The sequence below is a fragment of the Ursus americanus genome, chromosome 4 (genome assembly GCF_024610735.1).
Source record: "Ursus americanus isolate L20-20 chromosome 4, mUrsAme1.1.p, whole genome shotgun sequence".
In the NCBI taxonomy this organism is placed as follows: domain Eukaryota; kingdom Metazoa; phylum Chordata; class Mammalia; order Carnivora; family Ursidae; genus Ursus; species Ursus americanus.
This window is the reverse complement of record NC_142130.1, coordinates 15,776,338-15,848,426: the sequence shown is the minus strand read 5'-3', so window position 1 is coordinate 15,848,426 and position 72,089 is coordinate 15,776,338. Positions and strand designations below refer to the sequence as shown.

Below are 72,089 nucleotides of genomic sequence, written 5' to 3'. Positions count from 1 at the left end.
CATGGGGTCAGGGAAGAGATAGTCACGCCTACCTAGATATCCATTTTTACCTCCTTCCTGGTAGGGATGTCAAAGGCTTTATCACCCAGTTAGAGAGATCAGTAAATAATTTTGGAAAACAGAAGTTCAACAGCTGGTAAAATAATTTTTAAAGCCCAGTCCCAGATTTAAAGGTTTTTTTGTTTTGTTTTGTTTTTTAATAAAAACTTGCCCTCTCAAAAGTATCTCTGCCCTCAACCTATTGGTGGTCAGTGGAAGTTTGGCTCCTTTCCAGTTGAAGATACCAAGCCTCCCATAAAGGAGCAGATCATGCCACCATCACTCAGCCTCACCCTAGCATGAAGTATTCTATCACCGCTGAGTAGACTTGTAGCCAGTGGAGGGAGTTGTGCCACAAAAGGATAGAAAGAGAGGTCCAGGACCTTTTTTTTTACTATGGCTGTATATCAAAATTACCTGGGGAAGAGTGAAAAAATATATAGTTTCCTGACTCTACTTCAGACCTACTAAATCACAATCTTTTATGGTTGGTCCTTAGCACCTTCATTTGTAAAAAGATCCCTGGATAATTTAATGCACATTTCAGTTTTGAAAACTCAATATGGTGCAAAAGACCTTGAGGAGACCTTGTAGCAACTAGAAAATCACAAGCTTATAGGTCTCTAATTCAACCTAAGCCATGCTATCTTCAGAGTTTGAGAGATGTGGCAAGGCCGCCTGATGGGTGATGCCAATTCAAAGGGGTGTTGAGTGTCCTAGCATGTCTTATCTGGATGCCCCACTCCTTCTTCCATGGGCACCAAGAAAAGAGGAAAATCACAGATACTGAATTTTATATTTGATTCCAAATCTTTAAAGTGCTTGAATAAAAAGAACACTGTTAGAAATAGAAAAAAAAAAATCAAACAAAACAGAATCACCCAAATATCCTTTAGTGGGGAGGGGTTGATTAAGTTGTGGTTTTTCCACACAATCAAAAGAATTTTGAGTGATCCTGAATAAATACATTTATAAACCTAAGAAGATGACATAATATACTGGAGATGGAAAAATAAACATTACATATAGCATGACCAGTATCTGCTCAAAATTACACATCCATGCATAAATGCAGATACCAATTACAACCTTAACAAAATTACAAATCTTAACAAAATTACAAATCTTAACAAAATACTACAAAATGTTTATTATGGTCATTTTTGAATAAGGACACTCTGGGGGATTTTTGTTCCTTCCTTTCCACTATTGTAAGGAACTTACAGTGACTCTTGTAAGGAACTTACGTTATTTGCTGACTTTAAAACAATGAGAGAAAGTACCACAATGACACGATGAGCTCGTGCTCTCCAAGTCTCTCACCTCAACTACCACAGCAGCTTCTCAAATCTCTCCTTTGATCGCGTAACTTGTCAGCCTAACATTGTCACCATCTTAACATGAAGATCAAGTGGTACCCACCCTCTACCACTTCAGCGACTTCTCCTTAGCTACCAAACAAGGTCCGGCTCATGTCATTTGAGTTTGCTCCTGATCTTTCTTCAAGGCTGTTTCTCACTTTAACTGCTGGATCCCTCCTGCCATGCGCCTCGAGCTCCAATCCCTTCAGAGCACCCCTGGTACTCCTAGCACACACATATTTTCAATGCTGGGTGCCTTTCCTACTTTTTTTTTTTTTTTTACTTTTTCAATTATAGTCACACTTCAATAGCTGCTCAGAAATCGCCACCTACACCAGGCCTCCCACTGACACCCTCAGAATTAATGGCCTCTTCCTCCACACCTGCACTGCACATTGGTTGAACCTCCATATGCCACCTATATTTATTCTTTCTTCTTCACAGATTTACTTCCACTGGGAGGGGGAGGGGCGAGGGGACAGAGGGGAGGGAGGGGAGTGGGTATAAAGGCTCCTGGAGCAAAGTTATCTTCCTGTTCACCTTTGCATCTTTCATCATTTGCAGCTCAGTGTATTACAGATTACATTCACTCAATAAAAAACATTAAATAGAAGCCTGAAATGTCAATAACCCAAATAACAATTTCCTTCTTAAAAATTTACAGGTACAGAGAAATTGAATCACCCTAACATTTCAGGTAGTAATGTAAAATTGTTCACCCTCTCTGGAAAATAGTTGGGCAGTTTCTTATAAACCTAAACATGCAACCACCATATGATCCAGCACTTGCAGTCCCGGCCACTTAATCCCAAGAAATGAAAAGTTAAGTTCACACAAAACCTTCTATAGTAGCTCCCCCTTCATCTGCAAGGGTTATGTTCTAGGACCCCCAGTGGATGCCTGAAGCCAAGGATACTGTCAAAACCTATATAATACGATGCGTTTCCTATGCATACCTATCTGTGATAAAGTTTAATCTATAAATGTGGTACAAGTTAGATTAACAACAATAACTAATAATAAAACAGAATAATTATAAATATCATGCAGTAACAAAAGTCACATGAGTGTGGTTTCTCAAAATATTGTATTGCCCTGTGCTCACCCTTCTTCTTAGGGTGATGTGAGATGATTAAGCGCCTACATGACGAGATGAGATGAGGCGAATGGCGCAGGCACTATGGACTTTATGACTGTTAGAAGGAGGATCATCTGCTTCCAGACTCTGCTTGACCTTGGGCAACAGAAACCAGGGAAAGCAAAACCATGCATTAGGGGAGACTGCTGTGTTAACCACATTTTCCAGTTTCAGTATCTTATGTTTTTGACATCTGGAGCCTTGCTGCCTGGGGAACGACTGTCCCTTCCGTGGTTGGTTAGGTTTGTAGATTTCTGGAGGTAGCAAAGCTGTCTCCCAGAAGCCTGCTTTTCATATACAAACAAACCAATCGAAAGCCCAAATCCCCTACTGTCCATAAATGCTGCTCTTAACACTTTCTAACACTTTCAGACACTATTCTCCTGTGGGGCCAGGCATCAAGTGACCTCTGCACTCGGAAGCCCACTGAAATTATTCAAATGAGCCACAACTATCCTGGTTCAGTGCTTAAATACCTTGCCCATTCCTTCCGGTGAAAACTACAATAAAGGCCATTCTGTGGTTTCCCAGCTCTTTCTCTCCCTCTGCAGCTGACCTTAGGGTTCTCTTGTGTGACCCTGAGGGCATGGTATGCTTCTCTCCTCTCCGGACCTATGAGTAACAAGGAGTCTTTTCAATGGCACTGTCTCCTGATCTGTGGGCCTCATCATACCTGCACAAAACAAAACCCCAGGTATGTTTTAATGCAAATCTGTATGTGACTGTTCATATCAGCTTTATTCATAATAACCCTAAACTGGAAATAACCCAGATATCCTTCGAGGAGCAAATGGCTAAACAAACTGTATGACATCCATGCCATGAAATATTTCTCAGCACTAAAAAGGAATAAACTGTCAATACATACAAAAACTTGGATGGATGTCCAGAGAATTTATGCTGAGTGAAAAAAGGCCAATCGCAAAAGTTATATACTTTATAATTCCGTGTATATAACATTCTTGAAAGGACAAAATTATAAAAAGGGACAGATTAGGGGATGCCAGGGATCAGGGCATGGAAGGGGGGGCAAGAAAGAGGTGGGTGCAGACAGAAAAGGCAACATGAGAGATCCTTGTGGTGAAGAGACTGTTCTGTATCTTGACTGTTTCAGTGTCAAGATCTTAGCTGTGATATTGTACTATATCTTTGAGAAATGTTATCACCAGGGGAAACTGGGCAAAGGCTACACAATTATATGTGAATCTATAATTATGTCAAAATTAAAATGTTAGTTAGGATAAAATTACAGTATTGCACTTAGAAGCTAAGAGATGTACTCAAAGCTATCAATAAACAGCCCATAGAGTCTTTTAGTAAACTTGATCATCTCTCCAGAGTCACTCACTGACAAAGAAATTCCACTCCTTGCTATAACACACATTTCTAGACCAAGTGATAACTATGCAATTAAAACACACACACACACACACACACACACACACACACACACACACACACACCCTTACAAAATACTGCTTGTAGTTATAGTTCTCCATAGGGCAGGGAAAAGAAATATGGAAATTATCTGCAAATCAGGTCATAGGTCAACATCTGATGTTGAGGAAAACTTAAGAAGAACAATAATATATAGAAGTGACTAATAGCATCAAAGTGATTATTTGTTATACATTTACTTTAGAGGGAATCATTGATGATGAGATTAATGTATCCAACAAAAGATTTTAATTACAAAGAAATATCATCATCGTAACTGTATAATCAAGAGACCAAGTAGGGCCATGATTTATAGGGAGTTACAAATAATGATCAAGAGCAAAATTATTTACATGGAGATGGTGCTTATACATCCAACACTCAGTCGAAGTAATGTTCAAGGTGAAATGTATGCTTGTGGATATCAATCAAAACAAATTTAAATGAATACCAGAGGATCAAAATATGGAAGAGCAACAAGGAGGGAGCTGCAAGAAGTGGAGCTAAGGCCACCAAATCCTGAAAAACAGGAGCCTGAAGTAGGTAGAGGGCAACAAGATGGGATGTTGACAAAGACTTGGCTTTCTGCAACAGGAGGGATGAAGGCTTGTGGGTCTATTAATGGGTATAAGGCAAGTCCATGGAAATCAGTAAGAGACATTAAACAAAATGTACACTCTGGTGGGTAATAAATGGCCTCCACTTTATTGCTTGTTAATGACACAGAAGTGGGGAAGCGAGTACAGAAGGAGTTCCCGGAGGTAAGTTCAGTGACAGCTACCCCAGTTGTTGTTACCCCTCCTCTGGGAGGTGCACTTCTCTAGTCATCTGGTACTGAAGTCTCTGACACACACCACTGTAAGAAGATTCTACCCTTTCCAGTAACAGCTAGAGATGTATGCTTCCCCGGAGCACGGAAGGAGGGGAATTTTTGACCGTTTGAGGCAGAAAACAGCTGACTTGTAAAAAATTTCAGCTAGTTCACTTGGGTGACAAGAGGGCTGGGGTATGTAATGCTGATTAAGGGAGATTATCTCTTAAGGCTCAGTTCCTTCCTATAGTCCGTGATGCCAACCTTAGATTCATTTGGAGATAAGAGTGAAAGGTCTCAAGAATTATTTTGCAATGGGTATCAGCTACGATATGGGAGGTTTGGCCCTCTTGGAGAGATTTTCTGAAGAAAGTCAAATTTCCAGGGTCTATTAGTCTGTGAGAGCTGTTGTAACAAAGTACTACAAACTGGGTGGCTTAAACAACAGAGATTTATTGTCTCATGGTTGTGGAGGCTGGAAGAGGTCTAAAATCAAGGTATTGGCAGGACTGTGTTTTCCAGGGGACTATGGGGAAGATCTCTTCCAGGTCTTTCTCTTTGGCTTTTAGATGGCCATCTTCTCCCCATGTCTCATCATATCATTTTCCCTCTCTGTGTATCTCTGTGTCCAAATTTCCCCCTTTTTAAAGGACACCAGTCATACTGGATTAAAACCGATCCAAATAACCTCACTTTAACTTGATTATCCCTGGAAAGTCACTATCTACACATAAGGGCAAATTCTGAACTATTAGGGGTTAGGACTTCAACATAGAATTTGAGGGGGCATAACACATGAGAAAGCATACATGAAGCCCTGACAATTACTTAGGCATTTCCTGTCCTACACTGGATTTACAATGTTGATGAAGGTGGCCTACTAGATAATAAGAGAATGAGCCAACGATTGGGGAGGGGAGAGACTCAACCTATTCTAACTCTGTTGCAGACAGGCAACCAAGTTATGGTCCTACTAGACCTTTGGAAGTAAAAGACACCCAGATTCAGGAATGGGGTTTGGGCAGGATTCACAGTGGGGAAAGGAAGCTACAGTGGCCTTGTGAGTGGGCTTTTTAAACATTTTAATAATGTTTTTGCTTCTACATCTGAATGTAGAGGAATTAGGGTGCTATGTGCTTTACTATCCCGTAAGTGCCGGAGGGGACCCTCCATTTCAGAAAGAGCAGTATGTAGAGAAGTAGTGAGATGGTATATACAGGTTCCCAACTCACCTTCTCCAGAAATACCTACTCCCTTATCTTTTGACACCAGTGGGTGGGCCAGGATTTAGCACAAGTGACCCAAAGCTTTTACCCAGATAATGCCGTATTGATCAGAGAATCAGAAGCCTCAGTCTCAACAGCCCTGACTTCCAGCAGTTGGAGAGGGGAGCAGGTCTGATATTAACAACACAATATTCGGGGACATGCTTGCCAAATAAAGTTTCTTGAGACTGCATGGGTAGATTTATGATGCTCAAGCTCTCTGGAAGTCCAGGAAAAATTCTTGCTTCAAACCTCCATCAGTCAAAAAGAAGCATAACCCTTATTGTACTCTTTGGGTATTAGACATAACATATGCCTCATCTGGACATCCTATGTGGTTTTTTTTTTTTAATATTTTATTTATCTGACAGTGAGAGACAGCCAGCAAGAGAGGGAACACAAGCAGGGGGAATGGGAGAGGAAGAAGCAGGCTCCCAGTGGAGCAGGGAGCCCAATGCGGGGCTCGATCCCAGGACCCTGGGATCATGACCTGAGCCGAAGGCAGACACTCAACAGCTGAGCCACCCAGGCGCCCCTCTATGTGGTATTTTATATCAGCTAACCTGCAAGTCTACATTTCTTAAAAAGGACCCAGTGCAAGAGGGTATGTGGGAAGCTGTTCAGGAAGATGTAGCTCTCTTTCCACCTTGAGGCCACACAGTCCTCATGACTCCTTTGAGCAAAAAGTCCTTATGACTGATGATTTAACCCATTGGATTCACAGGCAAAAGGAGACAGAATGTATCTGGAGGTTCCCCTGGGGCTATCTCCCTGACATGGCCTCCAGATACTTGTTTTGAAAAGCAGCTATTAGGTTGCTTCTGGGTTTTTCTGGACAGCTGACATGTGAACATCAGACAAATGAAGCCCTTAGGACTCCCACCTGAAATTCACATTCTGGAGTGCTTGAACTCAGACCCAGTAACAAAGTGGGAAGGGCTCAAAAAGCTTCTGAGCCAAATGGAATGGTATCCGTGATATCTTGTCTTTACAGGGAAAAGTGGCAGCTATCTCTGCGGGAAGAAATTTTCTTTCTAAAAACATGGGTCTAGTTCACTATAGTTTAGCTAAGCTAAAATGTAATGGTACCCACTGGCCCCCCTCTCTGACTATTCAACCTCAGCATCGGCTATGCAGAACTGAAAATGGAAGGGGTCCCGTCGCTCCGTGGGCAGAACTCAAGGCCATTCTCAGAACTCTAGACACTCTTCTCCTGGATGAGCCTTGTTATATTTTTACTGACTTTTATTTTTATTGCCCATGAACCTAACCATTTCATCTACCAACTTGGACAACTAAGGCTGGTAGGTTAAATATACTCCTCTTTAGGACTTTGAACTAGGGAGACAAATCACAGTTGCTGGTCAAATGTGCAGGTCCTTCAGGTAGATGACCCCAGTAAAAGCCTGCTCTCTGATGAGATTATCTAGGTTCAAGCTGCTGGCCAAGCCTGCACAACCCTGGTTGCTACTACCTAACCGTCAACACACCAGGTATGGAAAGAGAGATAGTGCAAACTAAAGGACTCCATGTTTCTTTTTTAAAAGATTTTATTTATTTATTTGTCAGAGAAAGAGAGAGAGAGAGCGTAAGAGGTGGAATGGCAGCCAGAGGGAGAGGGAGAAGCAGGCTCCCCATTGAGAAAGGAGCCCAATGCGCGGCTCCATCCCAGGACCCTGTGATCATGACCTGAGCCAAAGGCAGACACTTAACCCTGACTGAGCCACCCAGGCATCCCAAGGACTGCACATTTCTAATGCAGAAGCTGTCACTGTGATCCTGACTTTGGGACTCTTTCCAAAACTGATCTGTTTGCCTTGGGTTGAAGGAGGTGACATTACATGGGACAATACCTCTGCCTGCCTTTGGTAGATGAATCACATGAAACTTTTGGATCTCTTTCAAGGCCATCAGTGGTGCCTCACCACTGTTGACATTGTTTCTCAGTCTGTGGCTTGCCTTTCACACTCAGAATGGCGTATTTTGATCAGTCGAAATGTTTACATTTGATGACATTCAATTTGTTAATGCTTCATGGTCAGTTGTTTATTCAACAATATTTGACCACAAAAATGGAAATTTTGTATGGTTCAACCTAATTAATATGGTTCAACCATATAAATATGCTCCACATATTAATTCATGTAATTTTCACAGTAAACCATTGGGGGAGACATTGCCATTTTACAGATGATGACACTGAGGAAAGAGATTACATAACTTCCCTAAGGTCATACAGTTAAATAATGACAGAGTGGGATTCAAACACTGGTGATGTGGCTCTGAAGTCTGTGCTCAATCACGATGCTGTATCATATGTCCCACCTGGTGCTCAAGTGTCAATTTGTATGTCTCTCCCTCTAGTCTATGGGCTTCTTGAAGGGAAAACTGCTTACTTGTCTTTGCAACCCTTGCAGTCAGCACAGTACCTCGTATGTTGTAGACGTCAATAAATACTTGAGGAATGAAGAGATAAATAAATGGGGAGGTCTCCACTAATGCCACCATCAGGGACTGCTGATTTGACATTACATGGGCAATGGCCATGTTCTTTCAGACTTGATTCATTTTCATTTGCATAGTGTACCTGCTGGCCTTTGAACATACATCAGTTTTTCTGGAACTCTCCCTTTTCAGCCGCCCCTTTAATTAAAGCATTGAATATCATAATATAGATACTCATGAGTAATATGGTCATTTCAAGTAGGGGTCTCTGACTTATATGGCTGAAGAAAATCCTATTGTAAAAGATCCTAGGTGTTAAAAAACATTATCTCAAGCACAGAAAAATGGTGCTTATCAAAGATTACAAAAATTATATGTGATTCTACCAATTCTCCTGGAAAACCATTTCTACTCTATCAAAAAAAAAAATCTGCCTTTTTACTCTTATTTCTAGTCATATGTATTATATCTATATAATATGTAGATATGATGCAACCCAGCCACAAAGAGGTTATTTTGTGGCATACTTGAAATATTATTATTATTAACAAATTTATCAAATAGATTTGGAAGAATCTCACCATCTTTCTTTATAATTCAATACCATTATTTGAAAAAATTAGCCTTATTCACTCCTGGTATTGTTGCATGCTACACTAACACACTCATTTAAGGGAGAAAATTTATGTGAGTTTCTCTGTGCAGTTCAGTGACAATGCAGATGAGTTATGTTATAATTTTTGGTAATTAGCATTCATAAAAACAGGAACATCCTTTACATAGAGTCAAGTTTAAAACTCCTTCTCAGATTTAAAACCTCTAGATAAATCACTTTTAATTTGTGCCTTATAGTTGAATGCCTATTGTGATTTACCAATTCTAACTCATGTCAGCCTTGGTGCAAAGAATATTTTGCAGAAATGTTAGCTTTGCTGTGTAAGTTAAATATTGCTGCAAGTGGGGTTTGCTGAAGTCAGATCTGATTGTTTTGCAATAACATAATTTCATTTGTTCTTACTAGTGCTTGTCAAGGTATTTTACAACTATTTGATCTAATATAAAATAAAGCTCTTATCCTAACTTTCTAATCTATATTCAGCTTTGACAGAACAATTCCTTTACCACATAGGTAGCATGTAGGTGAATATATATTTCTTATAAATGAGTAACTAGAAGAACGCCTAGGAAATGTCTTATAAAACCTAACTCATTATTTTTCATACTATTTGGAACTTTTAAAGAACAGGTGCCTTGGAAACTCCAGATGTTGCTATTATTATTATAGTCATTTAAATTAGTATTTGTAATATATATTAATTGCTCTTAATGAGGATAATAAATAATTATGATAATAATAAAAATTAATTGCCCTTCATTGAATGAGTTGCATTTTGTAATGTTTCTGGATAGGTATAGTTGGAAACACAATTACTTTTTCCCAAAATACAGTACAAAACATTTTTTTTTAGAGAGAGAAAGAGAAAGGGAGAATGGCAGGGGGGCAGGGCAGAGAAAGAGGGAGAGAGAGAGAGAATCTTAAATAGACTTCACGCCTGACACAGGGCTTGATCTCACGACCCTGAGATCATGACCTGAGCCCAAATCAAGAGTCAGATGCTTAACCGACTAAGCCACCCAGGCGCCCCAAACATCATTTTGATTAGCAAACTGAAATGTACTGCAACCGAATATTGTATATGCACAATGTACCCCCAACCAGATTTAGGGGTGATATCTTACGGAAGTCTCTGCCAAAAGAGAAATGGACAAATACCGTGCTATACTACACTTTCACCCAAAAGTCAGAGGATAATGAAAATGACCAGAAATATAAGCTGCAGAGACATGTATAGAATTCCAGGATTTCTATATTAAAGAATCTGAGAGACCCTCAAGATAAAGTCTTGACTGTCCACTTATTTTTAAATGCACTTATTGGACTCCAATCCTAGAAATTCCGACCCAATGGACCTGGATGCAGGCTCCTAGCCTGTATTTTTGTTTGTTTCAAGTTTTTATTTAAATTCTAGTTAACAGGGGCGCCTGGGTGGCACAGCGGTTAAGCGTCTGCCTTCGGCTCAGGGCGTGATCCCGGCATTGTGGGATCGAGCCCCACATCAGGCTCCTCCGCTATGAGCCTGCTTCTTCCTCTCCCACTCCCCCTGCTTGTGTTCCCTCTCTCACTGGCTGTCTCTATCTCTGTCGAATAAATAAATAAAATCTTAAAAAAAAAATTCTAGTTAACAGAGAGTATAATATTAGTTTCAGGAGAATTTAGTGGTTCATCACTTCCATAAAAAACACTCATTGCTCATCACAACAAGTGCCCTCCCTAATCCCCATCACCCATTTAGCCCATCCCCCTATATTTTTGATAGGTACCTCACAAGATCCAAGTGAAGGATTTTCCATACCACTCTTTGAAAAATGTGACCTGGAAAGACTGAAGTATTGGGCAGGTTGCCAAGATAGAGACTCTGATGTGCAGAGGGAGGCTGAAACTTGGTTATCAGAGTCAGATCACACCATCAATGCTCGGCTGGAAGTGATGTCCTAGAGTCTGGGTTAAAGCTCCTTTTTTATTCATGTCCAAGATCAGATTGGTCTTAAGGAGTAGGGCGGGGCTGAAGCTACACAGAGGAATGCAAGTGGTCAGACTGAAGACAATGAAAAGCCCAAGAGTCTAGAAGACCGGCAGTTCCTACCACTTGGTGCTTCTCTCACTTCTGTCTCCTGGAGACTCTGCAGCCAAGTGGAGTATGGCTCTCCCCTCTCAAACCAGCCCGGATTTAGGTGTGGAGAAGAGCCATTGTCTCTCTTCTTAAACTTGCCTGCATAGGTACCTGATACAGGAAGATTTTCTGAAAAGATGCCAAGTGGAAACCAAGAGGAATGTGGAGGGTAAAACTACCTCGGGTTGGGATTATGGGGACACACCAGATAACTCTCCAGATTTACAAGTGAAATTGACTTCTGCTCTGCCAATGTCAAACATCTGTGAGTAAAATGACTTCCTGGAATTCACTTAAAGGAAAGAGTACAGCTGCAATAGAAATCAGTGATTTCCAGTTTAACTGACCATCAAGATCTGAGAAGCATTAAGATCCCTCCCCAAAAGACTCCCATTTCAGTAAGTCTCAGGTGAAGGTTTAGAATCTGTGTTTTCTTACACACACCCAAGTTGGGAGCCACTGTACCAAAACACATCAGAAAATTGACACATGCCTGAATTCATCTTTGTTTTATCAAGAGTTTAGAACCTGAAGATTCTAATAATTAATTCTATGCTTATTATCTACTAGAGCCAACTGCACACTTTTCCAGAAGTGTTAGGAATGTTAGTGTTTTCATGACTTCAGTCATAATACAAGTTGAACTATTTTCACTAGAGTCCATCAACAATCATTAAATTAGTATTTTGTGAGTTTGTTGCTGCTTTTGTCTCACCCAATGATCTGTAGAAGACAACTATAGCATGACTAAAATTTTTGCATCAGACAATAGTTTCCAGAAAGGGAATGGACAAGGTCTACTGAAGAATACAAGATCAAAGGAAAGAACCCCTGGCAGCCCCAGGGCCTCATGAAAGTCTAATCTTTAGTAAGAGGCCAAACTGCAAAGTGTAGACTTCATATAACATATTCCTTTTGGGATAATGAAGCCTTCATTAGAAGGGGGGAAACGAGCATAGAGTGACATGGTGTAATTATAATAGGCTGTAACCCTTAAGTGAGGAGATAGTGGCAAGGCTGACACCAGTAATGACCACCAGCTTTCTTTAGAACTTTCCCTCAATTAAGAGGAGATGGTAAAGCAGAGGGAGAGAGGGACAGCCAGGAAGCAAACTTTTGTTTTTCTGTCTAAAAGAAAGAAATGCTAGCTGAGGAAGCTATGTTCTTGAGCTAAATATAAGAGCTGAGAACACAAGAAATAATATTTCATTTTCAGAAAGCTAGATAGATGTTAAAAGTTCACCTAGCAGAGATTTTAAGCAAAGTAGCATCAAACCACTTCATTTTTGGTTACTTTTAACACAGACTGGAAAGCCCTGTGATTCTTGGAAGAATTATGTAGCAGTTGAGAGAATAGTGTTATAGAAGACTGTCTTGTTTTTTTTGTTTTTTGTTTTTGTGGGGGTTTTTTTGGAAACTACTAGTTACCCCCTTTCCCCTTCAACCTGCCAAACCCATCTATATCCATATGGTTACTGCAGGTTTTCCCTGATAGTATAATATTACCTTGTCCCCTGGTTACATTTGATCAGCCCTGGGGTGGGCATCTGACCCAAGCTGAATAACCCCTTCTTCTCTGAGAATTTGGAATATGTCTAGGAGATTCCTGCTTGTTTTAGTTGCTTGCTTGAAAAGAAGTGATGAATTCCTGAGAAATGAACACAGAAACTACCTGATGTCACAACTAGAAAACGAAATCAAGTCTTCAATATGAAAGAAAAAAGAAACAGATGTAAAAAAGAGAAGCAGAGACAAGCAAAAAAAAATATCAGGGGCAATATACATCCCTGTGCTAATTATTCCTCAGGTGGGGACATGCTGTTCTACTTCATGCTAGTCTGGATTAGGCTTTCATTATTGCCATCAAGAGATCTCTAAATAATGTTGAGGAAGAATGCTGTCGGAGGATTGGACAAAGGGATCAATGTCAAATGCCTAGGAAAGAGAAAGGACTCTAAAACTACCAGAGAATTGCACTCCAAAATGAAATCAGTTGAGTAGGGCTGACATCAAAAGGCAAATAAAGTTGTTGGTAGAAAGCAAAAAGGAACCATCAGGCACAAGCCACTTATGGGGAAGCGACACTTAAGAAGTTGTGTTACCAGTGGGTTGGCCAGATTGGAAAGGCTTAAAATAGATATGCTTGATTGAGGTAGGTAAAGTTCAGCATCCACATCTGAAAATCAATCTCCAGCTTCTGACTGGAGCAGAGGAAGAAGTGCTACACTCAGCGTTTAGAAGCTCTCGATGCCAGTAAAATAGAAAGAAGACGGTCCCAGATGGGGTTTAGGTGCTATCTTTGCTGTGGTTGATATCTTTTGGTTCATCTGTCTCTTTTAGATATTAGGAGGTTTTTCTATATACATGAGAAGGATATTTGGTGGTACATATGTATTAATCTCTTAATGATCTCCATTTGCTGAGATTGAGTTGAGTCTACCTTTGAACATGGTGATACTTACTTAATCAGAAGGATAATGAAAGCACAGGAGTTATTAACAGCCTTCTAGGGATGGACCTTGAAAATTCAAGGCAGTTATTTATAACATATGTCTCCGAAGGCATATGTCACAGATGGTCCAATTTAACTCTTGTCATATAAATTTATCTGGTACTAAGCATACCAAAATGGTTCTGTGGATTATGGCAAAGTTAAACGTGAACATATATTTAATCTTCACTCCTACAGATTATCGTTATTTTAACCACTATGTTAATGTGTTAAGAATACCTAAGGTGATCAGTTGTATTGACAAATCAATGAAGTTAATACAATATTTAAACTTAAATAAATGGAATTTTTCTGTTGATGGACATGAACATCTCTTAGATTTTAAGTACAGAAGGATGAGTGTGTAAAGTGTTAATGAACCAGAGCATCCCATATTGCTAATATTTTGTGCTTGACCTCTAAGTTTACTGAGAAAATATCCTAAGATGAGGATATTCTGTGTAAGGTTATTTTAGGATGAAAGAGAACTGAATTTGGGTAATGAAGAGTAAGGATAAAAATTCTGGGTTTTCAGTCTTAATGAATTCAAGCAGTCAGACTCTCTGAACTTCAATTTTTTAAAAATGAGATCAGATTATCTTTCCAACCACCTTAGCAGGGTGGCAGTGAGGAAGCCAAACAGCACTGGAGAAAGATTTTGCAAAAAAGAGAAGCAAATACAAATAAAAAGGGCGGAAAAAAGAGAAGACCCACCCCTAATCTCAAAAGGTCTCTACATTTCCAGCTAACTACCAGGTTTAAAACTACTAGAAAGCAAGAGCAGAAATAAACAAAAAAAATTGGAAATCCACAAATGGCTTTAGAGGTAGACAGAATAGGAAGAGCTTTTGTGATATTACTTTGGATGTGCCAAGATGGCTCCTCTGATTAAAACCAAAATAAGACGATCTTGTGTTTTTACTTAATAATTCCCCAAGTCTCCAATTTTTTTAGATTGTTAAAATGTAATGCCAATGTAAAAAATAACCTTTATTAATCATTTACACTTTAGTTTAAATAAGTTAGCATGTGCTGAGTACCTACTGTGTTCATGAATGTAATTAAGCTACAAAGAGCTATAAAGAAGACCACGATACAGTCTTTGCTTTCAAGGAGCTCACAAGTCTAATGGGAGAATCAAACTCATATGTAAAGCTTTGCAATATGTAATGTGATTAACTTTATAGAAGAGCAACCTGCAGTGAAAGCAAGCGGAAGGGAGGCAGAGCTAGGAAAAGCTCTTCTTAGAACAGGCTTTCTAGTTGAAGGTAAGAGATAAGAATTGCCATGAGGAAGGTAGATATCCCAGAAAAAAAAAATTCCATAAAATGTAGGACAGTCACAGAAAGGGAAACAAAGCATTTGGGAAAAATGCATTGTTTTGTCAGTAGTAATATCAGTGGTAACTTGAGGACAAATTCTGGAATATTTGGGTCATAAGCTATTCACGAGTTATCATTTCTAGGTTCCATTACTGCCTGCTCGGTCACAAAAGAAAATAATGTCAAGAGAAGTTTTCAAAAGGAGAACGGGGAAATTGTGGGTGACTATTTCTGAAAGCTGAAAATTTCAGTTGTAATGAAGAAAGCCAACAGGAAGTGAGCACCTAGCTAGCAAGGAAGGGAGAGAAGCCCACTTTCCATAACATGAAGGGGCTGTATGTTCTTTGAGGGATTTCAAATGCCCAGATCTCTTTTTACCTGAATTTCTCCCAGGTACATGTTGTCCGAGCAGGAAAATAATCTTGAAAAATCGAAAACTTATATGCTAATTTCAACGCCATTGTTTTATTTTCAGGTGACTATCTTAAAAGAATAACTCTCATTTTTCCCAGATTACTTGCCATTAATTTTCACATTAGGTAAAAGCCACTGACATCTCTATTTCACAGTTTGTCATATGGAATCCTGTTGCTACCGCGAACCAGCTAAGAACTCATGAAACTTCTCTTTAGTGGCCCAAATGCAAGTGTCCCAATTTCTAGTATTTTATAATAATTTCTTTGCTGAGTTGCCAGATTTTTATACCTCCTTGCTTTTCAATTTCACATATAATTTTTCTTGGATAAAAGAGGAAAGCCCTAGAGAATTTTCCTTGTTCTCTACTGCTTGAAGAAAATAGAATTTTAAAATAGCTATAGGTTGCCCAATGGAGAGAGAGCGAGATGAGTAACTTACAAACAGTTACAGCTCTTCTAAAGATCCTAGCAGTGTACTCATTATTTGCATTCAAGTTTTTTAAAAAATTGCAGAGCAAATAGAACTTACATCCATCTGAGGTAAAACATTTCATTATATTTTATTATCCCCAAATCAATTCCTAAAGCAATGTGTGAATTAAAATGTTTTATCCGGCGTTTTCAAGAAACCAATTTAAAATTACACAGCTTATAACAAATTGCCAGAAATATTGCAAGCAGCCATTAATTTACTCCAAACCAATTAAACTCTACATTAATACATGCAGTAATATACATGCACTTGTTCCTAATTTCCTTTTGTAATTAAGCAGTGGTACAAGGAATAGCTTCACTTGACAAAGAATTTTAATCTTCTCGTTTGATCTTCCCTTGTCCTCTCTGGCCCCTAAGTGGCAAAGGTCACTTTTTGCAGCATCCCCCTCTTCTTTCATTTTTAAGAGCAATTTCTTTTAAACACTCAAATATACTACATAGTGAGTTTCTAGCTATCCTGAAATTGCCTTGTATTTGGGGGACATTCCTTCCTTGCATCCAGAGAAAGGAACTCCCAGAGGTTATGGAAAGTATATATACATGTTCCAGAATTTGACGTCAACAGTATGGGGAAAACAAACATAAAGGGCACTAGTTTATAGTCAAGATCAGTATGGATTAGTCAGGGTCCTTCAGTGAAACAGAAGTGAAAGACTGGATGATGCCCACCCACACTGGGAGGGCATTCTACTTTACTGAGTCGGCCAGTTCAAATGCTAACCTCACCTGAAAGACTCCTACAGACACGCCCAGAAGTAATGTTTAATCTGTGCACCTCATGGCCAAATTGACACACAAAATTAACAATCAGTAAGTCCACGCCTTGCCAACTTCACACCCATATGCATCTTCTTAAACCATATTTAATCTTTGAATAAAGATAATAACAAGGTCATAATTCCACCTAACATGATACAACTACCCTGTGTACAACCAAAAATTCACTAACCCCTTTCCCAGAAGAGAAAGTCCTTGATTAATGTTTACTATTCTCCTCAACATCCTACCACTTAAATACTATGAGTTAAAATTAGCAATAGTTATTAAAATTAAAAAATTAGTAGTACTTAAATGCTATGATATAAAATTAACACATCTTATGTTACATTATAAGGAAATAAGAGAGGAAAGAAAACAAATATACACAAATAGATACAAAAAACATACACACACAAATATATGTATACACACATCACATAAATGTATTCATAGCAAAATAAGGAGGAAATATTCATGAAAATTATATTCTTCATTTCTGTAACTGGTCATATGGTCATAGCTGGTATTTATAACTATTTTCTTCCACTACTCATTCTGTATTTCCTTTGCCTTCACCAAGCACCTCGACTGGTCATTGTTCTTTACCTGGTAGGGTGACCCTAATCCTTATTCCTGGAGTCCTGCCTGGCTTGGGTTGTTGTAATCTTCCATTGATCTTAATCACGGGATTGGCAATGCTAAGAGACACCTTAAGGGATATTGTATATCCCAGACATACTCTTCCTTACCTCCACTGTGGGGTGGCAGTCCAATCTCCTTTTGGGAGTCAGAATCACTCTCCTGAGCCAACATGTTAACATGGTAGGCTCTGTGCCTGTTTTGGGGTGGTAAAAAGGTCTGATACCACGACTTACCTTTCATCTTGGAAGGGATATCTCTACATGCCCCACACCACTGGACCCCTAGAAATCTCACTGAGATAAAAGGCCCATGACTTTTAGTTAGATTTCACACCCTCTGACATAAAAATATCTTACGATAAGTCTAGAGTAGTTGCTACTTCTTGCTCACTCAGCCCAATTAGCATGCTATCATCCATGTAGTGAACCAGTGTGATATCTTTTGGAAGGGAAAGGAGATCCAGATCCTGCAACCTAAATTACGACACAAGGCTGAAGAGTTGATGTACTTCTGAGGTAGGACAGTGAAGGTGTATCGCTGGCTTTACCAGGTCAGCTCTTGGCCGACCTTATGGACAGAGATGGAGAAAAAGGCATTTGCCAGATCAATTGCTGTATTCCAGGTATCAGGGTACATGTTAATCTGCTCAAGCAATAAAACCACTTCTGGTTAAAGCAGCTGCAACTGGAGTCATCACCTGGTTAATTTTCAATAACCCACTGGTCATTCTCCATCCCTGAACCTCCAAAAATAGGTTCAGGGATCCACCGGACCTACTACAAGGTGGACCTGAGCTTAAACTCCAGTGATACCTGATCTCCAAAAGCTTCTACTCTGACTGGCAGGCCACAGTGATGTTTTGAGTCTCCTGGAATTATTGCCAGTTCAGAGCCTGTGTCCAATAATCCCCCAAAGGTCTGATTAGTTCCTTTTCCCCAATATAAGATTACCCTGGTAAAAGGCCATAGGCCCCTTTGATGGCTCGGAGAAAGATTAGTAGTATACATTTTCAGCAGTATACCAGGCTCCTACATCAAGGGGACCCAGCCTCCCCTTCATTCAAGTTCTTCTGGATATGTAAACTGGCTCAAGCCTGAAACTGATTGAAGGGACATGGATTTCTGTTCTTATGATTCAGGTTAGATTTGTGTACTTGACCTAGAACTTTTCTGCCTGTAAAGACCAAGTAAGAGTTTAGAAAGCTTTCTATCTATTTCATTTCTAGAGACACCGTGATCAATTAACCAGTGCCATAGATTTGCATGAGTCAGAGTATTCTGATTGTGGCTTTGACTTTCATGTCCATTATAGTAACCACACCTATCTTGCCTTTGGTGGTTGAGTGCTAGCACTAGGCCCCTTCCATCCTGAGATCCAATTACTGCCATTGCATTTAAGTTTCCCAATTCAGTGATAGCAGTTCCCACTGTGAGTCTGGTGTACAGAGAAGAGTAATCACAGAGTTTTCAAGGATGCCAGGGCTCCCCTTACAAATTTATTCCTCACAGAACTGGGGAAAGGTATGTCTTTTGGACCCTCCTAGTTTGGCTAAGTAGGTTTTAAATGATAAATCTACTCTAACATTCTAATCTCCTTAAGCCTTTGGATCCCTTCCTCTACAAATCACGTCTGGCATTTCCAACTCACTCATAGTAGGTCATCTTTTGATCCATGTTTCAGCCAACCAACCAAAGAAGCTATCAGAGTCCTTTCTAACTCCCTGAATTACAACATTAAATGCAGAACCTGTGTCAATAAGTGCAGCCGAGGGGTGCCTGGGTGGCTTTAGTCGTTAAGCGTCTGCCTTCGGCTCAGGGCGTGATCCCAGAGTCCTGGGATCGAGCCCCGCATCGGGCTCCCTGCTCCACTGGGAGCCTGCTTCTTCCCCTCCCACTCCCTGTGCTTGTGTTTCCTCTCTCACTGGCTGTCTCTCTCTCTGTCAAATAAATAAATAAAATCCTTAAAAAAAAAAAATAAGTGCAGCCCGATCCCACTTCATGTTCTTTCCACCATTATCCTACATCTTTACTATCTACTTCCACACACATTCCTGAGATTTCTGTCTGTATAAATTGGAAAACTCAGGTAGTTTTTTGGAGTGCAATACACCTTCTCACTGGTTACACAGTTTAAATTTGGGGGACCTGCTGGGACTCAAATCTAGTTACAGGTCTAGAAGCAAAGTGGGGTGGTGGGAGGGTCCTGAGGAGAATCGGCATTGTCATGCATAGCAACTACCCCAGGGGAGCCTATTAAATCAGTTTTCTTAGGCAATGTAGGGTTAATCCGGTCAGGTGGAGGCAGAAAGACCGGTAGGACTGTGGATGGCCAAGCCAGTACCTCTGGAGGTGGGAATGCCACTGTGAGGAGCGAGGGGGTGAGGAGGCCAATTCTGCTGGAGGTAGGGAGACTTCTTCCACAGGTAACGAAGACTCGCCAGAATTTAGGGACTCAATGTTCTCAGATTCAGTAGTCTTCACTCATGACCTCATCCCAGCTTATGATCCCATTCTTGTCCATTAAACGTCCTCACTTTAGCGGCTGACACCCTATGAGGCTGAGAGTTCAAGTTGCATTATAATTTAGCAGATTGTAGGAGGAGGTTCTACATTTTATCTTCAGCAAGTTCAGCCTTGTAGCTACAGGGGCTAAGGGTCTTTCCAGACATACATAGTAGTTCTTAGGTCATCTGTGCAGTGCTCGAGCTGGGAATTTAAATCCCTGAGCTCATCCTTCTCTGTTGCTACTTTGTCAACAATATTAGAAACAGTTATTCAATGTCATTATATTCATTAATTTCCTAAAAATGTTCAAATGTACCATATACTATGTCACCTTGCCCCTTGCTTCTTATAAATAAATGATTTATGCAGATATTTTGCATATCTATAAACAGTTTATGCTATGGTCTATCAGTGCTCTCTCCACTCCTGGAAAGAGAGTCATTAGCATCTTTAAACCCAATTAGATTAGAGAAACAATTCCATACACTTGGTATCAAAATTTGTATTAGTCAACGTTCTTCAGAGAACCAGAAGTCATCAGAGATATCTATCCATCTACCTATCTATTAAATACATACATCTATTAGGTAATATCTATCTAATTATCTAATATCTATCTAATATCCCTGTCATCTATCTATACAATTTTATCTATCTATCATCTATCTATCTATCAAAAGAGAAAGAGAGATTTATTATAAGGAGTTGGCTCATGCAATTATGGAGGCTGAAAAGTCCTATGATCTACCATCAGCAAGCTGGAAACCCAAGAAATCTGATGGTGTAATTCAGTCTGAGTCCAAACACCCGTGAACCAGGAGAGCCTATGCTGTAAATCTCAGTCCAAGGACCAGATGAGATGAGATGAGATGAGATGAGATGAGATATCCCAGATCAAACATTGAGGCAGGAAAAAGGGATGAAAGGGGATGAGTTCCTTCTTCCTCCAGTGTTTGCTCTATTCAAGTCCTCAAGGGATTAGACAATGCTCACCTACATTGAGAAGGGCAATTCAATTCTGAGTCCATTGACTCAAATACTAATCTCATCTGGATATGATCTTACAAACACAGCCAGAAATTATGTTTAATCTGGGCACCCTGTGGCCAATTAGGTTGATGCATAAAACTAACTATCACAAATTAATATACCATTCTGAGTTTTATACTTCAATTGTATATAGAAATTGACCTCCAATCCTGGATATTTAATATTCTTCTGAAATCCATTGAAATATAAAGATTACAGAAGAGCTATCACATGAATCCTTAATTTCAGTTTTTAAAAGATTTTATTTATTTATTATATATATAGAGAGAGAACATGAGCATGGGTAAAGGCAGAGGGAGAAGCAGACTCCCCGCTGACCAGGTAGCCTGATTCAGGGCTTGATCCCAGGACCGTAGAATCATGACCTGAGCTGGAGGCAGAAACTTAACCAACTGAGCCACCCAGGAATCCTTGAATACTTAATTTCTAATTGCCTTCTAAAAATTCTTACTTGGGTCAAAAACAAGGATACTGAAATTCCTATCAGAATCAATCAATTTGAGTAAATTTTCTCACCCTAGGGAAGTCCCAGGTAGTTAGTAAGGAAAAGGGAAATAATGGTATGCCCTGGGCACTTTAAGTGGATTTGCTTGTTTAATTTTCACACAAAAAAATTAACTAATAAGGACAAAAATTTAACTAATATTTAGAGAGGTTCATAATTTGCCAGTGTCAGTTTGGGGCAGAGTTGGAATTCAAACCTAGCTCTAATCCCAAGGCTGTGTTCTTTACATATTATAAACCTTCTGTCCAATGAAACAAGTCTATTTGGGGAATGTTCGTGCCCATATATAAACATCTCATGTACTTAAGTACAAATATTCATTCTGCTGTTTTTCCACTTGACATTATGGCATAAACATTGATGCATATAGGCTCTAAAATGCTAAAAATTAACATCTTTCTAACATGTTTTCTGGCTAGCACACTTTAATTTCTTTAAGCATTCCCTAGTAATGGGTATCTAATTGTTTCCAACTTCTTTTTATCATTGATAAGGCATAAGTAAGATATTCATTCCCTTAGATTTTTATTTCTATTGAGCTATTTCTTTAAGATACAGTTTCAGTTGTGAATTCATGGTAGTAAAGGATATGAACATCTATCTAACTCTTACTACACACTGACCCTTTTTCTTCTCAACCAGATTCACTAATTTCAAATGAGATATTGCTACTTTTAAAAGGAGTCATTGTCAACACTCAGATTCTGCAATGGGGAGAAGAACATCAAGCTTCAGGGATTTATCACTCAAATTGTTGTTGTGAATTGCCCTTGAAAAGGATAGTGACAGACCTCCTCCCCTCCCCTGAATTATATTACATCCCGGAGGACTGAAATGGTCATTAATTTTTAATATTATCTCTTCTCAGGGAAGAGTATAATGAATTTTCCTTAGACATTTTTGTAGGATTGAAATTCTAGAAATTCTGGGAAGATCTACATAGTGAACTCAGAAAAATGTTAACCAGCTGCTAAGTTCCTGGAGGAGAGTATGTAACAGAAATAAGAGTAATTATTAAATTACCTACAACATCAATCCCTACTGTAATAACAACCAGCAATGTCTGTACAATATTTTCCTGTTTAGACAGTTTCCCCCCTATGCTTGATCTTGGGTGGGGAAGAATAGATTACACTGGGCTGGAGTTTGTGAGATACAAAGAACTGTGTGCCAGAAATAAGATTTGTGCCTTTGTCCTTATGAATTTAACAGTTTCACTGGATTAAAAATGCATCATCACATTAAAAACTAACTATATCCCAAAGAAGGTAATATTAAATATCTAGCAAGCAAAATATATAATGTTTCAAAACATAAAAGAAGGAAAGTTTAATTATTCTGGACTTGAGTGATAAAAGTAGGCAATATTGCTGAGGTATAGAAACTCCTTTTCAGAAAAGTCATATATGATAGGTATCAGCAAGTTAAGTCTTAGTTATATTCTGGCCTCTCTCCTGCCTTCCCATTATCACCTCAGTGCACTTTATCCAGGCCTTTAGGTGCATCCTGAGGAGTTCCCTTCAGGAAGGTCAGCTGAGTTCTGGAATCGCACATTTCCGTGGCCATCTCTGGAAGTAGACCCTTTTAGCAACTCAAGAGCAGAGGGCTATGCCAATGACCCTCTACTTCCCTGTAGCAAAAGATGTCTCCTACATCAAAACCATCTGTGTTTAAAAACCTTGCCCAAGTCTGAGTGTGGAAAATAGCAAGCTACAAGAATGGATGGTGAAAGCAACTATTGATTCAAGTAGACAACTGAGCAAAGCCATTCACTCAACAAATACTTAGCTAGCACTAACAAGCCTCTGGCACTGAGTGCTTACACACATTACTGACGTATGAAGGAAAATGTAATATTTGATTCTAAATATAAAACAGAAGAGGTTCATACAATTTATCCACCGTGAGAACAAAGAAAATTATTTATTCCAACCTCCTTATCATGCATATCAAGTAACTAAGACCACCGAAAGTGACTTACCCAACAGGTTAGTTGTTGCAAAGCCAGATTTTAAAACCCAGATCACCTTATTCTTTGCCAATCCATCTTACCCAAGGGTTCCATGAAGACACTATCATCACCTTTCCTTATGGACATTTTCAATCCTCTTCTCTGAAAGAAAACATAAAAAATGACTCTCAGTGCATGAGTAGTTTTTATCTTTCTTCTTCTTCTATTCCAAAATTATAAGTTCCTCACCAACTAATATTTATTCTTCAATGAAATGAACTTGAATAACTGGGTAAATATCTATAATGTTTAATCAACTATTACAATAGCTCAAATAATGGTAAAACCACTAAAGCTGTCTTGTGCAATAAGAGAGCCACTGGCCACAATTTAGATTACATAAAATTATCCAGTTCCTCAGTTCAGTAACCATTTCACATGTTCAGTAGCCACATGTAGTCAGTGGCCATCATATTGAATAGTGCGAATATAGAACATTTCCATCACTGCAGAAAGTTCTATTGCAAGGTACTACATGAAAACAATGAACCCACTTCCCACTCAGCACTGTAAAGAATGAATTAACTTGCAAAATGCATGCTTTAACACATTCTGCCTTGAGTAATAGGGTATTTACATAAGGATACAGGAAGAGAGATTGTACGGAGAAGCAGTACAAGAGAGAGAGTCAAACTGTGTTCTTCTGCTTCCCTGCTTGCAAAACTAAATGCTTAAATGGCATTCTTTGAATGCCTCAGATGTGCAAAAGCTTTTCCTCCATATAACCAGAGTTTCAAATCTTTTCCATAAGCCCTACGAAATGGTTTATGTGGAAATAACACTAATATCCATGATAGTACTCATTCTCTTGCTTATGTATTAAATATAAAACAAATAAATAATATGTACTAAAGAAAACACATATGATTGTTTAAGAAGGAAAGTTATTTCTAAGTAGGTATTCAAATGAAGAACCATAAAAGAAAAGATAATACTTTTGACTGCAAATATTAAATTGGGCACATCCTAATTCCAAATTAGAGAATTCTGGAGAAAATAATGGAAGCATAAAAATATTTTTATATAATAATATTTATAATGGTGAAAAATGCAAAAAACCTAAATGGCCTTACATAAAATATTAACAAAATAAAATAATCACTTCCATGCAAAATATTATATATAAATTTATATAGACATATATCTATATATAGACATAAAATTGGGGGTGACCAAAACAACTGAAATGTAGTCTTCTCCCAAGCAGAAGCAATGTGATTCCACAAAAGAAAAGAAAATAAAAAGTGTTCGTAAACTGTCTGTTTGTTTCTGTCTCATTCTCTCTCCTCTCCTGTCTTTGTTGACTATTTACTGATAGTGGATAGTACTACAAACTGGAAATGTGTAATATACTTAATAAATAAAATTAAAAAGCACTTTCCCTACCTGGATATAGTTATCGTACAAAGTTCAAATAACAGATGCATGAATGTATGAGCAAATGAATGCATGCAGAAATAAATATAGCTCCCTGTCCAAACACACTTAGAATATAATTATTCTATTCTCATAATTTTGGGACACCTCTAGTAAAGGAAATAGAGTTTGCTTTTGAGTTATTATAACAAACAAATCTATAAGAAATCAAGCTTTCACTAGTTACTAGCCCTGCTTAACAGTATAGAAGGGCCAATAAAAAGAGCAGAGGGAGTTGAGAAAGAAAAAATGGAACCAGGAATATATAGATTTATACCACAGCAATATGCCTGGACAGTTACAGGACTATTCCCAAAGTTGGAGTTTTAGATGATTAAAAAAACAAACAAACAAACAAACAAAAACCTTGAAAGGTGAAGCTTAAATGAATCAATAGTGCTAAACATAGCAGTATACCTTTCTATTAGTCTGGTTATCAGCTCTTTGGATCTCTATTTTTTCCCCAAATATTTATTGTGCAAATTGCAGGCAATAAGTTAATTTTCTAAAGGACACCTTTTAAAACAAACTGAAAAATTGTAAAATTTTCTCTCCTTTACTTCAAACCTTAATGAGATCAGGTTCATAGGATTACTACAAGAAAGAATAAACGAAGGGGGTGGTGGGGGGCAAAGTTCTAAACCATTTCGGTGCAGTAAAGATCAATTTCATTTTAATATAATTTTTAATGGTTGTTCAAACTCCTATAATGCACCCACACAAAAGCCTTCAGTTAATGTGTGTGTATTTTGAGCAGTTCCCCTCTTCGACCCTCCAGTTTAATTTCCGTCCTTCAAATGAGATGAATGGAGCGTGAAGCAGGTCATATCTCAATGCTGACACATGGGTTGCAGATAGAACTCACAGCCTGGAGAAGCAGCCAGTTTGGAGATTAAATCAAAGCAGCTCTGAATAGATGGGAGGTCAGCCAGGGCCGGCTTTGACATTTGATAGGACCTTGTGATCAATCAGGCCTTTCTTCACTCTTCCAGGTTTCCTTATGACCGGGGCCCTAAAAAACAGATGGGATATGTTACAAAGTGCAGGAGACGCACTAGATTGTGAACGGAGATAGGCGTCAATACTATCAAAGGGACAACTGGTGTTTGAAGCAGCCAGCAAATCGGAAGGCCCTGCTTTGCGGCAACTGCTGTGCCAAAGTGTACCTTTCATGATGGGGAATCTGAGCCTTCAGAATGGAGAGATGATTTTAACTGCGTTTTAACATTTCTGACTTCCTATGCATTAGACTGGAAACTTTGAACATTCGAATATCTTTTTTTTTTTTTTTTTTAAAGATTTTATTTATTTATGTGACAGAGAGAGAGAACACAGCAGGCGAGTGAGAGAGGAAGAAGCAGGCTCCCAGCAGAGGAGCCTAATATGGGACTCGATCCCAGAACGCCGGGATCACGCCCTGAGCCAAAGGCAGACGCTTTAACGACTGCGCTACCCAGGCGCCCCTGAACATTCGAATATCTTAAGATTGCCTTTTAGCCAAGATTCACCCCGTGAATAAGCTGTGTTTACAGCAAAGCCAAGCTTAGTTGTTGCTCCATTTATGCTTGTTTGCCTTTGGAAAACACACACACACACACACACACACACACACACACACACACACACACACAAATAAACCCAAGACATGATAACCTTTGGAAGAAAGGAATCAGAGGGTATTAATGAGGAGTGCTCCCTGGGCAGGGACTGGAGCATGGTTTCAGGAAATCCCAGTCACGTTGCCAAGGGGGTCATGAAAAAAGAATGGCTGCAGAGCACCACTGTGACAGACTGTCTTAGTGAGTGGTAATGGGCCATCTCTAGGATGAAAGGCCATGTATTTATAACGGTGCAGGCTACCAGGTATCACACCATTCATTCTGCCTGCCTGATTTAAGGGAGATGCCTTTTACCAGGATGACATGGGAGCAAATTATTTCCAGGACTATCACAGCTCTCTTTCCCCCACCCCCCCAACCCCCATCTACCTCTCCATCTTGCCCACCCTCATCCCAGCCATGGAAACACCTGCTCATATTCACACAAGCACTTTCTCTAAATTTTTCCTGTCATCGAGCATTGCATACTCAGAGCTAACTTCTCCAAAACTTCTCACTGCAATTTACTTTGGGATGGGAAAGTTGGAATGAGGGAGCCTGACCTAAGGAAGGGTTAGGTAAGGAGGAAGAGCACAGGTACACTCTGCCAACCTTCTTACATGAAATGTTTGACTGGAGCCTGAAAGCCAAGACAGCTATTGGGCTGATTTGTAAAGTGAGTTAGATTTCCGCTTGACATGGACTCCATCTTCAAGGTAAAATGCAGCGGGGTCGCATTTTGTTCCTTGGTTACAGTGGTCAGTCATCAGTTAAATGTACAAAATTACTCAACCTCTCTGGACGATTTCTGATGAGAAATTAAACAACTGCACAAAATTTTAAGTTATTTTCAGCATTAATACTTTATGATGTCTTGAAAGTCTAATACGACAGAAATGTAATACAACAAAACATTCCACTAACACATCCAATATTCTGGTAAAAACAATTAATCTCAGGGAACTTGATGTAGCTAACTCATGAAATAGCAATGTTCGAAATATCATTTTGAAAACAACAAGATTTATATCTAACAGAAGAGTCATTATAGGGTAAGTGTTTATAATATGTGATTTAGGTCCCTTACAGCATTAAATAAAAAAAGATAAGCTTTACATTTCACACTAGTCTATTGAGGAAAGGATACATATAACATGCTTGGATTTTAACCAAGTTTATTCAGCTGCAAACTTCATAGAGCTGAAATACATCAGTGGTTAAAATAAGGTTTCTACAACAGTGTTTTCATGGTCTGTATCCCAGGCTCTTTTGAAGAGTTGGTACAGTTATTGTGACAATAGTTTCCAGAGAGTATCATAACACAACCGCGAGACCTTCAGATTAGTAAATGTGAGCGTGTATGTACGTGTGTGTATTTAATCTATGCAAATTGTGCCCTGATTCTGGCCCCCAAGAGCTCAGATGTTTGTGAGAACTTAGAGATTATTTACAGAGAGCATTTCTTCTGAATAATTTTATCATTGAAATGTGACACAAATCTTCCAAAATGGTAATTCTTTCTAGAAGCTAATCCTTCAAGAGGTTTTTATGTCTCAGAGAAAGCTGTGTATAATCAAAAGACTCTACAAAATACATGTTGGTTTGAGTCAGTCTCTAGAATTCCATTTAACTATTGCCAGCTCCAGGAACAGCCACAATTTCCTTGTCTCTTGTGCACATCAGATAAAGAATTCAGAAAGAATTGGCAGTTGGCAGTTGAGTAGCTGAAAGAGGAAGGAAAAAAGCTTTGCTGGTGTTTCCCAATTAATTTTCTTTTCAAGTGAAAGTTTGAAAAGAAAAAAATAAGAACACTGGAAATGACCTAAAAACTCTGGTGTGATAAGATAAACTTTGGCCTGACCATCACCCTGTGACTGAATGCATAGTCTGAACATGAGAAAGTTGTCCAAAAAAAAAAAAAAAAAAAAAAATAGACTGCATTTTCCAACAATGATGTTTTAAAATTATGTTGAAACTTAAAAGTGAGAGAGAGAAGGGATTTGATTTTGAAAAAAAAAAAAAATGAAGTCTGTGGGAAAATTAGTGAGAGGAAAAAGCAAATAAAAATAAATATTTAGTTAAGAACCTTAACCTTAAATTCCATTTTCAAAAATTGTATTAATGCCAAACCCTTAAAAAGAGATCTGTTTTTTTTTCCACTAGAACAAAGACACTTGTTAATATTAAGGAATCCATTATATTTTATACCTCAATTGTCTTTTTAAAATAATGAACAAATGAGTTGATGACATTTGTCAGAATGACCTTAGATGTATAACTTGAGGCATCTGGTAGATGTTCTGGCACACACCAGTTTACCATACATGTGAGCTCCCTTCTTCCTCAGTGAGAAACAAAGAGGGGGTGGTCCTGGATACAGGCAGAGGTAGGGAGTTCTTGTTCTATTCAACCAAATGTCTCTGCAGACCCTGAGACTGCTCCTTCAGGATCATGTACTCCTGGTCCCGAAAATCCATACGATCAGCCAGTTCAATGACCTCCCACATTCTAAACAAAATTTCAGATGAGCTAAAATTTTCTAAGGGGAGGAGGCTGGTGACAAAATTTATGTCATCTTGAGCATTCACCCCTCTCTTCAAAAACATCAAGGACTCAGCTTTGGCAAAGGAGTCTGTTTGGATTCCAAACCCCTCTCAGGATACATCCATGGAGACGTAGAAAGGGTTTGCCCTAGTTCTGCTCCATAAGTATTGTGCCACGAAGAGAATCCACTCATTACAGTATATTAACTTGTTTATAAGAGATTCAGGAGACCTTCTTTCCTGGGGTTATTGAGAGCTCAGGCCTTACAGATAGACTGCCCTGAGCTCAAATTTCAGATCCACCTCTAACGAATGTGTGACACTGGGTAAGTCTCTTGAAAGTCTCTTTAAATCTCTTTAAAGGAATAACAATGGTACCAATACTTTGATATGAGAATTACCTAAAATGATTACATAAAAAGCAATTTGCGCAGTTCCTGGTACAGATAAAGCGTGCCAACAAGTTAGCTATTGTTATGTATTGATCTAGCCCATCTTATCTTTGAGCATTCTAACCTGAGAGAAGTCTAAGGACACAAGAGAACATCATACCCTAATGACCTCTTTAGCTATCATTTTATTTTATTTTATTTTTTTAAAGATTTTATTTATTTATTCGACAGAGAGAGACAGCCAGCGAGAGAGGGAACACAAGCAGGGGGAGTGGGAGAAGAAGCAGGCTCATAGCGGAAGAGCCTGATGTGGGGCTCGATCCTGTAACACCGGGATCACGCCCTGAGCCGAAGGCAGACGATTAACCGCTGTGCCACCCAGGCGCCCCTTAGCTATCATTTTATAATTAAAGTACTTAATTAGTCAAAAGATCAAGTAAGACAGTGGAGAGGTAGGAGACAAAACTTGAGGTTGGCATTTTTCAAATGGAGACTAAAGAATTCGTTGATAAAATCATCTTATTAAACAGATTGGCATTGCCCCTTTACAAAATGTTACATAATAGCAATTAGAACATTGGAGTGTAGGCTATCTTCTAGAATAGAAATGTATTTTTTACCCATTTCTGCATAACAAATTATCCTGACACTTAGAGGCTGAAAATTACAAAACATTTGTTATCCAACAGTTTTTGTAGATCAGGAATCCAGGAGCAGCTTTCTGGCTAGTTATAGCTCAGATTCTCTTATGAGCTATCATCAAGGTTTTGGCTGGGGCTGCAGTCATCTCAGGGATTGACTAGAGAGGATCTGCTTCCAAGCTTTTTCACTTGCCAGTTGGCAAGCCTCAGAAGGTCCACTTTCAAGTTCACTCGCATGGAACTCGCCACAGGCTGCCTCATGACATGGCAGCTGGCTTTTCCCACATTGAGCCATTCAAAAGACAGTGAGAGAGCCTCCCAGATGGAAACAACAACTTTGTATAAACTCATCTCAAAATTGACATCCTATCACTTCTGTACTCTGCTTGTTAGAAGTGAGTCAATAAACTCAAACAATACTCAGCAGGGAGAGACTACACAAGAGTGTGCATCCCAGGAGGCAAGGATTCTTAGTGGGCTGCCTTAGAAACTCCCAATAGTCCATCCTCTGGCCCTCAAGGCAAATACACTTACTGCCCCCAAAGACCTCAAAATTCTCAATATCCACTCAAAGCCCAGAATCTCAACATCTAAATCAGGTCCAAGTATGGATGAGGTTCCTCAAGTGTAATCCCACAAGCACAACTCCTTAAGTATACTTCCTTGCAATCTGTAGTCCTGGGAAGCAGAGGAGACCAATTATCTGCCCCCCATCTCCACCCCCCACAACATGCAATGGTGGGACAGCATGGGATAACCATTACAGACAGTCATGTTCAAAGATTGAGGTGGGAAACACAGGGGAGTTACTGGTCCACTGCAATTCTGAAATTCAGCTAGGCAAATGTTGGAAGGTTTTTGATTAGGCCTCCTATCTGAAATAATTTTTCATGTTTTCCCACTGTGCCCTCAGCACTCCTGGTTCCACCCTCTTAGTTATCTTAACATTTTCACAAAAAGTCACAAGTGTTAAAATTCTGAGGATCCAAAGGCCAATCTCTCCTCAATCTATACCATCTCTGCCCCACTCAGCCCAAGCTGCAGTGTTTCTGCATATGTCTCCTTTGAGAACTTTGTGAGTCTCCTATGAAATTTCTTGAGAACTTTGTGAGTCTCCTATGAAATTTGTGAGTCTCCTTTGAGAACTTTGTGAGTCTCCTATGAAATTTCTTGGGGTCAAACCCAATGGACAATAGCCACACTCCACCATCTCTTCTGAATAAACCCCTCTCTCTCTACCTTGGCTGCAGCTAAGATGACTGAGGGATGATGTCCTGAAACTTCCTAGAAGTACTTTGATGGAGAGACCCTCTATGGCACATTCTTAATCTCTTTGGGGCCTTTAATCTGACTCAGGTTCCTCTGAGAAACCACTTTAGACCTTCTGAGATTTGAATAAAATGTTCTATGGCCATACCCTGGATTTTATCTTCCTTCACATATTGTTTTTCTGGCATTGCCTGGATTTGATCCTTGCTCACAGCTTGCTTGCTCTCCTTCCTCCCTTCCTCCTGTCCTTCCTTCTTTCCTTCTTAATTTTAGCATTCTGGACCATCTGAAGGGTTTGAGAGCTTTCAAAAAGTCATATTCTGGCTTTTTTGTTTCTTTGTTTCAAGTCCTTACCTGAGTTTCTCTCTCCTGCATCTCACTTGAAACAGCAAGAAGAAACCAGGTGGAACTTAAATACTTTGGGAATCTCCTCTGCTTGGTTCATTAGGCAAATTTTCTATTTTCCAGATTTCTATAGGCAAGAGTGCTGCTAAATTTCTGCCCTTTTCAATACAATTTTTCTCCCATTCCTTAAGGTTTTCACTGCCAGCCACCACATAATTCAAAATTCTATGAAGAGTAGGTTCAAGGAACTTGACGCTTTTACTAATACTCTCCTCAAAATTCTTACAGTGTTCCCAACTTCCGCACACTGCCTACTTGCACTGCCACTCACACATCTGAGGTTTTGTTATGGCAGCACCTCGTCTCATTTCCAGGTACCAAAATCTGTATCAGTCAGGGGCTAGAATTCAATCAGCATTTAGACATCAGAATAGGTGGGTAGGTAAGTAGGTAGGTAGATAGATAGATTTAAAAAAGGGGGGGGAGATTCAACCTTACACAATCCTGGGAGATGGTTAATCAGCCTCCACAAGTCTGTACTTTTAAAGAAACTCTAGTACATTTCATCTATTCAATAAATGTCAGGCACCAATCTAGGTCCTCGGTCCCAAGAATGAACAAAGTGGAAAAAAAAAATTCCAGTTTTCTTGGAGTTTGTTCTTTATTTCAGGAAGATGGACAATAAGCAAACTATAATAATAATACATGATAAAAAATTAATAAATTATATGGTCCCTGTAAAGGAGGAAATGCTATAACAAATCAGGATAAGGGGATTGGGACTGTAGCCTGAGAGAGGAGGTCATAGGTCTCATTGAGAAGGTGACATTTATTCAGAGTTAGAGAGATGAAAGAGTATGTCATACAGATATCCAAAGGGAATACCCTTAGTGCCTAGAAAATGGTAGTCAACAAATGAAAGGATAAAAGACAATATAATGGAATAAATGAATGAATGAATAAAGCTGAAACAAATATAATGGGAAGATACAAGCCAATGCATGCGTTTCTGAAAGGAGGAACACTATTTCCCCACAAGCTTCTCACCTAGGTATCTTACTAAGAGATGAGTCATATTGAGGAAATATTTCTGCTTGTTGCAGTTAGGAATTTTTTATTGCAACCATCCTCGCCAACTTCAAAATCAAATTCATTGCAGTGTTGTGAGGTAACTAATGGAATCAAAGAAACCAATTAGCCAAGCCTAGGGAAGAAGAAATCAGGACAACGCCCTTGGTGTAGTTAAGAGGATTAACGGATCAATGGGGACTCTCTTCAAGGTACCACTAGCAAACTGAATCAGTGACCATGTTCCATTTTCGTGTCATTCCACTCAAGACTCAGGTTCCTGTGAGAGTATCTCACTGTTCAGGTTTGGGTTACATGTCCATTCACTAGTGCAAGGAAAGGCAGGATAGCTGGACTGCCAGTGTCACCAAGATCACATGGGACAAGGAGGTTAGTTTGTCAAAGGCAAAGCATATGGTATTGCCAAATGAAGCAGGAAAAGGTACTGGGTGGATAAGTCATGGATGCCCACCACCTCCATCAAAACTCTTTGTAACCGGCTGATTGCCTGCTATATGTAAATATACATATGAAGAGACTCCCCAGGGTACATGGATCCCAAAGGTGTCAGTATGACTTAAAGACTTAAAGACAACCACGTTAGAGATTATTCTACTTCTGTCCCCAGGGCCATCTTTTGTGTCCGGGGTAGCTCATGCTTTGCCTAGTTGGCAATCTTACACTGAAACCAGAAGTGGAAGGCAAGGAAAAGAAGAAATGTCTTAAATGAAACAGGATGATGAGAAACACCTATCTCCTATAGACATGGCTTGGGAGGAAAAATGATCCTTCTGAGATCACAGAAAACGCCAAGAGCATTGCAGACAGGATAAACAGTCCGGCTTTGGGGCTGCCGTGACTGTAGATAAGATGATTTGTTTCTTCTCAGTCTATTTATGTCAATTTCTTCCTGTTCCATTGCTAACATTCCTCTCCCTGTACATTTAAAAAATATTAATTCAGAACATGTATCTTTCCTTTCTTCTCTAAAATGTCTCTGGCTATGTGATATTTTCACACAAAGGAGCTATATTTGGCATTCAAAAATTGCTTTTCTTCCTACTGGCAAGAAGAATTCACTCACTACCTACTAGTGCAAAACACTTATTTTGCTTAAGAAAGAAAAAGGAGCTTCCTCCAAATGATACAAGAAAAAAAATAGATATTAAATTTCAAAGAGGACAAAATGACTCCTCCTCTTTGAACATTTTCCAGAACAACACGCTGCTGCCTGTCTATTGTTTCAGAGGCTAATAGTTATATAAATGCCCCCCTAGCTGCGTTAGTTCCATAGTATCATTGTCTTTGCCACAAAAGGAGTAGGCAGCCAGTGGTATAACGACTCACTTTTTAACCACACCCTTATTTATATCCGGAGCTCATCAAAGGAGAGATTACTGCATTGTATTTTATTTTCCTTCCTTGTTTCCTTCTCTTTCTCCCTTTTTAAACCTTTTTTAAGCTCTGCTTCAATGTGTACATGGGACACCTATGTCCATACTGGCAATATAGGAAGAAAATTAGGCCAAGAATCAAAAGGCTGGAATTCCCTTTGGTCTAGTTATTTACCGGATACTCTGAGGCCAATATTTTCTCTAAAGGGAGGGAAAAAAAAAAAGTGGGGACTTTGTAAAAAGTATTTGCCCAATTTGATGCTCAAATGGATATAATAGGGGTTAGAGTAAAAGGTCATTTTATTTCATATCTTCCTTTAAATTCTGGGTTGCATGGTAATTTAGACCTTACCACTCTTTTTAGAAAAATCTGTGAACTTCAGAATCTGGTGAAAAATAAACTTGGCTAAATGTCTGTCACTAAATTTAGACAGAAAATGATATGTCATTTTTACCAGCGTCTTTGCTGGATTTTTTGTGAGACCTAAATAAGAAAATTCTGCAACCATCTTAGTTTTTAAAAAATCAGGAGGGTACCATTTAGAGCACTTAAAATTTTGGGATACTGATTAGTGAACAACTAGTCTGGAAAATTAAAAAGGCCTTCCAGAAAAGAAGGGAATGGGGTTAAAATTTTTTTTTTTTTCCGTATGGAGAGAACTAGACTCAACTAACAAGTAGTTTAAAGGATAAATTATTCTTCTATGAGGTTATACGTCTATAATAAAAAATAAAAAGTATTCTACTCTATATGGCCTCAAAATACAATAAAATAAGATCCTACAGGGAATAGGTAGTTCCCAGTTGTGTGATGCCTTCCACTAACAAGATGAGGGGATCTGGAATTATACCAAAACACTGGGAAGTTCTGGTCCCAAGGAGACCTTGCCTTGCCCTATATGTCTCGAGGATCTGTTTCCTCGTATGATAAAAAAGTTGGAGCAATATAATTCTTCCAAGGCTACAGGTTTATCACTTTGGTGGGTCACACCTCCATGTGGACACGTTCATATTCCCCTGGCATTTCCATCTCAATTCCACTTTTCCTTCTTTCACCTGCAGTAACTCGTTTTTGAAAACTCTTTTTCTTATCCCCATTACTGATACCTCATCCTGGCTTCTTACTTTAAACCCTTGATGACCAGACTCTCTTAGGCCCCAACCATATCTCATCTACTCCCTATCTCTAGCACTAGCATCTAGCAAAATGCCTAGGACATGGTAGAAACTAAGTGTTTGCTGAGTGAACGATGTATCAATAAAGAAGCAGATGAATGTTGAATGAATGAGTGATACATGACTGGGGTAAAAGAATCATCCTTCACATCACTGAAAATGCAGAAGATAGGTTTTTGATGACGATTCCATTTTTCCTGAAAACACTATAGAAAGCCACCATATTACAAAATAACTTGGTGCTCTACTTTGTGAGCATGCTCTATAAAATAGGCTTTCTGTTGGTCCATTTGGTCCCTTTGGTGAGACACTGACATCTTGTAAATTTTGAGTTGTGCAATCAGCTCCAAAAACCTGACTAATGCCGGGCTTGTGGAATTGTTAAGTTGAATATCAGAAGATAAAGTAGACATTAACTCCCAGCTTAACATGTTTGTAATGTTGTGTGGAGGCTTTCAACACTGACGATCATGGGCAGACGTGCAGGCTACAGCCCTGCACCCTTATCTAGCGTCGAGCTTGTTTGGAGTGGTGCTGCCACACATCAAAGGGAGGAGAAGTATTCCGTGACTGAACAGAGAGTCAGGGGCCAAAGTAACATGCACCAGCATCAAAAGATTTCAATACAATGTAAAGAAGGCCAAACTTCCCAGGAGTGGACTGGGGCTCCTCCTGAAGGAGCCAGCTCACCTACCAGCAACCATATTTGAGAAATAGAAATACTTGGCATTTGTACAAAAGCTTCATAGTGACAATATTTATGTGCTAAACTGAAAGAAATCTGGGCTACCCTGATGCCTCATTGAGCAGCTACCCCAAAGTAGATCTTGACTGATGGTTTTCTTAAAAAGGTGGTGCAGGGACTTACCCTAGTTAGTCCATCTGTCTATCTGTCCATCCATCCATCCATCCATACCTCCGTCCATCCATCCCTTTCACATGAAAACTTCTAACCCTCTTTCTTAGGAATGCTATGCTCATGATGCCATGACAGCCCGTTTCCCCTGTGTTCTCCCTTCCCTGGCTTTCTGTGCCCTCCTTCCCTTCTGCTTCTCAGACACAATTGTCCTAATCTAGGCACTTTCCGTGCAGGCACAGTAGAAAGTATACATTCTATAATAGAACCACTTGGACTTTTTTTTTTTTCTCTACAGGAGACAAACTCCATAGAATTCTGGGGAATAAAGTTTTTCCTCTAGTCACTCACACTTATTATTTTATTTTTATAACACCATGTGGAGAAAGCAACATTAATGTTAATATCCCCATTTTGCAGATAAGGAAACTGAGGCCCAGAGAATTTCTGTCATAGGCCTAAGGTCACATAAGTGAAGTGATAGAACCATCACCCAATCTAGGACCCTCTGGCTCCAGGCTTGGTGCTCTTTCTACCACAAGTGAGACGATGAGGCATTAGATTTAATACAGAAATGTACAGGATCCTATACAGGATAGGGGATTTAGATGGGGAATTCCTTCTAAATGCTAGAAGTTTCTTTGTATTTTATGTATATATGATTCAATATCTAAATGTTATTTATCTGTTGATAAAACTATTATGAGGATCTATAAATATTCCTCATACCAACCTCTTTTTATAAGGTACATTGCAGCCTTTTAAACTCAGGGTACTATTATTTAAGTTAGTTAAGATGCTTTAAGATTACATAAAGAGGCTAATTTTATTTCACTGTTATTGCTATTGTATCATTTTAACACAGGTTAATTTAAGGAAAGAAAGCTATCGCAAAGGCAGTAAGCCACAATGGTATAGAAAGCCCTCTGCCAGCTGGCTGTAAATCTCGGAAAATTAATGAAATCATCACCCCTTAAAATTTTCTCTAGAGCTGCATTGTCAGGAACTTATTCTTTCTACATTTAGCTGCTGGCAAACAGTCCCTCTTAAATCTAATACAATTTAGTAATACTTTCCATACATATTAGGGTGTGTCTTTCTACTCAGTGAAATTGTAATCTAAACAACTGGTACTCTGTGGCATAAATGAATCAAGATGTGTTATATGGGGGAATGAGAAAGGCAGCTCCGTGGAATGAGCTTCTAAATGCTTTCTGTATAGGTTAGCCTGGGTTGGAGGAAAATCAGAGTCTTGTTTCAGCCCTATATTCACATATTGCAAGTCTCTAAATATCCAAGTAGGATGATGATGTCACAAAAAGCCAGGCAGAAGGAGGCCACATAGATCATCTATAAGCAAAGGCCATATGCTGAAGGCCAACTTTTGGTGAATAAAATAGTTATGATCACCATAAGTTTAGGGGCATAAAATGTGTTAAATTTGCATAAAATTTACATAAACCTACCTAAATGATTCCAGCTGCCACAGAAAAATATGTGGGCATCTTCTTACATTATCTTTTTTTTTTTAAAGATTTTATTTATTTATTCGACAGAGATAGAGACAGCCAGCAAGAGAGGGAACACAAGCAGGGGGAGTGGGAGAGGAAAAAGCAGGCTCATAGCGGAGGAGCCTGATGTGGGGCCCGATCCCATAACGCCGGGATCACGCCCTGAGCTGAAGGCAGACGCTTAACCGCTGTGCCACCCAGGCGCCCCTTTCTTACATTATCTTAAACCTCATCTACCTTAAACACGAGAGAAGGGCTTAGGAGAACTGGCTTGCAATTTTCTCTGAAGAACACCATTGCAAAGTTTAATAGTAAAAGCTTGATTAAACGATTGAGGAAGGGGAATCTGTTTAACTTTAATTCAAATGAATCCATGTTTCAAAATCCTCATTTTTGAAAATGAATTCTTTTTGTTGGTTCAGCTTATGGTATGGAATATAATTTGGGGACCTGGGTCATTTCGAGGAAAACACAAATGGGCTCTGGACCCTAGGCGTGACATCTGCTAGCCATGAGATACAAGGCAAATACTTGAAATTCTTTCATTTTCTATTTTCTCAGTTGCAGGACAGAAGATGGGCTTTCTCCAACCTGACTGAACAGAAGATCACCTAAAGGCTTTGATAAATATGACAATCCCAAGACCGACCCTGAGAAATCCTGAGCTCAGGATGAGGAAAAAAGCCAGAAATCCATATTTATGATCAGTACCACAGAGGTCAAAGTTAGGAATTGCTGGACCAGAAGAAATCTACAAGTCCCTGACAACTCTAAAAGTTTATGTCTGCTTAACTCTTTTGATGTTTAAGCATCTTGAAACTCCATAACCTCTGTGGAGATTAAGTCCTTGAAGAATTTGAGGTCTTAAAATCAGCACTGGATTGGGATTCATGGGTGTGAATCCTGAAGTCTTTCACTCCCTGGATGCATGACATTTGCATTTCATTGTGAGTGTTCTACGTAGTTATGAAGTGAAGACTAATTCAGTTAGAAGTTCTCTCAAGTTTAAAACTCTGCAAAGAACTTGATATGAATCTAAGTTATATGACTCAGATACATTAGGAAAGTTGGTGAGAAAAACAAGTTTCTTTGTGCAACGCCTCCTCTTTTTTTTAAGATTTTATTTATTTATTTGAGAGATTGAGCAAGAGAGAGAGCACAAGCAGGGAAGCTGCGGGGAGAGGCAGAGGGAGAAGCAAGATCTCCGCTGAGCAGGGAGCCCAATTGCAGGGCTCCATCCCAGGACCCTGGGATCATGACCTGAGCCGAAGGCAGACATTTAACAGACTGAGCCATCCAGGCACCCCTGCAACACCTTCTCTGAAAAGACATTTCACAGAGACAATCTCTGCTTATGGACTAGGACCTCATAGATGGAGGCTTCAAATCTGATTCAAACCTAGTTATAGTCCTTCTCTACTGAGAACTTCACAAAATGTCTCATATTTCTATTTTAAAATATAAATATGGGGCAAAGAAAGCAAAAGAAATATGTTTAAATGTCTTTGCTCAAAAAGCTAATTATTGTGTAACATCTCCATTCAAGCTCTCAGTCCAACATTATACAAATTATTTGCAATAAAGCATACATCTGGATTAACTTTTGCTGCTTTGGGGCTTGCAGAAAGAACTGTCTACAGAAAGTACAAAGCCTGTATAAATCTGTTTGCAGTGGTCAGTATTCTAGAGGCAGTAGAAAAATAGGTTTTCTGATAAGGCATCAGTTTTGCAATGAACACGATGAAATATGTCACTTTCAAGTTGAGTCCATTTTTGAAATTCCAGGCAAAGCCATCACAGCCCCTGTCATGGAGGCTGGATAATTGGGATTCGTTGCACGACCTACATTCTCTAGGAGATGATTGACGTCCCTGTAGTTTGTGCTGTGAGCAACTGGCCACATTGTCAAAACCTGGGCAAACACAATCCTCTCAAAAGATTCATTGAAATTCAGTCGAATACAAAGTTGTGGAGTGGTTTCTTCATATATTTTTAATACACAGCTTTTAAAGTTATGATTAGAAGGAAATAATGTCTAGAACGTTGCACTGACCAATATATGGTAGCTACTAGCCACATGTGGCTACTGACACTTGAAATCTTGCTAATCCCAACTGAGGTATTCTATAAGGTTAAATATTCCCCAGACTTCCAACAGTCAATTTCTTAAAAAAAGAATACAGAATATCTCATTAAAAATTTTTATATTGATTACATGTTGAAGCAGTAATATTTTGAATATATCAGGTTAAAATAAATAGCAAAGTTAATCTCACTTTTCTTTTACTTTTTTAATGTGCTTACTAGAAAACTTTAATTTTATATATATATATATATATATATATATATATATATATATATCACTTACGTTATATTTCAATGGGACAGAATTGTTTGCAGCAGAAGATCGAACAAGTGTGCCTTCTCAAAACTGTTTTATCAGTGCTATTTGAAGCTCACTGTAGCATCTATTCATACCTACAGTATGTAAGTTCAAGATAGTAATGTTGCTCCACACCAGTTTATTTGATATGAGACCCATAATGTTGCCTCTAAAATATAAAACTCTAAGTTCAGAATAACTTTATGTCTAAAAGGACTTTGATATATAACACAGTGCCTTGGAGAGTCTTAGAAGTGCTAGGTATCCTAAAAAGCATTTAGTTTAATCCTATTTAGTTCACTCTCTTTTAGAGGAAGCAATTAAGAAACAGAGTTGAAGTGCTCTCCTTAATACCACTTAGGAGCAAATCTAGAACTAGAACCCAGATCTCTGACTCACAAATCACAATATTTCTATTTTACCAATGCAATTTAAATGTGACTATGTTTCAAACTGACAATGAAATTATCCCTTGCTTTTTCCTCCCATAATAAATAGTCTTATTTTTACAAAAGCACTTCAATTCAAAAGTTTTTTTTTAAATTGCCATAATTAAGGCTACATTCATTAAAAAAAAGTTTAGTTAAAGTAATTGAATACTATCTTAGTGTTGGTCTCCTTTCCCAATAACTATATTTTGACCTAAAAGGATTTTGCGATACAAAGTAATGAAAGCATAAACCTTACAAAATCACCAAGAAAGCAACCAGCAGGGAAAATACAGTATGTCTTACCAGAAGTAGCAGGAATAGAGGAAAGAAACCAGTGTGATTCAAAGAGAGCCTTAAGGCCCTAGAGCAGAGATGGGCCTCCAAGCACCTGGCCAGGCAGGGGGATTTTCTACTAAGAAACTAAAGACAAGACCCCTGGAGGGATCGAGTCAGCTAAAGAGAGGGAAGGAAGACACTGACCAAACTTGCAAGAGATATTAAAACACACACACACACACACACACACACACACACACACACACACACACATTAATTTAATATATTGGACACAAAGGAAGGGTAAAGGAAAAGTGTTACTTCTTTATTAGATAGGGAGAAAAAACTGTCCCTTGCCTGAGGCTTTCAAGATATTGACTTGGGCTCTTTGGCAAGCATTTAATCTCTTCAAGGCTGAGTTTACTGAGGCGCTAAAATGGTCAGGGTCCCCTACAGCGAAGAATTCAGTCAAACCTTTTACTGTTTTTCCGTGGTAAAAAAAAATGAAAAATGAAATAAAATAATTGATATTCCCTTTTGCAGGGATTGGGAGGGAAGGGGAACTAAAGTAGACTTTGTGAGGTCATTTAAAAGATAGTCTCACGATCAAAGGAGAACAGTCCCTCTTAAATACTGCTTTGATTGAATTGACTAGTCGTTGGGGTTTTTTGTTGTTGTTGTTGTTGTTTTTTGTCAAACAATTCCATGACATATAGTGTATAAAATACCTGCCACTGTACCTGAGCATGCTAGATACCCAGTAAATGTTTGCCTCTGATCAAAGAGTTCGCTCATGTAAATATAAGGTTAGGATGATAAACAATCAGAAAGAATCAAGCGTCTACATTCTATTTATTTTTATTTTAATATTCTGATTTTATTCTATTTTGTAATTCCAATTGCAATGTATTTTCATTGAATGTAGACTGGAAAATATAAAAATATAATATTAAAAGTATAAAGTATGTAATAAAAATCCTTTTCTTCTTTTATTTTCTTCAACCTTTTTTTTATCTCACAATGTCTTTTTTCTTTGCATTTGATTTTCTCTCAAACACTGTTTTATGCTATCTGACACTTTCTCTACCTCTATTCTCTTCACTGGGAAACTACTTTTTTTTAAAGATTTTATTTATTTATTTGACAGAGAGAGCACGCACGCACAGAAGAAGGGAGAGCAGCAGGCAGAGGGAGAGGGAGAAGCAGGCTTCCGCTGAGCAGGGAGCCTGATGTGGGTCTCGATCCCAGGACCCTGGGATCATGACCTGAGCCGAAGGCAGACGCTTAACCGACTGAGTCACCCAGGTGCCCCTACTTTAGTGAGTTTGAGAGCACTCAGTGAGCAGGGCAAGAAGAAATGGCAGGAACATCAGGGAAGCCTCCTGGCCACCTAGGGAACACCAGAAGAGTGGGGATCACCAGCATGTTAACTTTAAAATTAAATGTTATCATTGTATTTAGAAGTGATCTGGCTCAGAGGAACCAACTCTCACTAACCAAACCATTAAAAGCCAGCAAGTCAATTATCAATCTACAAAGAGAGAAAGATCTACCAAGGAGACAAGAAAGTTTACCTCAGTTAGTCAGACATTCTTCTGTAAGACAATACTCAGGGGAAGCTGATTTATAATCAGTAACTCACTTCAGGTCGATGATCTTGATGCGTGTCATTAAACTACAAAGTCCAGATGCGTTTCTCCACGCTCTAGAATTTGCCTGCCAAATCTGCAGGAATTTGTCTGGGGAATCTGCAGGACTAGCAAGAACATTCTTTCCCTCTAGGGAAATGTATGGAGATATTCTGACAAATGCTACTTCCTGACACTTCTTTTTAATTATTCCAGGTTAACCATCTCTCTTCTTTCAATACTGTCTTTCTATAAAAATGTATTATAAAACTGGTTAAAATCAGATTATTGTATCACAATCATATTCTAGTTCTGCTTCTCTAGTAAATGTCCTTGATTGGAGTTTTAGGTGCTATCAAGACTTCCCAGTCCTACATATACAGATGACTCTTGGTTTAGTCATAGAAAGTGCTAATCAAATATGTTATGTATGGATTTTAGCAAACTAATGCATTGAAAGTGATGCTATTTCCACCTTTTTGCTGGACACCTTACTGCTACATTCTGTCTGATTGCATAAGGACTACATACTCTCTTTAGTAATAGAAGCACTGAGCCTCTTTCTAAATAATTTAGGATATGTCCAAACATGTTTTCCATGGGGAATTTTGACCTATATGACTCAGTTGCTTCAGAAAATACCATATCATCTTCTAAAAATTTCAGATCTAGACAACTGGAAAACCTTTGGAAGGGCAAATGCTTCTCTATTTTAATTCCTTCCCAGCCTTCCAAGGCAAATGGGTCTCTTACACTATTTTCTTAAGCCAAGTAAACATCATTAAGTGGGCCTTTGGCAAAGCTTGGATTCATTAAGTGATGTTTCCATTTGAAATTACAAATATAAAGCAATCCTTATGTTCCATTTGACTCCACCCTGAGGATAGATCTATTTACTTCAAATTTTAGTGTAGAGTCAGGATTGTGTCAATGTTATGCTATAGAGACATCCTGGCTTAGATGCCTATGTAATTTCTGCGGGCAGTTTAGAACAAATTTCTCTAAAACCAAGTCACTACACAATATTAAGAATGTTCGATTATTTCATTAACTATGGTTTTGAGGAAGTGTACACATTATAATTTTTATAAATATTCCATTTCTTAGATCCCTGAGGATCTCTCTTACATTTAACAGGTGTTCTCTTTTTCTCCTCACAGTGCATAATTAACAATCACTCAGTACAGTTTTTACAGTGCATGACAATTTTAATAAAAGAAAATAATATATAAAAATCCTAACTAAGCTAAAGGCAAAAGAAGAAGAAAAGTACTGCTTCTTCATACTACCAAACTCCTGATTTGGGGAATATATTTTTATTTGCTCATGATGGCTGAATTTCCAAGGAAGATTCCAGAACTGAACCTACCACCTCCCATCTTTCATCAAGTTATAAACCAAAAGCAAGTAATGTCCAGAGGCAGGCGTGGTGGTAGAAGTGAGGCTGTGGGAGTTGGTGATAGGTCAGCACAGGGACTCTCCTTGCCTTTGAACTTTCTAGAAGTCCAAAGTAAGTTGTAGCTGAAAACGTGAGAGAAATTTCAAAAGTACATGAAATCAGCCACATACATTGTGAAACATTATCCCCATTAGTCTTGAGTAATTATTTTAAAACACACAAACTTTTTATTGACACAGAAAATGAAACAAGAAAAACTATGAGCATATTAGCACAAAGCATCTGATTCTGTCTCCTTACCACCACCACAAATGTGATGGCTTATATTCATACTTTCCTATCTTTGCATCACTTGGATAACACATCTCATAATTTTCATCATAATCTTGGGTACTTTGTTGTGAAAATTTTGTCTCGATAACTACAATTCTTGGAAAATGATGTCAAAACCAACATATTAGAAAACAACAACATATTTTCTCTCGGTCCAAGAGTCTCGATCCATTATTCATCTCTCTCCCACACATAGCTGCCCTTTCGGCTCTCATGCTTCTGCTCTTTCACTCGGCAAGTTCAGAATTTCTACAAGACGTTGGCAAAGATAGCTACGTCCAGCATAAGAAACAACCCCACCCTGACGAGGGACAGATCCAGGCTATGGCGAGTGAAAAATTTACTTGCTGCAGCCCCACCCAATTTAATGGACGATCCTGTGATCCCTGTGTGACTCTTTATGCCCTCGTATATTACCCCCATTAGTGATGCTCTCTAACTTTGCCCTCAACTTGGCAATATGCCTCAGTGGAGACACTGCAGCCCCGTTACAACAGCTCTCCATCTGGTTCTGCATCACGAGTTACGGCAGTTATGTTAAGCAAACTAGCGTGAGCTTTTAAGACCTCAAAAGGTACCCTGGCAGTCCACAGATATCTAGGACACAGAGGCAAAACTAGGAGAAAATATGGGGTTTGGAAAGAGACCTAAGAGAAAAGCATGGGCAAAATAATTAAAACAATAACAATTTTGGCCAACATCCAAAAACATAAGTGAAAGAGGGGAGGTATTTTTGACCCCCTAACTAGTATATTAAAATGTGTCATTTCACATACTCACACTGCATGCGTGATTTGGGTTTCTTTTTCTCAGCCCCAGCAACAGCTAGGAATACTTTGTTGACAGTTTTTACCTCATAAATTTGGCTCCCTGATTCAATTTTTCCTTACAAGAAAAAAAAAAAAAAAAGGAGGGGAAAAAAACTTAAAGATCTTCTCTCAAATGAGATTCTCTTTCCCTCTGGGTTTTCATTGATTTATAATTTCATCGATATTTCACATTTCTATTAAAATACCGTGTTCTAATGCTCAGTCTGGCAGAGGCTTTCCTTTGCATTTGACAGGATGTCCACCAAATCTTCCTATTATGGAGAGAGCTTGGGGTTCTGGGAAAATCAATAGGTATTTAGCTACCAGGGAGCCAGGGAGATGGAGAAATGTAGAAGGGTGGCCACTAGTGACCACAGGGATAGGAATGTCTCTAAGGACTGAAATGAGGCCACAAGCCTGCAAGTTGTGGAATTTAAGCAGTTATGTAACCATCTTCTTGGGTTAACCATTCAGTCTCTCTCTTTTTCCCCATATTCCCTTTAGGTGAGCTGCGGCCAGGAGCCAGACACCATCAGTTCTCTGTGAATTGCCGCTCCGTTGACCATCGTTTTTGTCGGAAAGGGAATGGCCTTTCAGACAAACTCTATTTGCTTAAATTTCTAAATAAGAAATCCTCGGCCTCTGTGATTCACGTTGCTTTGCCATCGTTCAATTATTCACCGAGGCAAAGCCGGGTCTTCTTTTTCAGATACGCTCTGTCAAAAGCCTGCCTCCCCACTATTTGCGGAGGGTGTTCCGTTGTAATGATTCTGCTAGCTGCCTTTTCCCTCATCTCTGCCTGAAAATCAAATCATCTGCTCAAAAGTCAATGAAAGGTCCCAAGCTGCTAAGGCAGCTAAACAAATCTGCTAACAATAATAGCCGTGCTGAGGAGAAATGTAGAAGAAATTAACTGTATTTCTCAGAAAGCATTCTGGGAAACAGCATGCCACACCAAACCCAGCTCTAAAATGCAACCTATTGTGGAGTTGGACGGGTCATGCTTTGTGACTAGAGTTGATGGCTCACATGGAAACAGATGGCATTCTCCCCGCCAACACTCAACCCCACAGCTCCTGAGAGTGAGATCCTGCAATTAGCTGCTTCAGAGTGGTGGGGACAATTGTCTAACAAGTTTCCACTCATCAGGAAGGCAAGGACCTGAGTTGCACTTGGAAAATATTGTGTGACCAAAGCTTTCAAGCAGCAAACCTACCATCAAGGAGAAAGAACAGCCTCCTATGGGAAATAGCCAAACCTAAAATAAAATTGACCAGGCAGAAAGTTATAAATAATATTATTTTAACAGGGTTTTGAGGTACAGCCAAATATTTTGGAATGTTCTCAGTCCAAACAAAGACAGCGTAGTTCTCATTTTTTCCAACCTCATGACTGAGAAAAGAGATAAATGGAAAGGAAAAAAGCCTGCAGTTGTGAAACATAAATTCGAAAGAAAAATCAATCTGGACGGTCATAAAAACCAGGTGGCCAGCAAAAATTGGACTCATTTATGAAGAAATGCACAATATCCTCTAACAGGCAATAATTAAGGTACAGTGAAAAGAGCAAAGAATCTGGAGGCAGAGAGAAGTTCAGATCCTAAGTCCATGACTCACAGAATGTGTGCATCTGGGTAAGTTTCTTAGTCACTCTGGGCCTCACGATCGTCATCTGGAAAATGGAGACAACAGCACTGATCTCACAGAGTTGTTACAGGGCTTAAAGAGATCAGGAATGAAAGTGCCTGGCCCAGCACTCAACACATACAGAGATGTTGGGCCTCCACTGTCTTCCCCTGCTTCCCAAGTCCCTCCACCTCCCCACACACAGGCAGCTCTGAAAGTTTGCAGTTTGGTTTTTGCTTATTATTAAGAGTGATCATGTCAGGGGCACCTGGGTGGCTCAGTCGGTTAAGCGACTGCCTTCGGCTCAGGTCATGATCTCAGGGTCCTGGAATCGATCAGAGCCCAGCATGGAGCTCTGCATCGGGCTCCCTGTTCTGTGGGGAGCCTGCTTCTCCCTCTGCCACTACTGCTTTCCAGCTTGTGCTCTCTCTCTCTCTCAGATAGATAGATAGATAGATAAAACATCTTTTAAAAAAAAAGTAATCATGTAATTCTCAAAATATATATTTGGACTAGAAGTCTGGCAAAATGAGTCAGTTACTGATTCTGCAACTAGACAAGAGGCGGCCTCACCTCTCTGGGTTTCAGGTTCCAGTCTTTAAAGTGAGGCCACTGGAGTACGAAAATCTATAGGGAAACTTCTAGTTTGGGCCTTCAAGGGCTTGCTGTGATCTATGCCTATTCAAACCAAGAGTTCTGCTTTGTTTCCCCTGACCCTTTTCTTGCTATGTTATTTCAAAATGAGTTTTGATATAACTAGTATTGGGATTTTTCTTTTATATGGGGAGATCAAGATCATAGTAAAGGTAAAGAGAGCCTTGTTTTCAGAAGATGTTCAATACATGTTTGTGGAATGAATACGTTACACTAATTAGGATGAAGTAGAATGTTGTCTTTATATAAAACTTGGATCCAGTCCCAACACACTGCTCCTCCTCACTCAGAGCTCTCCTGCCCACGACCCCCATTTCTGCGGAAACATCGGACAGAACACTGCCCCTTGCTACTGCCAAATGAAATTAAGTTGTAGGTGCTTAAAAAAACTTCTGCTTCTGAACCTCGTTTATCTGTACTTCATGAATCCTTTACTATTATTATAATGCTCAAGAGGTTCGGGGAAAAAAATCATTTCTCCTAAATAAATAACAAAACAACTGTAAGCCATCTATACCAAATAAATCCCCGGGGTGGGAAAAAACCCTAATCTTATGGGCTCAGATTTAAATGCTTTGTGTGAAGCCCACCACAAACTGTAGCAGCGCCTCTCTCTCAGACCTAAACGAGCGGGAGCACACAGAGAAATGCCTGCTCTGCCTCTAGAACTTGGACATCAGGCATGGAAAACACCACTTTCTGACCCTGTGAGGCATCTGTCACATGTATGTCAGGTCTATAGAACATGAAAATGTTCAGATTAACCTATGAATCAAAGCCCTTTTATGTGTCAGGTTGGGAATTTCTTACTCAGTGGAAAAATTCATGCTTGCCCGTGAAAGAATTCTTCTACTGTCAACATTTGATATTATTTTTTTAATTGGGAGAGGTGTTCTCTCTACTTCGCCCAGCCCTGGACCATTTGTTGGTCAAGGTTGGAATTGAAATGGCTGTAAAGGAAAAGCAGCGTTGGCTGGAACATCCAGCCCTCTGGCTGTCAGTTTCCTGTAGGCATGTGTTGTTGCTGGCAGTGGCCTCCCAGTTGGCACCTTATAATTTTTCCATTTTCATGGATGTAGTTTGAATTTCCTTAGGAGTCAGTTCTATGGGGGGGGGGGGGGATGCGGTAAATCCAGAAAGGAGCTTTTGCCAAACCGAAAACTTTTTAAAAATCATAGTGTCTTACCAATGGGATTTCAGACATGCCTGTTTGGCTTTCAAGCTTACACAAAAATATAACCATTGACTAGACTACATCTGATGAGTTGTTGGTTTTAAATAGATTGCCCGCTTCTTGAACATATTCCAATCATGATTCTCTGCATTTAATTATTCGTTTCCTTTCCTGCTGTCAGAAACTTAAGGAATTTTGTGGATGTGAACATTCTGGGTGAATACATAAAGACAACAAAGTTTGCCCCCCAAATCCTCTGCAATACGAAGATGTCATAAGTTTATAAGCAGAAAAAAATATTTCAAAAAAAAAACTGGCTTTCTTTTATGTTTAGAAGTATTTGTTTCCAGTAATATCTGAACTCTCTTAAAAAGCACTGAAAAATTTATTCTGAATTTGCTAGACCACTGTTAAAAAAGAAATTCAGAATCCTATAAATTCAGCTACATTACTTGTCAACCAAATTTCAACAGCTAGGCCACTTGTACTTTAAGTTTTACCTAAAGCACTGTCACAGACAAGTATCCATCATATTAATACATGAGGGCTTTCGAGACCCTTCACAATCGGCTATACGATGCTCATTGACCTAGTTCCCATTACTCTCTAACCTACTGTCTTATGCCACGTGGTCTGAGTGGTGCATAGGTATTTCCAGCTCTACACCTTTATCTACATCTGGAACTCTCTACCCTCTTCTCCTTCTATGTTTGGCAATGATCTACTTTTTCAAAATATAAGTACAAGTCTTACACATCTTTATATCCTCAATAAATAGCCTAGTCCAGCACATGGAGGGTATTCACCAAATGTACACGGTTGGCAATTAGAACTCTTTCTTTTTACCAAGGTGTGGCAGTCCATTCACATTTTTCTTTCTTTGTTTTTAAAGTTTGAATAGATTGTATCTAGTCTACCATGCATAGTATCTTGGAATACGTACTATCATTTAAGATTGAGCTCTAAATGGCATGCCAAAAGATTTAGTGAACATTCCAAACTGTCTGATTTCTACCCAGAAGTGGTTAATGTAAGTAGGATCTGGAATATAATATTGAAGATTTTAAAAACTTTAAAAACCTACAGCACTTTGAAATTCATTGTGCTCTTTCATTACATTCCATCAGAGTACATGAACCTGGGCAAGCCACAGACAGAAGCCCTGTATTTAATATTTCTGACACCAAATCCAGGACTTTCTTCACTCCATCACACGTGTTGAAGTCCCCATAATGAGATGGACAGACTCTGAACTGGAGGAAGAAAAAACTTGAAAGAAATATCAGAAACATCACTCCCAAATAAATGAAACTGAACCACTGAGCAGCAAGTCACTCAGCCATGAGAACTAAGAGAAAAGGAGATGATACATTTAATTTTAAAAAAATCATTACATGTACCTAAAGCCATCTAGGGCAATGCAACATATTAATATTTTCCATTTAAAAAAGGCAAAGTGAAAGGTTTTATATTCACACCTGGGATGATCTGAACATCCCTTAAATGGTTCACTCTACTGTAGCCATGCTGGGAAATACTTTCCTATAAAGCAATTACTGTCACTTCCCAAATGACACAGGCTTGTTCACCACCATCACTACAATCTCAACAAGAACAACAGCAACTCTACTTTGAATATTTGTATTGATTTTTTACTGTTAAAGGAGTTTAACATTTATCACCTTGTTTAATCCTAAACACTTGTGAGGGAGAGAGAATTGAAGAAAAAAAATTGGAGAGAAAAGGCCTACAGGACTTAGGTATCAAGTCCCAAATCATTGGCAAGATTGTGTAAAGATAAAAGTATTTGCAAGAGTTTGATTCCCAAGCATGGGAGTTCCCAGTCAAGTTTCCTCCTCTAACACCTTCTTATGGTTAGGGTTTTTTTCTTCCTGATAATCTGAGACCTCCTGGAAAAGGAAATTAGAAAGCAATTTCAAATATTAGTCAATCACTCAATTAAAAGCAAAATAAAAGAAATGAAAAACAAAACGTCTTGCCAAAAGCAGGAATTCGCTTCCTTCCCAGCCTGTGGGGGGGGGGGGGGTGCTGATAAGACAAGGACCTTTGTCTAGTTAGCAAATAGTCCATGAATTTTAATAATCCATATCAATTTCCTCTAGAAAGCAATGAGGACAAAAACCTTATGATCAAATATTTGGAAGAAATTGGTTAAACATAGTTAAATATCTCTTTATTTCAAGACCTCAATATATCAATCAATAATGTGAATTTGCAAGAAAGAACATAATATGCTATTTTCCTCAATTAAATTACTTGACTGTGGTACACTTCTCCCATTCTTTTTTTTCACCTTATGAAGCATCTTAAGAGATGGACACACCTTTTTTTCCCGGACACAATTTTAGGGGTAAATGCTCTATCCACGTCTCTGCAATTTAGCAATCCACTATATAAAACCTGAGGAATACAATCAAGGGGTTGAATGTTTTCAAATCCATATGTTTGTAGCATTAGAGAAGTCTAAATTTGTATTACTGCCTTTTCATGTATGTTAATTGCATAACAAATCATAGGAGTATATTTGTGAAAACATTCAGGGCAAGCACAATCCTTAAGCTTAGTGATCTGTAATCATTTCATGCTCAAACTGTGGAGTTTGAGGAAGAAAAAGAATTTCTGTTTGGCCTTGACCCATGTGAGAAGTCAAGTTTCTAAGTATGGTCGGCCCTGTGAACAAGGAAGTGAGACAGTATTGTATATTGTAGGAAGTGATACCATTACAGGAAGTGGTAAGAGCTTATTGAGCACTTGAATGAAGGAGGGTATATTTTAAGACCCTTGTTAGATATATGAATTCATTTAATGCCAACAAAGGTCCTAAAAAGAAGATACTATTATCTTCTCCTTTTCCAAACTAAGAAATATGGAAAAGTTAAGTAATTTGTCCAAAGTCACCCAAGTCATAAATTGGTGCAGCAGAACATGAGTTCGTGCAGTCATTTCCTGAGTTTGTGCATCTAACCATCACGTTTAACTACCTTGCAAGCATTAGCGATAGAAATGCAATCTTTCTGGAATTTCTATTCTTGCTACTTAAAAATAGATATAATAACTCAAGTATGTAAGTCTTTTCCATAACTGCAGATTGAAAAAAATGCATTTGTTCTCACCTTGAAAATAGAAAAATAGTCCAACACTGAAGTTTACATGACTTTTCTCCTTATATTTAAATCAGCTTTTTTGACCTCCAGCCCTGGTTCAACCAGTGACAATCACACAGCAGATACTAGCAGGAGGTACTAGGATTTTATAATAGATTTAACAGAAATGAAAGTAGTTTAAGGAAAAGACATGTTACTGGGGTTTCTCCCTTCATTCAGCATTATAGATCTATCCTTAAGGAAAGTTTTCACTGAGCATATTAATACGTGGCTTAAAAATCACAGATCTACAAACTAAAAAAAAAAAAGGAAAACAAATCTTCGTAAAAAAAAAAGTGACAGTTAACTTGAAAATTATTGGCTTCTAAGATGTATCTTTTAATCATTTCTGAGAAGGGAACTTGAAATGAGGAACATTTATTAGTGAATTATATTTAGCTTTGAACTGATCCCTAATGGCTTTCAGAAAAGTCCTGGTTTAACCTTGGGATATATTTCACAGTTGCATCTATGGATAGAGCTCTTTCACAGTGCAGTTTTAAAAGAGATGTGCTCTATTTAATTAGACCAATCTACTATATATTTTTAATTTCAAATTTTGGTGACTCTTTATGAAGTCTTAGCAATAAGAATAATACTAAGGGTATTTAATCCAAGTTTATAATACTCCAAACTTACAAGTTCTTTCCCAAATAGATGCAAAGATATTATCTAATATTCTTCTCCTTGACAATATGCTTAAAATCCAGGCAAGTGACAGGTCTTATGCTCCATATTTTATAGGAAAAAGTTCTGAGTCTGAACAAACCAAAATGACTTATTTAAGGTCAGACTGATGGTTTATGTTGATATCCTATATAGCAGGGGTTTTTTCTTTAAATTCTATTTCTTCAAGTGACAAATGAAGAGATAAATGAGAAAGTATTTTGTGTGGTTCTTTTCTCATAATTTAACAATGATTTATTTATGTGTCCACCTACTTGTTTGCTTACGCTCCTCTGTCTTCGATAAAGAAATTGAGGATGTTATTGCAACAATAATGCTTCTTCTGCAGTCACATAATGAGGTTATAAAAATACTAAGTGCTGTCATTTCTCTAAAGGAAATCATTTGCATTGTGTTGTTTACTTCAACCATGATGACAAACCCTGATGCTTGTGTGTTAGGTCTAAAAAAACTAGCTAGAATTGATCTAAAGAAAATTTCTTTGACACTTTTATTTGTTTTAGAGTGTCCTTAATAATCTGGTAGAACTGTCAGTCACCCTAGTAGAGGAAACCCAAACTACTCCTGGTGTTTTAAGCAGGAAGCTATCCAATTCAGGGAATTAGGTATTTATAAAATTATTGGAGAGGTAGAAGAATAAATTATAGGCTAAACCTTCAGAACTTACCCCCAGAACAACACAAAACTTACCTACCAGGGGATCTCTGATCCCACCACTGCAACTACCGTGTCAGAAAGCACACTGCAGAATAGTAATTCAGAGACCAAGAAGCTGGAATCTGAAAACCGTTGAAGCTTCTGCTGCTGCTTCATAGCTGCCTCTGGCAACCAGGAGGCTGAGAAAAGTCCACTGGAATGCTCTTGCAGAGGAACATGCTGTCCTCAAGACCCTGTTTGCCAGGAAATACACAAGCGAAGGGAACAAGAAGACACCCTTTGTCTCATTTTTACCTTCCAAGTTTGTGTGCTCATCTATTTAGCAAAACCCTATTCTCAGTCCAAACTCTAGCATATTATACTGAAGCCTGGGAAATTTTTAAACAGTTCAGCTTATGCAGTACAAAGAAGCACAGCAAAAGGAGGATGGGATGAGATTGAACCAGATCCTATATCCTACCTACCAAATGTGAATTAAAAGTTTTAGCTATGGTTCACTTTAGATTACTTTTCATCCATTCGAAGGCACCACTGGTTGCATAATACACCACTCTTTCAGATAGTTATAAAAAAGAAAAAATATTGTCCGCTAGATCATGAAACAACAGTAAGATGCTTGCAACAGTGAGATGCAGCCAATTTCAGAGATATTATCAGGTAAAAAAAGATGCGCATGTTAGAATCAATGAAATACGGTCTACACATCATGACAAATTATAATGGTAAGACCTTGTCACGGTGGTATGCATGAATATATAGAGCAGTTTACTGTGTTTGGAGAAATTTTGAAAGGTTCAAATAAATTAACATTTCCATTTTTAAGTGACATGCTAATGTGTAAAGAGAAAAGAACCGAAGGATAATAATTTGGACAATTTACCAAATTAAAGAAATGAAAGTTATTTATACCTCTCTAGGTCAAAAATAGATTAAATTACAAATTTCCCTATTAAGAAGTTCTGACCTTGTTGAGAAATGGAAAAAGATATTTTGTGAGTGATATTAAAATATATTAAATCAAGCCACCCAGAATGACTACATTCTGTCAACCTCAACGAAGCACAATTGCTATAAAAAGGGTCATTCTTCTTCCTGGGTAGAGCTCCCAGGTGAGGGTAGAGAGCAGTGGAGGGAGAGGAATCTGTACAGAGCTGTAACTCCTCAGTGTGTGAGCCTACTGGAAGCCTATGAGACAAGCAAGATCCTAGGCTAAGGCTCCATCCAGGTGGATACAGAAGGGCCCGTACATGGTGTAAGACCCTGTACAAGGGAAGCTGCAAGGGGAGAGGCAATCAGTCAGTACTGCTGAGGAAACAGAAGGCAAATGATCTAAGATTGGAGCTTGAGCTAGACGTTTGTTGAGTACCTACTATGTGCCAGGCACTCTTCCAGGTGCTGTTAGCAGAAGAAGGGAGGTGATCAAAAGGTATCAACTTCCAGTTATAAAATAAGTCCTGGGGATGTAATGTACAGCATGGTGACTATAATTAATTATATTCTGTTGCATATTTGCAAGCTGCTAAAAGAGTAGATCTTAAAAGTTCTCATCATAAGAAAAAAAATTTGTAACATTTTTAACTGTATGGTGATGGATGGTAACTTAACTTACTGGGGTGATCATTTTGCAATATATACAAATATCAAGTCATTGTGTTGCAATCTGAAACTAATGTTATATATCAACTATACCTCAACAAAAATATTTTTAAAAATTTAAAAAGAAAAGAAAAAAGAAGAAAGAATCAAGGTCACGTAAAATAAGTAGTATTCACGGCCCAGAGTTCTCAGCACAAGGCATGTTAGCTGGTCCTGACAAAATTATTTCAGTGAGGACTCAATTATCCCACTTTTGTCTTAAATTGTCAAATGAGCCTCTAACCTGAGATCAGAACTTAAAGAGCTATCCCCTGAGCTGTTGAGAGGTCTGGGCACATTCCACCATCACCAGCAGCATTCATAGTAACAACCTGTTCCTGGGTACCAGCACCAAAATGTCTAGAAAATAGAAGTTGGCCGGTGATATTTATGGTGCATAATATATTTTGCTGTCAGCTCAAAGATTGCAGATGTCATTTGCCAACAACTTGCTTATTTGATTTATGGAATAATTAATTGCATGTAAGATAAGCCGTGCACTAAAAACTGGCAGCTATAATTAATTGACCCTCATAGCAAAGAGATCTTTATGCAATTGTGAATGCAAGTTCAGAGACCACAAAACCAGTGTCTCTCAAATTGCTTTACTCTTTCTCAATATCTCATTCTCTAGGTGTGGGCCAAGGGCTATAACCCTTTATATTCATTTGGTGCTTTGTAATTTACAAAGTGATTTCCAATGGGTGCTATTTTGTTGGGTCATCACAACACACCTACAATGAACACAGAAAAGGCATTGTTATCGTGCTGAGGGCAAAGAAAACAAACCCCAAAAGGTGACATGACTTGCCCAGTGCCACACAGTACGTGAGGGAAACCCAAGCACGGTGACTCCCAAGTCACTTTGGGTAATGCCACATGGTGTGGGATGTTAGGAAAAGCACTGGCTTCAAAGTGCGTGTATTTGAATCCTGCTTCTGCCATGCATGGCCTGTAGGAACAAATCCTTCCACCTCCAGGGGACTGTTCCCTCCCCTATAAAAGGGACAGAACAATTTCTATTGCAAGCTTCTGGTGGAGGATTAAATGAAAGGAAATAAAGCATGGGCTAGTGCTTCCCTCTTGGTGCCCAGCACGTAGGAGGCACCTACAACTTCAGCTTCTGGCTGCTTCACATACTCCAGTCTCCCTGCCCCGCCCGACCCTCCAGTCTTTTCTATTCCTTCAGCTGCCTGACTTAGCCAGGGGTTCAGTTCATCAAAGGCTCCCCATAATTCTGCCATGTCAAGGGAAGATCAGACAGCCTTAAAAGATCCTTTTCAAAACTTCAGTAAAACCTTTTTGAAATAGATCCACTCCAAAGGAGATTGTGCTTCAAATAAAACAATATTTGAGCCAGGTTCATACTTTTTTTAAGATAACAAATGTACCAGTCTAGACAAAGCCACTTGTGTGGGGCACAGAATTTTGACCAGTGTCAGGAAGTGCAGTAGCTATATATACTTTCATGTTTGCCTTCAAGGAACCTAGAGCCGAAAGGGAAGGGCTTACCAGAGAAAGGACGCATAGAAAAACAAACATGACTCCTTAGTTATCTTTTTCGTTAACTAAATATGAGAGCATGTCTTCTTCACCTGTCAACCACAACTCACTGCTAAGAATTACAGTTTTATTTCCTTACAAATGAGGCAACTGTTCTAATTATAATGATACCTTGTGTTCAAAGTACCAACAGCACTTTTCTTATTAATTAGTAGTAGACTCACCCAATCAAACAGCAACAATTCTTTCCCTGGTATCCTTTCTGACTGCAAGCTGCAGGATTTTTGTTAAAATAAAATCTCTGCAGGGTACCTGGGTGGCTCAGTTTGTTAAGTGTCTGCCTTCAGCTCAGGTCATGATCCTGGGGTCCTGGGATCAAGCCCCAGGTTGGGCTCCCTGCTCAGTGGGGAGTCTGCTTCTCCCTCTCCCTCTGCCCCTCCCCCTACTCATGCTCTGGGGCTCTTTCAAATAAATACAATCTTTAAGAAAAATAAAATAAAGTAAAATAAAATCTATGTTCTGACTGTATGCAACCCTCCTGGCTGGATTATTTTCTACACAAATCTTGCTGAAGTAAGTGTGTGTGTGTGTGTGTGTGTGTGTGTGTACCCATCCATGTGCATATGTGTATCATGAAGAATGACAAGGATGGCGAACACATTGACGAATATACTGTAGAAACCTAACATGGAGTACAGTTCATGAAATGGGTCAACTAGCCCCTGATTTATTGCTCTCTCTTAGTATATTTTCATCACCATCAATAATACTTCTTGGAGCACAGTCTCCAAGTATGTGATTTCCTCTCCAGTCTGTGGACTGTGACTGCAGACTCAGCTACAGAAAAATTTTCCAAAACATTTTTAAGTCACCTCCAGATCATATACTGAAGAGGTTAGTCTATATTTCATCAGAGACCCACAAGCACTAATTTTCCAGATCATGCCTCGTTGGAGCATGGTCTGTGCTGATCAATTTAATCAAAAGTAACACCTGAAATGAATGGCTCAGAATGGTTCTGCTCCTGAGCTCAGCAATATGTGCCATATTAGAGAAAATGAGAAAAATCACCTAAACAGTGAGTTGTTTGTGGTCTTGGGCCCTGTGTAAACATGTTGAATCTATTGCCCCTTGATGGTATTGTTCACACACATACACACACACACACACACACACACACACTGATTTCTTTTGATTTGGCAGAAAAGGGCTAGTTCAAAAGAGAAATGGGCAGGGGCTGTTGTATAAATTATGCGAGTTACTTTTAGGCAATTAGAATGGATCTTATTTTAACAAACACATACACAGCAGCCTCCCCAGTTAATGGTCCTGCATGAGGGAGTGTTGAGAGAAAGATTAAAAAGGCATAGCAAATAGTCCTCACAAAGCTCACTGCCTAGTGAGGGAGGCGGGAAGTGTGCTCTGACAGTGTGGTGGGGTGAGAGCTGAGGGAGGAACCGCAAGAGGCTGTGGATACATGTTGGAGGGCAATGCGGTATCTCTGAAGAGGTGATGGATAGACTGAAACTGAGTGGTTGACTGGGAACAGCCTGGGAGCAAGAGCAGAGGGAAAGAACATTTGGGAGAGGACCTAAAAGCCAAAGACAGCACTGCAGGTAAAGGGCACAGCACACAGTCCAGCAGGACAATGCCTGATCCTGGGGCAGCAAGAGGGAAAATGGTGAGAGCTAAGGCAGCATCAGGTCCTCACAGGCTTTGTATGGCCTGCTAAGGAGAAAGCTGAGAAGGATTTCAACAGATGACATGATTCAATTTACTTTTTGAGACATCTGTGGAAGCAGCGTGGAGGGCGAACCGAGGAGGGCGAGGGGGTAGGCGGGGTTGCATCCAGAAGCCATAGTAGTCATTATCACCATTCAAGGCTTGAACCAAGGCAGTCAGAGGAGTGCTGGTGAGGAGGAGGGAAAAGAGTATAAAAGCATATGCAGGCTACCGTACTGGTGATTTAAAAAGTAAAATCACCTTATAAATCGGTATCTTGGTGTATGGAGAATGCTTCTCTCTCTCCTGGTCTCAATTGGCAGCTTAAAATGTGGTGTATGCATGAGGAACGTTTAGTTTTTATGGCGATTCAGTACTTAGTTTGTTTTTGTTTTTATCACAATGAAGTCAGTAACGAAAAAGCTGGAAAGGAGAATCTTTGACTTACTTAGGATAACTTAAAGGAGCCCCCTGAGGTCTTTCATTATTTTCTACATAAGATAGTAGAAATGGCATTTTCAGTTGTTAATATTACGCATCCAAACTACCTAATGTTTACGAGGACTACCATTAAAAGTAGCAAAACCAGCGGTGATGATGTTGGCTGTCAAGGGGAAGTTCCAGATGAGCCATGCCACCCAACCAGTGGAGTGTTTCTGAATTAAGCACAGCTACTTACAGGGGGTGTAGTTACAGTGTAGCTGCCTGCAAATGAAGAACAAAATACTCTGTCCAACATAAAACACTTATTTGCTATTTTGTGCCTAAAAGTTGCTCCTTGGATCCAACTCAAAAATGTGTCACAAAAGACAGACTGTTTTTCCGGCTTACTCTTTTTGTCCAGATGTCACTAAATGTTCAAATGTTCATAGTTTTGCTGTGTACAGAACAGAAGCTGTTCAGGCTTTCTCTCTCTCTCTCTTTTGGTATTCCCAGATTACTTTTTATTTCATGTTCTTTTTTAAAAAAGATTTTATTTTATTTATTTATCTGAGAAAGATCGAGAGAGAGAACACAAGTGGGGGAGGGGGGCAGAGGGAGAGGGAGAAGCAGGCTCCCTGCTGAGCAGACAGCCCAACTCAGGGCTCCATCCCAGGACCCTGAGATCATGACCTGAGCCAAAGGCAGACACTTAACGCACTGAGCCACTCAGGTGCCCTTATTTCATATATTACCAGGTATAGCTGGGACACATTTTTTTTCTTTTTAAATAAATAATCACATATTTTAAAATTTTCTCTGGGCAAAGGTTTGTAGCATAGTAACTGGATTATAACTGTTTGTTATGTAGAAATGTTAATGATTATTTTCTCCCTTACAAAAGACTACTTGTATCTAAACGATGTTAGTTTTTTGCCCAGCTCAGAATAATCATAGTGAATTTAATCCTGCTTATTTTCATGTTGAACAAAAGTGCTACCTATACCCATGTGTTTATGTGAGTGTGTATACGGGTGTGGGAAGGTGATGCTGGTGCAAGGGAAAAATATAAAGAGTTTAGAGATCAAAATTATAAGGATAAAAGCCCTCTACATATTGGGTAGGTAATTCTTGTGCCTCCCCATCAGGCCTCCTTTTTGATACTACAGATAAGAGAAAGCATGTCATTCCTCTCATCCCTAATTCTTCAATGCACTTTCATGAAACGTGTCTCAAAAACGTGTAATACACCTACAGCATTCAGTTCACGGTGCTAGAGAAATCAGCCAGGAGACAGTGTAGGATGGTTATAGATATTTATTCTTATTTTTAAAGGATTTTATTTATTTATTTGACAGAGAGCACACACACAAACAGGGGGAACAGTGGGCAGAGGCAGAGGGAGAGGGAGAAGCAGGCTCCCCACAAAGCAGGGAGCCCAATGCAGGACTTGATCCCAGGACCCTGGGATCATGACCTGATCTGGAAGCAGACGCTTAGCCAACTGAGCCACCCAGGCGCCCTGCTTATATTTATAAAGCAAGCTGCATTGAGGGAACTAGAAGAAATACAAAGACTGATCAATGAAGCAATTGGAGAAACTGAGGAATTATGTTCACTCGCAGGAATTGGGGAATGTTTCTTGAAAGAGATTTTGAACCCTTGAGGATGGGTAAGTGTCCTTGGTGTGAATATATATAGTTCATAAGAAAGAAGAGGCAAGGACAAAGCCAAGGTGACAGAAAAGAGTGTGCTATAGGGAAAGTGGACAAAGTAGGCACATTTGGCTCAGCATCATGTAGCAGAAGTGACTGGGATAAGAGTCAAGAAGGGAAAGTTGGCTCCCATAAACACCCAAGTCAGGCGGCCATATTTGAGTCAGAAGTAGAGAGCCACTGAAGAGTTTTGAGTAGCAAAATGACTATCACAACCATATTTAAGAAAAAATTTGCCTGGCACTTATATATTTTGAAGAGATGAAGAGGGAAGACATGATAAATTAGGAAACAGGGAAATTAGAAATTTATCTCTTTAAGAAAGAAGGTATTAAGTAGGGCCTGAAGAGAAATAGTGAGAATAGAAAAAAGAAGCTAGATGTGTGTTTATTCCTTGTCATGGTTAGTCATCATTTTCTTGTGGTTGGCAAAGCACTTCTCTATGTGTGGAAATAAGATGGTTCCCATGAGTGATGGGCCATCATGGAATGTTGCAGAGGTAGTTCAGTTAGTTGATGTTGATGTATTTCCTGCAAAGTCCAGCTTACTCATTAGCGTTCGTGTATTTACTGCAGAAAACACATACATATATATACACTAAGTTGTTGTGGGTTGGGTTTTTTTTTTGGTTTTTGGTTTTGTTTTTTGCTTTTTGTTTTTAGGAACCAGAATGAAGTGGGAAGATACTATGGAATGTGGAAAGACAGAATACTAATGAAAATTAAACATTCAAAATGTTTGGCCTTTAATGAGATACTACAGATCAATGGAAACGAGATCCCAGGGCTTCGAAGTCAAAGCGTTATTCAGAGGTTCACGTATTGTAAAAACATGCTGAAAGGGAAAGAAAATAGGAACTCTGTCCTAGAAAGCATGTAGGATAATTTATTCGATGAACATTTAATAAATCTATATCCGGCGCTGTGCTTGGTTCTGAGAATAAAACAAGGATGGCCATCCAGACCCTTACACAGTTCATCATTGAGAGTGATGAATAGTAGCCATGGTGGAAAATAGGGAGAATAGGGCATGAATGAATGGATTTGAAGCATGTTGAACTAGAATAATCAAAAAGGTAAGAAATTCTGTCTCAGAAGTATTTATCTTTTAAGAGAAGATTCTCTCGTAGGCACTTTTATTCATCCAACTTCTGGATGGGGAGGTTTCATTTTGTTTCCTGAAGAAGACCATCATCTGACAGAATGTGGGAAATGTCAGGCAAACCTGAAAGGATGATCTGGGGGAGGAGGCAGGAATCATTCGTGATGCGAGGAAGCCTGGAGCTTGGGAGAGTGAAGGGGTGAGGGAGGATATCAGCGCCCGTCCCCCCCTCCATCTACAGGGAAAGAAGCTTGCCCCCTCCGTGGACTCACTTCCCTTTGTGTGTACCCTATCCCACATACACATTTGGTAGTTGGTGGAAAGAAAGGGGGAAAGGAAAGGAAAGGAAAGAAAGTTTACGTCAAGTTTCCACACTTTCAGAATCCAGGCTGAACACAGCCATTAGGAAAAAAACAAAGTACCAACTCCTCTTTTCTTAAATATCCCCTTGCTTCTTGAATCCAACTCCCCTCTCCTTTATCTCAAACCCTGTCCTTCCTCACAGTGAGTTCTGGAGACTAGTCATGTTTCTACAGACTACCTCATTTTTTTCATTTGTAAATGTAAATTAGAATTCCTCACCCTTAACTTTTTTTTTCACAGATTTAATAGGTATATTCCTTTAAATGTTCTGTGCTCCTTTGTAAGAATTGCAGCACAAGGTTAATGCTGCCCAAGAAAAATAGGTTTTATTTTCACTTTTTTTTTTTTTTCTGCTTCACAGTACCATGCTAAATATATTACTCCACAGCAGAGTTCTCAACCTTGGCTGCACATTAGAATAATTTGGGGACCTTTTAAAAATCCCAATGTATAAGCTACACCAAAGGATCTGGGGGGTGAAACTCAGGCACCAGTATTTCTAAGGCTCCCCAGGTCATTCCAATGTGCAGCCAGGATTAAGAAGCACTAATCAGCCGCAACACCTAATTACCTCCCAATTCCCCAAACTGGCATTTATTTTTATGATTCTGGTATCCACACTGTTTTCTTGGTATCAAATGCCTTTCCTTATTTACCTCCTAAAACAAAACAAAACCAAACCTGCACCGCCATCAAAACCCCCTCCCCTACAAAGTCCTCTTTCCTTCCCCATCGCCAGTCTGACCTTCGTTGTCCCTTCCCCTCACTGCCTCCAAGCAACTTGTATCCATCCGAACACACCCGCCACTGGGCTTAGGACTCTAGATACTTATGGGCATGGCTTTTTCCCCAATAAATTTCAAGCTACTTAAGATAAGGATTGGGGCTTTTTCACTTGCACGTAGTGAATATTCAATAAATATTTTGAAATCAAATTAAAATCGCCAAAAATAAATAATATAAATAAACCTATACTTTTCCCATATATAGTGTGGGTAATGACTTGCGCCTTCTATTAAAAATGAGTTCCTTGGAAAAGCCATAATACCATTTCTTCTAAAGCATGAGATATGATTTACTATTCCTGGCAACAGCTGCCGCTTCTCAATGATAACTTCGAAGTCAGTGATAACATAATTCAGCAGGCATGGTGATTCTCGATCTACACGTGACACCGTATGCACGGGCTGCAATATAGAATTACTTCCTGCTCTTACAAATAACACGCCAGGTTTTATTTTGTAAATCTTCACTTCCATTAAATGAGCATTGGCCAAAGCATCTAAGTCCTCCCAGGGTAATGGCTACAGACTGAGGAGGAGGCAGGGGGTGGGGAGGGGGGTGGGGGGAAAAGGGGGCGGGTAAGGAAGGGGAGAGGGAGGGTGTTGTGAGTGTAATGTGCACAAACCCCATCCTGGAAGAGACAATTTCGGCGTGGCCAAAACCTCTTCCCTGCATTCCAAGCGTCCCTGTCTTTCCTCTCTGCTCCCACTGAAAACCCGGATTTAGTTCTATCTTAGTGCTCTGACTGCCTCCACGATCAAATGGGGACCGACTTGAAAGCAAATATCATGTTTTACTCATTTTTTCCTACATAGCACTTGCCTATCACAGTTCCTATCACACAACAGGAGGCAAAAAATATTTCTTGAGTCAGCAATTGAACCAAAGGGAGAACTTTGAGTTGATAAAAGTAGGTATTTGTATGAAAAGTTCTGTCTCAAAAATGTTCCCGTCTGTCGCCTGTAGAAAGCCAGCCCCGATTCCTGCCCCACCCACAAGTACGGCAACTGGAACACGTACCCGATTAGATAGGAACACCTAACGAAACACAACTAAATACATAAGTGAAAGATCGAGCAAAGATTATTTAAGTGATAGGAGTTATAAATTTCACTTGCCTGTTCAAAAATCTCAAGAATTTACAGTTAACCTAACGGTCCAGAACAATGAGGTATGTGAAGAACCTACTTTGGATGGGAAACTTAAGGGAATGCAAAAAACCTTGATGATCGAGATCGATGATACTTAATATAATATTTTCAAAAATCAAAATCAGTGAAAAAATCCATTATGAACAATTATAAGGACATAATACATATAGGATAGATTTGTAGTGTATTAACATTATCATATCATTAGCAATATCATACCAAGATAGTATATGAGCATTATTACATAATGCTATTAATAGAGCCCCCAGCATGATAATAACAGCCCACAGGTTTTGGTGCACATAGCTTTGAAATTGTAACCAGGGCTACACAGGCATGGCCTGCTTTATGAAAAGAAACAGTTTAACACCAAAGCTCGTTGTGGGTGATTTTTCATAAGCAGGAGCAAATAATTTTTCATGTTTGGGTTTTAATTAGTGGTCAAAGTCTATGAGAACCAAACTGAGGACTTCAGAGGGGAGGAGGGTGGGGGAATGGGATAAGCTGGTGATGGGTAGTAAGGAGGGCACGTATTGCATGGTGCACTGGGTGTTATACGCAACTAATGAATCATCGAGCTTTACATCAGAAACTGGGGATGTACTGTATGGTGACTAACATAATATAATAAAAAATCATTAATTAAATAAAAAAATGGAAAAAAAATAGTGGTCAAAGTATCTAATGTGTTAGATAAGAAGTTGATACTGCCCCTACTGTGATGTTCTAACAAGTATTTATATATTGAAAGCCTTAGGCTTTCACTTCACCATTCACTCTATCATTTCTTGAGTGTCTAGCACTGTGCTCAGCACTGAGGCTAACGCACTGGCCAGCTAGGTGCAGACACCCTTGTCAGCAAACGCCAGAATACTGAGAATGATTCAAGAGAAAGCAGTGAGGTTACCATGGAGACAGGAAAGGCTTCTCCCTAGGGAAAGGATACAGGGACAAACTGAAAAAAAAATTCAGGTCAGGGTGATGCATAGTTAACATTATTTCTCAAAACTGCATTTTCCCCCATCAGGTAGTTGGCAATATGTATTAAACACTTTAAAATTTGGAGTAATTTTGATGATTTCCATTTCAAGGAAATTAATTCAAAGAAATCTTAATAAATGTGTGTTAAGATTTCTCTCCATGAAAGTCCATCATAGTACCTTCTATAATATAATAAAAATAAATGAATAAACTTAACTGCCACTGATATGGTATTATTGAGTTACATACATTGTATATGGAATATTTGCAGTGCTTAAAAATATGTTGGTAAGAAATCAGTAATGACACAGAATGGTACACACACCTGCTACTTTTCAAAGTGTGATCCGTAGACTAGCAGCATTCTCCAGGAGCTTGTGAGACATACGGATTCTCAGGCCCCAGCCCAGACCTACTGAATCAAACTCTGCATTTTAACAAGTCTAAGTGATTCTTATGTGCATTCAAGCTTGAGAAGCACTGGTACGTGCCATATTTTTTTAAGCAAAAGAAAAATATATATATTATGATTCCACTTTTGACTCCCCAAAGTTTGACTCAATGAATAGAAAAAAGAGTGACTAGACACACATCAAAATGTACACGTGATCATCTCTGGGGAAATGGGCTTTTTCTTTTCTTTTTTCTTATCTTTTCTAAATATTCAACTACAAATATGTATTACATTTGTTATAAGAAAAAAAAGTGATTTTTATAAATGTATTCTCTGTTGCTTTTCTTTTAAAATGATTGTTCATAGTGATTTTTTTTTTCCTATAAGATAAAAAATTCAGGTCAGGTACAAGTTGAGGTCTGCAAAATTGAAAATATAATTTCACATCAATAAGTTCTAGGAGCATACATCTAGTATTGCGATTTTAAATGTTTCTTTGCATTGTTTCCATAAGAATATTTGTCTCTTTATATCCATGTTTCTTGCTTTTCTGCCTGTTAAAGTTATGACTACATTTGTAAAGCATCACACCTATCACCAGTTTATGTAATCCCTCAGATAGTACTTGAACCTCACCCTCTCCCCTGATGTCATCCTAAAACTAAGATATGAAAAGTTTCTACTTTTTCCTTTCATTTTATTCTAGGACTTGAAAAGCCTCCTTTCAAGACAAGTGTAATTAGCATACCCAGCTGTTACTAGTATGAAAACCCTCTTTGGGCTATTTTTAATCCTATCCTATTCTTAGAGGATTCTGAGGTTAGAGGACACAGGAGGTATCGTATTTGAAGCCAAGGCATGAAGGAGGAAAGGTCTCTGCCTGGAGAGCTGCTTGGGTGGGTCCGGTAGACATAGAGAAGACGGAAGACAAAAAGAATGGAGCTATCAGAAGAAAATTAAAAGGGCCTGCTTCCAAAGCTTGCCTTTAACAGTCCCCGCTCATTTCAAGACATTTCGGGAATACAAGCAAAATCCCATTTCAGTGCAAACCTTTTCAATGTAACATTTTGTTAATGAATCAGTGCACATGTCCTCTGAGAAGGGACATAGTAATTGTGCTTTGCTCATCTCGTTCCATGGATCTTATAGAACAAGCAACAAGCCCCATCAATGTAGCAGGCTGATTAGTGTAAGCCTTGCCCTGCTGGGCATCTCTGCTCTTTTCTGTAGCAGGGAATTTAAGCAATAGCAATGGGAAGATAAATGAGACCAAGAGGATGCCCTTCAGAGGAGTCTCAGGTGGAGGAGATGAGAAAGATGATTGGAAAAAATGTTAGAAGAAATGGAGAGCAAGTACCATTTATGGACCATCTAAAAGGTAGGCTTTTGCATATATCATCTCATTTAATCTTCCTAACAGATTGTACCGTAAGCTGGCTCACACTCAGCAGGTTCGTAACTGTCTCCTAGGCCCATCTAGTGAATGGTGGAATGAGAATTCCATTTAGCCTTAGTTAATTCCAAAGTCCATCTTCCTTCCACAAAGACACAAAGCCTCAAGAAGCGATTCTTCTGATTATGACTCATTTACTGTATCCCAAAAAGCTTTTAACTTAAAAACATTTCCCAAAGCAAGATTTCTGCCATCCGTGATTCACAGACTATCTTCCATCAGTTATACCCCAGGTATCATGTTAAAATGCAGATTCCTGATTCCATTCTCTTAGAGGCAGGTGGTCTAAGTGGGGCATAGGAATCTGTATTTTAAATGTCTCCCAACCAGTTCTATGCAGACCACAGGCAGCCTGCCTAGGAAGGATATAATCTACCTATCATTGAAAGGAGACCCTTTGTCACTGCTGGAGCAAAGCCCATCTTTGCGCATCAACATAACATGTCTGTTAACTCTGCTCGCTCCTCTTGGTCTGCACCTGTATTTCACTGCCTGGTTCAAGGCTCTCTGAGATAGAGGACGAGGATCTGAAGTGAGAAGAATAGAGGTCGAGTCTTAAACCTCGCCATTAACAAGTGACGCTAGGTAAAGAAGTAGCAACTTCTCTGAACCTTAGCTTACTGGTCTTTAACGTAGAGAAAATATTTCCTGCTTCGGCCTCCTCACATGAGGAGCGTGAGGAACTAGGAAGAGGACTTACCTAACATGGACTCATAGACTATTACTAATTTTCCATACAGATGTTAGGAATTGGGTGAACAGTAGGGGCTGTGGAAAATGAAAAGAACCCCGGACTTTAAGTCAGACGTGAGTCACAACTCCGACTCTGCCTCTCACAAGCTCTCACTTTGAATCTGTAACCTCCTAGAGCCTGTTTCCTTTTATGTAAAAAGAGAATAACAAATATGTATGCCCAGGAGCAGGGATGGAAGTAACCTGCACATCCAACAGCAGGAGACTAGCTACGTTAAGGAGGCTTTGTCCGTGCTGTCAGAGAGGAGCGCCTTCTCTCCACTTCTGGTGCCTGTGGAAAGCATCCCCATGGCCTCTCTCCTGCTTTTGAGTCACTCTACCCCTGAAAAGGTGGCCTAACATCTGTGTGGCAGATCTTGGCTTGGCTTTATCCTTTTCATTTTGGGAACTGAGCTAAGCTACATAGGTGGGCTTTGAGTACATAGGCTCAGTATTTACAAGCCTGCTTGACTAGTCACATAAACGACAGCCTCCATCTGCAATAAAATTACATCTGTAGTCTCCATTTGTTTCCTTCTCAAATTGTTCAGAACCCCGGGGACAGGGGAAGACGGATGCTACTTATTGGATCCTCTCAAAACTCCAACACATATTTTGAAAGCTATGTTGTATCAAAAAAAAAAAAAAAAAAGAGGTAAAGCCCTATGTACCTCCTGTCATGGAAATTATCTTGGGATATTTTAAGTGAAAACTCTCAGGTCCAGAACAGGTTAGTGTGTTCCCATTTGTATAAAAATATAGGATGCATTCACAGAGAAGTATACACACATTTAATCAGAAAATTAACAAAAAAAAAATACGGAAGAAACTATTTACTCTGGTTTCTCTGGGGGATGGAAACTGAAAATGTGAGGTGAGATATATATGCTCTAACATGATTTTAACTTGTAGCTACACTTGTATTATGTTTTAAATTAAAACATATATAAAAAATTCACATCCATCGCATTGTTGTGTGAAGGAATAAACAGTATTGCACAGGTAAATAAAACCTGCATCAAGAGGCAGTAAGTTCAGCTTCTTTAGTTTCCTACCAGGATGTCAGCCCCCCTTGCAAACACTATCCCTCTGGACTTGTAGGTCACTTTCTTAGAGCACTACACTCTGAATTCTCAGCCTTAGCTGTGCCCCTGGTCATCAGGGGGTCTACCGCACCAGAAAGCGAGCCACAGGACAGCAAGGAGCCCGAAGCACAGCCCTTCCAGCACCCAGCCCAGCCTCTGACCAGAGAGGAGAGCCAACATGTGTTTGTACCACTGAGTAGCACACAAGACTTTCAGTGCCTAAGCCAACCATCTACTCTAGTTGTCATGGAGCTGGAGGTGGGATAAAGAAAGCCTTCTCATGCCTCCCCTGAGCAGGAAGCATGGCTTCAAAGGGCAGCCGAGAGCCCGCCCCCCCCCCCAGGAACTCAGCATGTGACATTATGCGCAAAATCACCACATGTGTGCTCTCATACCATCATCTCCTCACACGGAAATCTTAAATGGAAACATATGGCCAGCACAAAATGAATCTGACTTTCTTCCCTCTGTGTGTTTGGTGATTATTTGTCAGAGTTTAAGAAAGTGTAAAATAAAAATTACCAAAGGATTGTAAAATGGGCTGCAAGCTCATTGGAAGGTTGTTTGTTTGTTTGTTTACCTCGGACGTGGTTTAGGAAGTTACACATTGGGGCTGAGAAGCTTGGCTGACGTCCATCTTAGGTAACGGTGCATTCCGGTTGAAGGATCATAGGCCAGGAAGTCGTGTGGAATGGCTGCAAGTCATGATTCCAAACCCCGGGGTCTGTGGCACATGCTCTCCAAGCCATTTCCACTGCTCGGAAATGAGAGTAGTACTTGCCTTGAGGGTATAGTACCTGTAAAGTATGAGAGAGATGTCTTATATATGGTAATAATTATTAACACAGAAATTAACTTACAAAAATTAATAGAACTGACTATGACTAATCATCCATTCAGTTATTCATCTTGTTTCCCTCCCCTGCCCCACTGCTCTGTAATCTCTTAGAGGGCAGAAATTTCTTTTGCTCATTTTTATGAGCACATTGTCTTATTTATAGCTCACTTCCCAATAAAGGAGAAAGAGAATTGGAAATAACTTCAAACCATGCTAACCAATGTCATTTCCAATCATACTCAACATGAACCCATGGAACAAGGCATTAGTCTCTTCCCTCTTCCTTTTCACATAACACACTCAATGCTGAGAAAGGGAAAAACATCAGGCCAACTGCACCTTAACTCCTGTATGATTTCCAAGAATTAGCTAGAAGCACGATCCTTGAGTTGAGAAACCAAATAATTACCAAATTATTAAACCTTAGCAATATGCAATTTAAATCTCCCTGCTTTAAACTTAGGTCTGCTTTTGGGAGGTCAAGTTATGTTTTAAATAACTTATTCTGGAACACAGAAACAGAAAGTTCCAAAATAATTACAGTATAAAATTTGTTCTTGCTAAACAGTGTTTGCAATAGAAAGCCGATCATTTCAATTCTCCCAAAATATACTAAACTTCAGTGGGCCAGGCAATACGAGACACAGAAAAACCCCAACATGAGTAAGACATGCTCCTATTCCAAAAATATTATGCTTACCACCTAATAAAATGACCCTACATCTTCCTTCTCTATTTTTGTTTCTCTAAATTTGTAAAGGACTTAATTATTAGGCTGTTAGGCTGCTATCAACCCCTCCGGCCTCACTAATCCACATATGTAATAGAATTCTATATGACACAAAATGATTTTTTAAAATTCCTTATCAATCAATGAGTATTCATTTTGCAACTAAAATACTATGAGCCTGGCTTTGCTAAAACATAGATTCACAGTTTACATGTGCCTGGAATTCCTACAACACGTGTAGGTGTTAACCTATATAGTTTTTAAGTTATGTACCTAAAAGCAAGGCAATATTTATCTTTAAACATACTAAAATACAATGTGATATCTATTTATTTAAGTTAAAATGGACTTTTTGTTGAGATATCATTTACATAGGGTGTACAATTTGATAAATTTGACAAATGCATATACGTGCAGAAATGCTACATTCCTGGGGCACCTGGGTGGCTCAGTCGTTAAGCATCTGCCTTCGGCTCAGGGCGTGATCCCAGGGTCCTGGGATCCAGCCCCACATCAGGCTCCCTGCTCTGCTGCGAGCCTGCTTCTTCCTCTCCCACTCCCGCTGCTTGTGTTCCCTCTCTCGCTGGCTGTCTCTCTCTCTGTCAAATAAATAAAATCTTAAAAAAAAAAAAAAAAAGAAAAGAAATGCTACATTCCTAACAAGTCAGAAATCTATCACCCCAGGAAGTTCCCTCCTGCCACATCCCAATCAGTCCCCACCCTTACACTCTTCAGAGGCAACTGCTGTTCTAATGTTTGTTACTCTGTATTAGATTTGGAACATCATATAATCATATAGTATGCACGCTTTCGTGTTAGGTTTTCTTTGCTCAACATTTTGTCTTTGACATTTATCCATGTTTTTGTAGTTCTTTGTCATTGTTGAGTAATACTCCATTGTAGGGACATACTACAATTTATTTATCCGTTCTCCTGTTGGTGGATATCTAGGTTATTTCTTGTTGTGAGCTATTATGAACGAAGAAGCTGTATCCTTTTGAAAATCTTTGTGTATGTGTATATGTTTTGCTTCTCTTGCATAAATACCTAGGAAGAAAATCCTTGAGAGGCAGTGTAGGTTATGTTTAACTTTATGAGCAATTGCCAAGGAGTTTTGAACTTCTACAGGCAATGTTTAAGAATTCTGTTTATGGGGGCACCTGGGTGGCTCATTTGTTAAGCCTCTTCCTTAGGCTCAGGTCATGATCCCAGGGTCCTGGAGATCGAGCCCTGTATTAGGCTTCCTTCTCCGTGAGCCTGCTTCTCACTATCTCTGCTTGCCACTCCCCCTGTTGTGCTCTCTGTCAAATAAATAAATAAAATCTTAAAAAAAAAAAAAAAGAATTCTGTTTATGCCCTACACTTGTCAAAACTTGATTTGTCAATCTTTTCATTTTAGTCTTCCCTGAAAACAATGATGTTGAATACTTGTTCACATGCTTACAGACCAATTGTATATGTTTCCTTTTTGAATTGTTGGTTCATGACTTTTGCCCACTTTAATTGGTTTTTTTTTTTTTGTCTGTTAATTCTGTTGTTGAAATTCTTCATTTATGTCTTTTGTTAGCTACAGGATTGTAAATACTTTCTCCTAGGCTGTAGTTTATTCATTTTCAAAAACATGTCTTTTGATGAGAAGAGTTTTCAATTTTGATGAAATGCAATTTACCAGTTTTTCTTCTATAGATAATACTTTCTATGAACCATCAAAAAATGTGTACATACTCCAAGGTTATGAATATGCTTTCTCCTATAATTTCTTCTAGAGGCTTTATATGTTTTAACTTTTATATTTTTATTGGTTGTGATGATTAATTTTATGCATCAACCTGACAGGCTACAGGGTGCCCAGATAGCTGGTAAAATACTTCTGGGTGTGTCTGTGAGGCAGTTTCTGGAATAGATTAGCATTTGAATTGATAGACTGAGTGAAGAAGATCACATTCATTAATGTAGGTGGCATCATCCAATTCGCTGAGGGCCTTCATAGAACAAAAAGGAAAAAGAGTGTATTCGTTCTCTCTTTTTGAGCTGGGACATCTATCTTTTCCTGCTCTTGGATATCAGTGCTCCTGATTCTCAGATCTTTGGATTCAACCAAAATTTACAATAACTGCCTCCCAGGTTTACAGATTCCATGCCTTGAGTATGTTAATAAATACAGATTCATTCTCTTTGATATATGTAGATCAATTCAGATTTTCTAATTTTTCTCATAGCCGTATTGGTGATTTACATCTTTTGAGGAATTTGTCCTTGCCATCTAAATTGTAGTATTATAAAAAATTGCTTGTAATCTTATTCTCTTAATATCAGTAGGATAGGAGACATGTTGTTTATTTAATTATGGACATTTGCAATTTGTGGTTTTTTTTTCTTGAACAGTCTAGCTAGTGTGTATCAATTTTATTGATCTTTTCCAGGAATCAGTGTTTTGTTTCATTGATTTTCCCTATTGTTTGTTTCTTACCACCTCATTGATTTCTACTCTTATCCTTATTATTTCCTTCCTTCTACTTATTTTACATTCAATTTGCTCTTTTTGTAGCTTCTTAAGGTAGAAGCTTAAAGCATTGATTATAAATCATTGTTATATTCTAATCTAAGCGTTTAAAGCTATAAATTTTTTGC

General features: G+C 39.0%; 1 long non-coding RNA gene across 1 annotated transcript; it reads right to left on the bottom strand.

Annotated features, from left to right (window-relative positions):
• Window positions 1–21,020: 21,020 nt before the first annotated feature.
• Window positions 21,021–68,683, bottom strand: LOC123786467 (uncharacterized). The gene is made up of 3 exons (XR_006777968.2): window positions 68,471–68,683; window positions 25,705–25,851; window positions 21,021–23,525 (listed from the first exon to the last, which is right to left on the bottom strand). It is a non-coding gene; the product is annotated as an uncharacterized LOC123786467 (long non-coding RNA).
• Window positions 68,684–72,089: the final 3,406 nt, after the last annotated feature.